Genomic DNA, 69,960 nt, shown 5'->3' on the forward strand with positions numbered 1-69,960 from the left:
CTCAAGGGCGGAGTAACCATTGATTAACGAGGAGATCTTATTAGAGTGTGCAAATGAGTAAATAAGTTATGGCTCTTTTATCTGACTTTCACACCTCTTTGTGGTCGTCAGCAAATATGGATAATGAATTATATGATTTATGCATACGGAGGAATGCATTCATTTCACAAAACTTATCTCACTTGCGCTTAATTGTCTCTCGTCGTGGTCGCACCGATAATGATACAAAGGAAAAGGTGTCAGCTAAAGTCAATATTGTTATTGAAATAATTTTTTTTTAAAAGTTCGCCATTCATCTTGTTTGGAGGAGCAGAAATGACTTGAATTACTACAAGACTAGTAATGGCAAAGTGGCTGTAGTGAGCCCTCACACAACACACACACAGGTATCACAGGGGCATAGAACGTTTGTCTCTTTGAAAAAAGCTGAATATAATTTTAAAGCATGACATTCTTGTCCATCCTAATGGTACCAAAGTTGAGATTATTGAAAAATAGTGAGCCAGGCTTGAATGTTGCAAATAAAAGGTTATTCCTTTTCCCAGTTTGTGCCCTAAGGCTTATGAATAAAAGCATTGTGATTGAAGAAACTCTGTCTGCATCAGGTGGACAAGCATCACACTGATGCTCAAACTTAACTGAGGGAAGAAAACTAACTCAGCTTTTTTTTTTTCTCTTGCTGAACTCATCACATTTCTCCACAGGCTGTTATAATCGTATCATAATGCCTCCGTGCTCACCTGGCTTTGGACCAGATTCAGGGCCATCTCATTGCTAGGCTTCCTGCTGATGGAGATGGAGCGGCAGATACCACATCGCCACTCCGTCTACCGTGAGTGTGCAAGATGTGTGATGGAGGGGATCTGATGGAGAAGCCGTATCAGACGATACTCAGAGTACTGCTCAGACCATAAGAAAGAAATACAAGCCTCAATGCTTTTAACACACCTCACACATACACACACACGCACACACACACAGGCAGGGAGAAAGGGTCTTGATTAACAGGTGCTCAGACAGAAAAATAAAAAGATTGATAGATTATATCGTATAATGTATAAATAGTAACTTTACTTTTTGGGACCCATCACCCAAAACAAGCTTGTTGATGCTTTTACATCAATCAATACAATTAATGCTTTGGAACAGCTTGGCGACTAGCAGGGCCTTCCCATATCGTTCACTTTAAATGGGCTAATTACGGGTCAAACTGTAAACATGTCCAGCTTTGTGTGCCTGCAGATCAATGCACCTAACTCATTCCCCTCACAGTTCACAAACTACCGGTGCTAAAATAGTCAACGAGACACACATAAAGTAAAACAAAACAACAGACTCACAGATTCAAATTCTTAAATTGTTGAATTTACTCATTTATGTTGTGGATGGAAAGTGGCCACAAGGCCAGAGAGATTAGAAATGTTAAAGGTGAGTTATCAAATGACCACCCACGTGTGGGACTTCTGGTGAGCTTTGGCTGGCTGCTACGTGCTGTGGATGGAGAGGTTCTCTGCCATGGCACCGTGTAGCCTCAGGGCAGGGCTGGGCATCACCAGTGGGTTGTGCAGGGTCACGTTGAATGTGCCTTTGAGCACCGTGTCCGCTATCGCAGGGCTTAACTGTGGAGGAGAGAGAGAGAGAGAGAGAGAGAGAGAGAGAGAGAGATGGGAGTGTGTGAGAGAGAGAGAGAGAGAGATGGGAGTGAGAGAGAGAGAGAGAGAGAGAGATGGGGAGTGAGAGCCACAGAGAATTCATGCACCATCATCATCGCAGGTCAGGCAGTGGGGTCACACTCAAGAGTGCTGTTAAGTGATAATGCGTGCGCAAATTTCGATGAGTCTCTAAATTTACTGCTGGCAGAAGTTGGTCCAGCGTCATTTCCATAATGGCTGGTTGCGTGTGTTTTTTTTTTTTTTTTTTTAAAAGAAGCAAGCCAGATAAGCGGCAGCTCGAGCGAGCTGAGCCCCTCGAGCCGGTTCCTTAGAGGGGAGTCACCGTGTCCTACAGCCAGGGGCTGGTCATCAATAAAGAAGATGACCACAGTAAAGGAGAACAGGACGAGGAGGGAAAAAAATAACAGAGGGGGGGCACAAACAGCAAAGGGGAGAGGCTGAGCAAAGTGATGACAAGGCACTCCGGGGAGCGGCAAAAGTAAATCCATATGGATCTCCCCGCTGATTTATTCACTCTTTCAAGATCTCCCTTCCTCTTGTCAATGTGCTCTTTCACATGGCATTTGCCATACCCTTGACCTGTGATGTATACTGACAGGCATCAACAGAGTCTCACGTCTTGACACAAAAACAGACCATGCATGCACAATGTCATGCTAAGACCAGTAACTCCCACACACGAGTGTTAAAATTCACAATACTGCCACGCTGCAGAAAAGCAAAAAAGCTTTGCGACGTTTGCATGCAATCTTTTATTTATTTAACCGATTAAATATCTGCTGAAGTGAAAAAGAATGAAATATCGTGTTTGGAATGATGAACACAGTGCTGATGTAGGACAGATAAGATGTAATGAAAAAATGACTCACTCAATCTTCCCCACATCCAGCCGGAAGATGAGAAAGAGGCTGTGTTTACTGGTATCTCACTAGATGACTGTAACTGGGCTATCACGCTTCAAACACAGGAGCAAAGATAATGTTAGCAGCCACAGTCGGGGGTCTGTGGGATTCTTGACAGATGTTATTCTATGGTCAGACATGACCTATGAGGTGTTGGAGAATGAGGGGAGGAAGAGAAGGAAGAGGAGGAGGAGGGGGAAGGATGCCTCACATGCTGGACATAAGTGGACATAAGTCACTCTGGACTCTCAATGCCCTCTCCAAGTGTAGGGATAATGACAGGCAAACAAAGAAACACACTCGGGGACCACTTCTGCACTTCTGGTGAGTGTGCCATGGCAGTAAATAACTGCAGGCCATAAAAATATTCCCACGTCTCTGTCCAGTCGATCTGGCAAAAGCTGCACACTGCTGGCCCATGGAGCCCCAGAGCCTGATGACTCTTACCGATGGCCAATGAATCTAAATACTTCACTTCCTGCTGTCCAGGCTGCTGAAATATGGCCGGTCAGTGGAATGAAATAAAAACACTCCAGCAGGTCTGGAGCGAGAGGAAACGAAACATGCTGGGCTGGCTGCTCTGTCACACACTGTGCGTGCTGATCGCAGAGGCTGTGGAGGCAGCGAACGCTGGATGGGGCAGCTCCATCAAGCGAAGCTGGGAGTGTGAGTGTGTGTATGTGTGTGCGTGTGTGTTCGTGTGTGTGCGTGTGTGTGCGTGTGTGTTGGTGTTGGAGGAGGAGTGGACGTGATCCGAGCGGCACTTCAAAGCCTGACCTCAAAGTCACCTCTATCGGGCCTGGGAAGCCTAAGCTGCCACAGTCACACACACACACACACACACACACACACACACACACACACACACACATATGTGTGTCTGCATCTGCACTGGCATGCCCCCCCTCCATCGGTATTCTGGTGGCGGGCGGCGAGCGGTGGGCTTGGCGCTTTGTATGCCTGGCGCAGGGGCGCGTGGGGAGGAGGCTGGGTGCGGCGCTCAGATAATTATTGATCTGTTTGTGAAGGTTGAGCGTCGGGGTGCCCCCCGCGTGCAGGAGAGGGGGCTCCCGGGCCCGGGGTGAGCAGAGCCACATGGTAATGGGGCCGCCCGGGGAATTGGCCGCGCGGTAGGAGCACGCAGGGCTGATCAAACTGAAGCCGACGTCAGGCGCCTTTTCAGGAGAAAGGCAGAGGAAACGAAAGGGCAAAAGGAGAAGAGGAGAGAAAAAGACAAAAGGGGCTTTTTTTTTCTCCTTTACCTCTCTTCCTCGAACATGTGTGGAATTTGTGATCATGACGTGCCAGAAATGTCAGCAGCTTGCGTAAAAACCAAGACATCTCTCAGCTCAAACACATACAAACCAAACCAAACACAACACCAACCAGTGCACATACTGACATACTGATTAACATAACATAGCGACTATATCCATGGGCGCATACTAACATTTGTTAGTGAGAAGAATATTTTTGTATTTTTGGATGTCAGTGTGAGCTGCTTAAGGACTACTGACAGTACACTGCACAGGTGCGTCTGGATAAGCTGTTTCCCATTACGTACAGTCATTAGAGAAGCAATTCACTGACAACTAGGGAAGTGATATGGATTGAAGCGAGCACATCTGAGCTTCCCCTTAATTGCTCCCCACTGTCTCCCCACCCACACAAAAAAGCTAGAGAAAAACTTATATAGCGATATTATATATAGTGCTATAGTATCACACATCACTGCAATGGATGTCATAAAGTCTCCTGTATGGAACGGCTCATGATCAAACCAAAGGTTGTTGCAGCAGCTGAAGAGACACAAGCCTTTCCCTTGATCACTGCTCTCGCCGTTACACGACACAACACGTCCAAGACCAATTCGGGCCAATTAGATCAACCATGCGGATACCGACACACCCACCCATCAAACCCACAGTCATACACACACCCATACAAACACAGACACAGACACACACACACACACACACACCCACATACTGACACACCCACATGCAGTTATGGAGGACTGGCTGAGCTGATTCAGTGAGTGGATGCATCCCTTTGTCTTTCCATTCTCCTCCCTGCAGTCCCAGCAGGCTGACCAAGGCCAGGTCCATCACCCTCAGCTGTCCAACCCCAGCGCGCAACGGTGACTTTCTCTCTGGTCATGGCTGTTTGCTTCTGACAGGCAAAGCCCTGTGCGGCTCTGTGCAATCTCATCTCAGCATAATCAAGTGGAGTGCCAGGCTTATGTAACACATACAATCACAGTCCCTGGATATATGCATGATTTTCACATGGAAGAACATTTTATATGCACATACAAGGAATGACTGATTCCTCAACAGATTGAGTTATATTAGTCTGGGGAAACAAAGCTCAACTGAAGAGAATACATCATTGACACTTGGAATATGTCATTTCTTGCAGATTTTAGGTAGCATATTTAAATGTCTCTGACATCGTGTGGAAATGATCTTAAGGCCAATAACTGTCAACATTTGTATCACAGCCTGATTCATTTTCAGACTGTTTCAGTTTCAGACAGCAATGAGAAATGTGCCTCTGAGACTTTTACACTCTTCCATTTTTATAACCTTGCCATCGGTCTCGAAAGCTTTAGTCCCTTTTTCGTCTCTGTTCTGCCTAACTGCAGGACTTCACTCTTCCCAGGGATCTTATGAAACATCAGTATGCACCGACGTGCAGGAGTGACCCTCCATCACAAACTCACCTGGTATGTGCCTGGGCCAGGGGTCATGTCCTTGTGGCTCTTGAAGCGGTCCTCGTGGGAGCCGATCAACGCCAGCTTGGCACTGGACTTGATCTCTGGACTGTAATGGCCCGGTCCTGGAAGAGAGAGGGAGAGAGAGGGAGAGAGAGAGAGAGAGAGAGAGAGAGAGAGAGAGAGAGAGAAAGAGAGAGGGAAAATATTACGAGTTTTAGTCCTAATGTTTTTCCCCTCCCTCCCTCCCTTCTCTGAAAGAATCAATAGAACATGTGTATTGAATGGATGGAACACACATTTCCATTTTGGACTGGTGAGAGCTGAACTGTGTGTGTGCCTGTGTTTGTGTGTGTGTGTGTGTATGTGTGAGAGAGAGAGAGAGAGAGAGAGAGAGAGAGAGAGCCCCAGCCAGGGACTGATAAGGTTTATGGGAATGATGGAGTGATAGAGACCTCCAGTAATTACGCCCAGCCTCATACGGTGTGACATTTCCACCGAGAGAGACCGAGAGACAGAAAAGGTCTCTCTCAATTACGTTTTTTCTTCTTCTCTCTCTGCAGAAATATACCATAATTAATCAAACAGACCCAAAGGTTTTTAAGGTGAGGTTCTCCCAGAGCAAAAAAAAATGAATGAATGAAATAAAATAAATAAATAAATAAATAAAGAATAAACTCAGGTGCAAATGTGGTGCCCAGTGACAGCAAACTGCTTACTGCGATTAAAAGCAAAAAGCTTGCTTGTATGATGAGCTCTGTTGCATTGCCGGCGTTTTAACCTGGAGCACATTTGGAAGTCATGCACCCCATTACAACTGGCAGCAGTTTTTAGAGGGTGTGTCAAGAGGCACCTGTCAAAAAAAAGAACTGCTGATTGAAAATGTGTTTTTAATCAACTTCCCATCAAAGGAGGGATGCGGCGAGGCAGCAGATGAGAGGTGAAAGAACACCCACACACACACACACACACACCCACACACACACACACACACACACACACACACACACACACACACGCACGCACGCACACACGTTTAGAAAATGCAAATTACGTAATAGGTGAAATGAACTACCCATGTGTTTGAGTGCAAACTTTGCAAACAGACGGATCTATTTATATGCAAATCACTCTTTTGTTAACCGCCGGGTGATGGCCTGGGCGCGAGGGGAGAGGTATGGTTTCTCCAAAGAAGTGATGAATCTCTCCATTTTGAAACAACGTGCAGAGAGGGGAGAACGTCTAATTGATGTAAATATTTGCCCAACTGCACAAGAAAATGGATATGGCTCTTGGCTTGCGTTGACATTAGATTACGGCAGTCAAATCTGATGAAACGAAAGGTCAAAAGCTCTGGGTATAATAGGCACACACGCGTTTCACACATCTACTTTGGGTTGAAAATTCAATGACAACAGAAATATCTCACTGCACACTTGTGCTCTAGTCAGCACCACAGGGAGCATTGACGTGGTCTCGGAGGTACCTGGAGTGTCGGCGTGGGGGCGTATGAAGGTGGACGTTCGGGGCGTAGCACTCAGGAAGGAGCCCTGTCTCCTCTTGGCGTCCTCATTCCGGGGCATAGAATAGCGCCTGTGGCCGTAGGTCTTCTCATAGGCCTCACGGACGTTGTACAGGCTGGCCGGAGGGGTTTCCTGTCAAAGAGAAAGACACACATACATGTGATCCATACTGTACTCAGGACAGGATGCTGGACAGTGTGGCTTCCCATGCGGATTTGAACAATTAATTTTATTTACCACCACTGTCCCACTTTCTTTTTTTTTAAAGAAAACTAACTATGTTCCCCAACTATCTAAGAAAAACCTCAAAGTCATTGAACTTTGCCCTCTGCCATTTGATGCTTACCCATTTGTGCCTTAATATATACATATTTTCTTTCTATCTTTCTGTCAAAGGGAATTTTTATCTACATCTGAGATACACTGATTGTGTCTCATGTGGTGACCATTTAAGGCTGACTGCTGATGCTGCTGACATTCATAATGACTTCACACATGTGCTCGGCCCCTGGTGAAACATCTGTGCCTTATTCCTCTCGACTTCCTTAATGAACTTCCAGGTGTCTAGAATATAGTCACACACTTCCTCCACATGACTAGCTACATTCATAAATCTCCAATTCAGGAAGCATTTTTCAACTCCCCTCTCTCTTAAGTAGCTGTTTGAGGACAGGATGTGCTTTGCGTCTTACAATGACACACACACACAGAATGATATACAGCAGTCTGCTGTAGGATTCCATTCAACTCAGCACATGGCTACTCCCGGTCAGTTTGTCAGGCCCTGAGATGGGGTTTCAGAAGGATCATAAAAACCAGAGGAACGCGAGTACATAGTGTGTACAGGTGTGTGTGTGTGTGTGTGTTTGTATGTGTGTGTGTGTGTGTGTGTGTGTGTGAGCGTGTGCATGTGTGTGTGTGTGTGTGAGAGCACTCATTCACAGTCTGGGCTACATATAAACTGTCAGAAAATCAGTAGCCCCATGCAAAGGGGCATAGGGGTGGATGCCATTAGGGTGCTAAGATTAACCACATCGATATGGTCAATCATTTTGCCTCCCCTTTTCAAGCCTCCCTCCCAGCCCCCGCCTGCCTGCCGGGCTAGCGCAATACCTAGCATAGCTACGTTTAGATGAGTAGAGAGACAGACTGGGGGCAGACAGACAGGGGGGAGTCATAGAGGAGGACGGGGAAGAAAGTGCGTAAAATGAAAAGGAAGACGACTGACAGAAGATGGACAGTGATGGAAGTAGCAGCAGGCTACAAGATGGAGCCAGACAAGCAGGACTCAAGAGAAAAAGAAAGACAGGCAGACAGATAGAAGAGAGAGAGATAGATAGATAGATAGATAGATAGATAGATAGATAGATAGATACAGTAGATAGAGAGAAAATTAAGGAGAGAGAGAGAGGGAGGGAGAGAAAGAGGGAGATAGATAGAAAGAGAGAGAAAAAGATAGAGAGAGGGAGGGAGGGAGGGAGGGAAAGAGAGAGAGAGAGAGAGAGAGAGAGAGAGAGAGAGAGAGAGAGAGAGAGAGATGGATGGCTGAATGTGGCGGACTGCTCCAGGCTCCTTGGCTCTGTAAACACTTTGTGAGCTCCTCACATGGCGCCCTGCCCCGCCTCCTGTGGCTGAGCGCCTTCTCTCTCTCCCCAAACTTCACCTGTTCCGGCACAGCTGTCTCCACACAGCTGTCTGCCACATGTGGCGGAGCCTTCCAGATGGAGTCAGGGCTACTGGCCCACAAAACAGACACAGGCGCAATGTGATGGCGGCAGAGACGCCTGTTTACAGAGAAATTAAGTAAACAAATCACCGGGGCTGTGCTGGTACATTCACTCACACATTCAACATAATGCAAATTTGTTTGCAGATTGAGTAATTCTTCATAGAATAAAATAAATGTTTTGGAATAAATGGTAAAATAAAATAATTATGATTTATTGAATTGGTTTATCTCTGTGTGGGAGTAGCAGAGAGGATAGAGTCTCAATTGCTTTATTGCTGAGGAAAGTCAAGGCTGCTTGTAGGCTGTAGACCAAACAATAGACCCACAGCAGTAGCAGGGTCTTCATTATCTTTGCAGTTTCTGTTAGTGTGTGCCGTCTCAACCTTCACACTCTTGTCCTATGCACGCGAGGTGCAACAAACAGTTGTAGCAGATGGAAGATGCTATTTTATTTGCAAGTCTGATCTCTCCCCCTGCCTTGCCACTAGTTTTCTCGCTTAGAAGAGCCCACTGGCAATGTTTTCTGCAAATCGTATCTTTTTAGCCTCTCGTGCCTGTGTGTGTCCGGAGGGGGGGGCAAATTGCAAATTCACAGCATGGGCGCATGAGTCTTTCACAGAGCTTGTGATCTTCACCCCGACAAAGACACATTCCCCCCAACATAGGACATAATGTATTCCACACAGGCCAATTCCATGCAAATAAATGTACAGTTTTGCCAATGCAAGGTCACATTTAAAAGATTGGAAACTCCTAATTTCAGTTCCAGAAAAACATCCTCTCCCTTAGTCACACACACAAAAACACACAAACACACACACAAAGTCCATGCTCACACACACCACCTAATGAGTGATGAGAGCTCATTATGTAACACAGACTATGCACTACAATGGGCTAATAATGCACTGCCTGCATAGTAACATAGGGGCCACAACTGCCTGATTAACCGCCCAACCCGACCACCCAACATGTTGTGACGAATAGATGCACATAGTGCGTCAATTAAAAGTATTTGGGCTTGTTATGTTTTTTCCTCCTCTCTTCGGGCCAGCAAAGCTTTACTCCATGCGCGGGAGGTCTACAAAGTCCCTCAGCCGAAAGCTAATTGACTCCTGCATGGATGACAGGCCTGGTGTCCTAATAAGGTCTCTCTCTCCTACTCATTAGGATGTGGCATTAGGGGGGACACAAGCTTGCTGGGCAAAGTTTATTTTTTCCATTTGATTTACTGCAGGCTTTACTTTATCTGGTTAGTTGGAAAATAACAAGGCAAGGGAAACAAGATGGTCGACAAAGGCTGCCCTTAGAACCTTTGACACTCCCCTTACAGTAATGGGCAGTGGAGGCTGCAATGTAACAACGACATCAAAAACGACAAATTAGTCGACCCGAACGGGTTAAAGAAAAACGAATGTGTTGATAACGTTGAAATCCAACACCTTGGCGATATACCATTCATTGGTGACATTCTGAAATACAGCACCTTCAGAACTTCGTATTTCCAGAGACGAATAGCGGATCAAATTGCTCAGTTGTTCCTCAAGAGTCCCACGGAAACTAGTGCAGACGCAGCACGGCATCTGTACCTTCTGGCGGTGCACCACACCAAGATCTCAGCTCGATAAAAAACATTAATGGGAAAGAGCTGTCAGTAAAGCGGGTCAATACGACCGCCGCAGGACATTCCTGCCGTCTCCACCACCACTGTCCACCCAAGACCGCCGCATTTCTAATTCCATTTCTCTCACAAAATAAAGGGGGAAAAAAGGGGACAGAACTGTGTAGGAGGCGAAAATGGCACCTGCAGCCGCGGGGTGGGCATGCTTCTGTGCAGTCCTGATGGGAACGGACAGCCTTGACCTGGACATTATAACGGACAATCATATCTGTATCCTTGAGCGTCCTGTGCCAGGGACTGTACCTCCGTGCCATATATCCCATCACACCCCGGCCCTCCCACAAGCCCTTCACACCCACGTCCAAAAAATTTTTTTTAATAGCTGGTAGGCATAATTTCGCTTATGGATCTCAGCAGCTCCACTGCTCGTCCAACTCCTCTGGGGACGCAGTGAATCGATGTGATGCTTGTTCGATAAATGTATGTTTAGCAAGGCTTCTAATTATCTCCTCGGCCGTCTAATTGAATAGATAATAAGACACCCTCAAGTCTTATTAAAGAAGAAGAATGAAAAAGAAAATCATGAAACAAATGACTTTTTCCTCCTCCTTACCCTTGTCATCGCTGATACTGATGCTTCACCTTGAGCTTGTCATTTCCTGTTAGTGGCTGTGCCCTTACTGTTTGCACTGACAGGAAAGGGGCGTTATTTATCTGAAGGGCGTCTCTGGGTCCAATCCCATGGTATTCTGACTTTGCGGCGCACACAAAAAGCCTTCTGAAAACATCAGGCATAATGAAAATAGCCTCTTTTTCCAGCAGCAGTGACTGTAAGGCCTTACTGTTATCATGAATGAGTCTCAGCAAGGAAGTCTTGACAGGCAGGAATAACACTCAGTGCCAATGCCTCATCTAATGGGCCAGAGAGTGGAGTGGAGAGTCGCCATGAGACTTATTAGTTATTAACTTATTAAAAGGGGAACATGTTTCCAGGCTGTGTTAGGGAAGATGAGCCATGTGCTTGGACACAATGCACTCACATTACTCACATTGTGTGGAATAATAGGACTCCCAACCTAGCAATTTAGCATTTGTGGTTGTTTTCTTGTGTGCTCAAATCACTTTCAAATGATTCTGACACTAATAGCATGTGATTTTTGTTTTATTGCTTTCTTTGTGACAACAATGCTAAGATCAACAAAATATTTCTATTCCACAGCATGATAAATTGGGCAAAACCTAATATCTCCTCACACTCCTTCAGTGACAGCCACATCAGTGGAAGATGGACAGTGACAGATGAAGGCCCTCCTCCGCACCATTTCCCTGACTCGACGTGACGGAGAAGCCTGATTAGGCAATGATTAGACACTTTTAATATAGGACGCGGTGGGACGCGGAGGCATGTGGACCATGCTGTGGTGTTAACTGCTTCGGCGTCTCGCGGTTTTTCATTAACTGTGCTGGGGGTGGAGGGGGGACCAGCGCTGCATTATTAGAGCCTTTAGATCGTCCACTACACGGGGTGCACCACCACTCACACAGAGAGGGAAGAGAACTGGGACAGTGCTCAAGAAAAACTGCAAAACACAACTCTGAATCTCCAAACTGATGTGCACAAGAATCTGGGTGAGCCATAAAGATAGACTTCTTGACACAAGCTGTAATGTATAGTATGGTATAAGCATAGTGCATAATGTGTAGGGATCATTTCCCCAGGCCTTGACTGTACAATAGCATGGTTTCTTTGCTTTGTATGCTAGTCAATTTCTATCTGCACTTTAAAATTGATGTTCCATATGTTTCTAAAACTTGCTGAATGAGTCTCATTTATATGATGTATAATGTAACTGAAGAAGAAAATGTGCTCTCATAAGTGCAACCATCGTATCTGTTTCTGGTAGACAAAAACGGCTAAACTTAAAAACGTACAGCTCTTTCAGAAGGAGAATGTGCAATTACCTGCTGCAGCCAATTTCACAGCTCCATCAAAAGAGCCATTTCTACAATAACCTCTACTAATGAAAGGTCTACAATCATAATTTGACCAACCCCAAGTGCTCGTCGGATCATTTTTAAATGACTGTTAAAGGCAATTAACAAGAGGAGGCACTTGCTGGAAGGGATATTAATTATATGTCTGCTGGTATGACGGTCTACAACTGATCAACGTGGGAGGATACACTGCAAGGAATGGCTTGTGGAAAGTTAACAGCACGTAGTGGTGCCATTCGAGCTAAAAACGCGCTCCAGGGTAGACGCCCCAAGCAGAGCCTACCTATTTATAAAGGACATATATTATTCCCACAGTGCAACTCCTCCAACATAAGCAGCTATGATGTTGATACACCTTTCTGTATTTCCAAGCATCTGTTGGACTGACGTTTTGTGTCGACACCGGTACTGAAGACAACACATCGGCAACAGAGTGGGTGCGGAGGGCGCGCTGAACTGAAAATCTCTAAGCTCGGCGGGTTCAAATGGAGGGTGCGCCTTTCACATCAAACAGAGAAGCTTTAGTGATGAGACGCGTACATTGCATGGGTAAATAACTCACTGTGCTCCCGCCTCACCTTAAACACAGATCCCCCGAGCGATGCGATTCCCAGAGCTGACAGCTGAAAAAGGGGAGAGCTAACTATGTTGTCAGAGTGTGATAGCAACGGCTTCAGCTCACACCTGGAGAAGAGTACTTCTTTACACCACCGCAACACATGGGCATATGGCCTAAACCGATTTTATTTTATTTTTTTAAAACCAACATCACTTAATCACTCGGGACTACATATTTTATGCTCTGCTTCACGCGCAGAGTGCAATAAAAGGAAGCAATTTATAGAGCTGCTGAAAAGTCATGCAACAGTTTTGAGAGACAAATAGACAAATGTGGCACTTTTCCACCCACCCACTGTGAAGAAGCCCCCTGGCTCTGTCCTGACACAAACACGTGTCTCACCCCACTGTCACAACACGTCACCTGGCCTGGAGAGAAGGGAGCCCTCACCATGGTAACCAGTTCTTCATCATAAAGTGCAAGACCGGTAAACAAGACCACGCCGCAGCCGAATTCCGACAGCGGGGAAAACGCACAGTGGCAGTTGCCTCTGATTTGAGCAGTGGGGTAACGTGCTGTTGTTGACAGGGAGGCAGAAGCAGGAAATGGGATGACACACACACAAATATTTTGTTGAGTCCGAAAAACAGACAGCATTTTTATGTTTGATTTGTTTACCAACGAGAGGAGCACTCCGCTATGCTTTTACATGTTCTAAGGCTGTGTTTTTCTCAGCAGGCGGCAGAATCCTTTGAGCAAGACTTCCCTCATATTAAAAGTCACTTTCTTGTGCTCCAGTGTTAGAGTCAACACTAATGCAGGGAAATGTTTATCCCAAGCCCAAGAGGTACAATTCAAGCATCTGATTTTGTGTAAGGTCATGTGGAAATGGTCATTTCATTGGAAGTGGTTAATCCAGCATAATATTAGTGGCAGGTGGCTTAGTAACCATCAGAGCGTGGCTTCTTTTAGTATGTGGAAAATCGACTTTTAAAAGGCTTTGATGTATCTTACTTTGGTCATCGTCGGGGTTGCCAGGCGTTCTGTTTCGGACTTAAACGCCGCAGTTTGTTGACGTTTGTACAACTCTTCCGACTTCTTCTCCACCTAAAGCACAGAGTATCGCGTTACAATAAATAAAAGCATAGCAGTAATTTGGTGAGCCCAAGCCAACTCTAATAAGACACTCACTCCAGGCCCTACCTGGTATTGTCCTGGCCCAGGAACATGAATGTCTGATTTGTTGATGAACAGGGGACTGCGGCATACCGACGAGCCAAACGCTCCTCTCCTCGTGCATTCCAAGACCGCCTTTTTACCGCTTTCCTGAGCAAGCCCGTAGTCAAATATGTTATAAGCACCTGGGCCTGCAGAAGAAGAAAGCCATGTAGAGAAAAACAATTCAAAATTGTGGAGAGGACTACAGCTACATATTGTTCCTTGTTTACTCAAAGTTTGCCTTAACAGAATTCACAGTGCATAAAGTAACCAGCAGCAAAACAAGACTTTTGTTTGAGGTACTATTGCAGAGTGCCTGCACAATGTGGAATTTGCATCCCCCATCATAACTTTAAGATGACAGGCTTTTTCCTGTTTTCTTTTTTTCTTTTTAACTGCATTCATTTAATTAAAATGCATTTTACAGGCAAACACACACTGAGTCATGGACATCTTTGCAGTGAGTGGGTGGCAACGCTTACTATTGTTTGCATGGAAATCAAACAGACAGAAAGAAGTTCTCTCGCTAGGGTGAAAAACAAAGTCAACCTTGATGCATCAGACAAGAATAAGAACCTGTTAAAATGCTAAAACACTCACACACACACACACACACACACACACACACACACACACACACACACACACACACACACACACACACACACACACCCACACACACACACACACACACACACACACATACACACATACCTGGAGTGGATTGTTTCTTTTTCTCCGAGACGAATCGCACTGCCGTCAATCCAAACGGGCTTTTCTTTAGGCCAGTGGTCTTCTTCAGCAGCTCCAATGCACAGCGTGGGTCATTATAGGCACCAACAGGGGGCGCCACCTCCTTCACCGATGTAAAGCGCTAGGGGTAAAAAACAACAACATGATGTACCATCCATTAGAGACGCTGTGAACTCTCAAAAACGTTTAACGTAAGGTTTAATCCATCTGCACCAATTAAAACGTGAGACAAAGTTATATAACCAAATAAATCCTCTGTTTTTTGTTGTTGTTGAAAGAAGAGTGCTGACTGAGTGGAAGGCTTTTGCTCTCCAGCAGTCTAATGGTTCACTTTGGAGACGGTCTACCCTCTGCCTCACCTTGACAGTCACCATGATATACAATCCATTCCCCCAGTTTCAATGTCGCAGGCCCAAGCCGAAGCTTTCACTTGGTGAGAATTGTCTACATCTTACAGAGCAACACCCAAGGGCACCTGACTCACAGGGGCAACTACCTGAAGGTATTGAAGGTAAGAAATTCTTGGCTGTGTTTTTTTAAAACCTTAAAGGACCAGGCGATCAATGTGTTTCCTTAAATTCTACAAGGCTGAGGCGAGGAGGAGGAACAGGAGAAAAAAACAAGTAGCAGTGTGTGTGTGTGTGTGTGTGTGTGTGTGTGTGTGTGTGTGTGTGTATTAGTAATGAGTTGTTGAATTATAGAGCTCTTACGAGTTGTTCCACACAGGACACAGCCAAGGCTGAATGTGCCAGATTGCATTAAAGTGCTGCATTAACTCATGTGGACTGTGGGAATTGCGCCTCAGATCTAGCCTCAACACGGGCAGCAGAAAGCGTCTGATTAATAATCATAAGTGGATAAATTCTCAAGGAAATAGGCTGAGCTCCAGCTGCTCCACTCCTCCTCTCCCTCTCTATCCCCTTCCTTCCTCTCTCTCTCCCCCCCCCCTCTCTCTCTCTCTCCATGCTTCCACAGGGCCCCATCAAATGCTGAAGCCGCAAGCCGACCGTCTGATCTCCGACACACCACAGCACCTCACAGGTTGGTGGCAGTGACTTCACACGGAAGATCAGAGGCGACCGAACTCCTGTGCCAACGTTAAAAATAAATAAAACAAATAGATTAATTAAAAATAAAATAAAAAAAAGAGGTCAAAGAGTTTTCCCAAGCACTCTCACTCTCGTAGTCTTCCTTCTAAGCATGTCTGTGTGGTGTGTATGTGTGTGTGGTGTGTATGAGATGGAAGGGTTTCTATCATCATGGTAGGGTACCCCCACATTGACTTGTGTGAGGGTGTATGAGTGCATATGTGTGAGGGTATATCAGTGATGTCTTTTAGCTAGCACCATTAAGAAAATGGCAAACGCGAGCAGTTCCTAACATTAAGCATGCAGGCATATCATATCATATCACATCAGGAAGCATCTCATGACTTCCATTTCAAAAACCTCTGCACTTCCTGTATGAATTGAAAGTGAAATGGAAAAGAAAGAAAAACAAATCATACAGCATATCTATCTCAACCCACATCCCAAAACTCAAAAGGTCATTATGTTTTGATTTCTCTCCCAGTGGCCATCATCAGTCCTGTGGGGAGCGAGCACATCTGGAGAGACCTCCCCTGCTCCCCGGCACAGGGCACCACGTGACAGAGATGGCAATCTCGGGCCCGTGGCCACGGGGCATATTACATGTCAGAGCCGCCCGGTGCCACCAGAGTAAAGACAAAACGGCCATTTTAGCTGTCTATCACCCGCCAATCGAATCCGTATCAATCCACCGCACCGCACTTGCTCTAGCCAACAGATGCTGTATCGGCAGTATCGCAACATGACAGGGAGAGAGAGAGATAGGGAGAGAGAGAGAGAGAGAGAGAGAGAGTGGGACTCCTTAAGTGCACTGAAGCGAGAGAAGATCAAAAGAGGATAGGGGAAGGAGGGAAGAAGGGATGCTTACCTGGGCCTGCGAGAGAAAGGGAGGGATGTAGCCTACAGGGGCTCTGTGGAGGCTGCTGGATTTCTCAAACTGACTCTTGATGTGGTACTGACCAGGTCCTGGCACACCCTGAGAGACAACAAGGAGCAGATAACAAGGAAAACATATAGCTGATCAATGGGGTGTGATTGATACAGAATATATGGTCTGTGGGATTATCTATCACAGGTCTAAGCAATACCCTAGAACTTTCTCTTTTTTTCTTCTTGAAGTTGTCAAACACTCAATTACAAAGATGAAGAGCTTCAACCTCACAGACAGAGACCGAGACAGGGTCGGGAAAATCAAAGGCAGACAGATAGAGAGCAAGAGAGAGAGAGGGAGAGAGAGAGAGAGAGAGAGTTTGTCAGAGGGAGAATAACCTTTCTCTGATCAGACATTGGAGTGTTGTGAGGAGGTGGCCATTATGGCGCACCTCTTCACTGCCCCCCGCTCACCCGCCCTGGGAAGACAGTCCCACGTGGCACTCCACACCATGATTTATAGGCAATTACAGTTCACAAGACTGATGCCAACTTACAGAGTAGGGGAAAGGAGAGGCAAGTGAGGGCACACACGTTCTAAACCAAGCAAAAACAACCAAGCAAACATACACACATACAAACACCTTACACCCACAAACCCCCCCACCACAATGAAACCTGCGCCCACAGTTTTGCAAGAGAAGCTAATCAAGGTAAATGAGACGGAAGAGCGTCTAGGAGGGAAGCACTAGAACAGGCTTCTCGCCACACCTTTGACTTTAATGACTGCTAACAACAACAAGCAGCAGCTGTTAGCAGCTCCTGCCGCCACAACATCCTACTTAACGGGCACAGCAGCACCGGACACCCCCCCTCACACACACACACACACCTTTGTGTGTGTCAAGCCTGCACCCTCTCTCCACATGGGAGAGAAGAAAGTACACATCTTTATGGATGCGTCTCTGTGGTCAGGTGGGGTCAGCATAGAAACCCATCTGCTCCTGGGTAAAATAGCGAGAGCTGCCTAATGATTGCAGTCGGAGTTGGCCGCCGCTGAAGCGAAAGCAGAGAGGGGTCACCCACACCGCAGGTGCTGCTCGCTTCGTGGCCCCGTTTGCGCTCGGGCAGCTAGCGGAGACCGGCTCCCAACTATCCCTTAAAAAACACCTTCATAAAGCAGGTAAGGTAAGGTAAGGACCCCAGATGCCAATTATCTGTGACTATACCACTACATTCTTCACCATTTCCCTACTGACATGGCAAAAAAAAAACAGTGAAAACCAAACAGCCTTTCAGCTTTACACTGCACCAATGAGAGGGAAGAAATAACAGATAACAGTTATCAAATATGTTGATGTTTACTGTGGGTTTGGGTGGCCCAGTTTAATGTCCCTCATTTTGGGAATGATACTATTTCCAAACTCGTTTTCGTTGAATCATGAAGACATGTAAAGAGGATTTCACAGCCAGTGTGTAATTATCAGTGGTAGTGCTATTGCTGGCCTCTGCTGACACCCTTGAGGGAAGATTACCATGCAGACATGCAAATGCATCCGTGTCAAATGAGATGTGTTGCCAGCCAATATATGTGGTTAAGGATATGAGATCAGACCAAAAATGAATGTGGAATTCCCTTATTGTAACTATCTGTGTCTGCTGTCTCTTTTTAGTTTGAAGATGAAACAGTAGATCATTTGAGACAACTGTGATTCTTAAGGAGCTCACCTGAGCTCACACAGCTCACTCGGTGGACAAACTTCAGGAAAAGAAAAGTGCATATTATCATTCTATTCCAATTATTAGAATTGAATCTTAAATAATGTTAATATGTTAGATGCAACAAAAACAATGTCCACTTACAGGAAACAGGACCAGCTGTGATTTAGCATAAAACATCAATTGTTCTTTGCATAGTCTTTTGCTTTGTAGATTTGCATTGAAAATCGACTAGTGTTTGTTTACAGTTAAACTATACATGCAGGGCTTTGAATGTGCCCAGATATTTAATCTCTGTTAGAAGATCAGTGAAGTGAAGCTCCACCGCTATATTAGTGATACCATTTACTATTTTGCATGCCATTGAGATAAACAATGTGCCATCAACTGAACAAAGTATGGATATAATTGGACCAAATAATCATTCTGAATAATGCCTCAGCACTTGGCACAAATGAAACAGACATGAGCAGAACATTTAGGCCTATACATTGAGCTTTGGCGCCCTCTAGTGTAGTGTCACATACTGCTAATTTCAATTACGACCATCCACAGAGAAACTGGGTCAGGTTGAACGATGATAATGCAGCTACGTTTGTTTACAGGAACACTACAGTTTCTTTATACCAGACTAAGAGTATGACATGGCTATTCTGCACACGTGCTAAACCAAGACGGCAAACTGTACAGCCAAAAAAAAAAAACTTTTTTGTGCTTGGCCAGCAGCACTGTGAACTGTTTGATGCAAGCATTTTTTCCAACCTGTGGAGAGGTTACTATGCCTCCCCGCTGCTTAAATTTAAGCTCACAAGGTTCAGCAAGGACAGAGAGGAAGGAGAGGAGAGTCAATCTTCTTCCTGTAAGAGGAAGGAGGGAGTGCCCTTTGGCCTGTTGCCTTGGGATTGCCGATGTAAAAAAGACAAGACCCTCCAGGCCCATCAGAGAGGAGAGAGAAGATTGGGTGGGTCAGCGTTCTTTGTGTTTCACATAGAGATGGATGGATGGAACTGCTCATCTGTTAACACACCTTAAAGGAAGAGGAAGAGGTGGAAAAAGGAGGAAAAATACAAGCACGTAGCAAAATGTCTCAGCCATTGTGGAATTTCACTGTTTACAGCAGTTTGGAGTTTTTCAAGCTACCTAAAGCATGCAAAAAATTGCAAATACCACCAACAGGCCAAATGACAAAAGCTTGCAAACATGCTAACTGGTGTCTTTTGGCAGTATTGTTGACAATATCCTGCTGTAAAGGCTTTACTTACATTTCTGTGTGGTGTTCTGACCTAAATAGCAACGTTTCATAGTGCACGGCCTAGATGACATGGGAGAACAACAGTTGTATTTACCTGTCCTTCATGTGACCGTATACCATCAAAATTTATCTAGTGCTACAACAGAAAAAGTAGCTGCTCATAAAAATATACCTTGAAAAGTGGCAATGGTGCTTTAACATGTGTGAAAGAGGTGCGTTCTGGTAAGTCATGCGAATGAGGCAGTGTGGTGCTCCTAATCTCCATGCTAATGAGACACTGATCCTACTTTTAGGCCTTCTTCTCACCTTTCATGCCTTATATCTCGGTGTGAAAAGCAGCCTGTTTCTTCAAGACTTGAAGTGCAGATATTCATTATCAGTGACTGAAATTAATGTGAGGATTCCAGGAGAAGGGCGGGAGTAGGTAAAGAAAATAGAGAGAGAGAGAGAGCGAGAGAGAGAGAGAGATCATCACCTTCTTCTCTTCCTGAAGGGTGACAATTTCGTGATAACGAGGGATGGCCAGCTCCACCCTACTCTTCTTCTCCTTCCTCAAGTTGATGTTCTCATAGGAAGGGGCATCATGCCTATTCAGACAAAAAAGAAAAGCAACCAGCAGACCATCAGTCACCAGAACAGGAAACCAACCCTGCGATCGATCTCTTCGCTATCCATCCACCCGCCATGATAAATCTGCTCCCGTCCCATACAGTATATCTGTGTATGAGCAGAGGGCCCGTAGAAGGGAGCCGGGGAGATGTGATTTATGCATTCTGTCTCCTGTCTCAATTACAGAGAGTGGGGGCGTGATGAGTGCGGTTGCCAGTGTCCTTCCTGCAACTGAGCTGTCAATGCATTTTTTCCTCTCCTCCCTCAATATCTATCGATGGGCTGGGCCGTGGCATGGGAAAATGCTTAGTGAGAGCACATCTCCCTCATCTTAAGGAAACGAGTTGCGGTAGGCAGGGGGGCTGACCTGAGGAGCATTAGAGCTCTAGTCAGAGTGCTGATTCTTATTGACACGTACACACGTTACTGTTAAAAGGTTTTGAAACCAAATTCAGCTATTCTTAACATAAATTCTTAGCATGACACAGGTAGGGAAGAATTTGCTGTGTCAAACCAAAAAAGACGTGCTAAATGGGTAAGCCTTCTCTTACACTAGCTTTCTGGCTAACAGGCCACAAACCTATTTTGCTTTTGAGATGTAATTAATCTCAAGTTACAAGCTTATAGGCCCATTAGCTTCTAGCAAAGCCATAACTTTACTGAGCCACCTTGAATATTTGCCCTGCCACTCATTCCTCCACTACTTCCATGACTGAACATTATCAGAGTCAAATGTCAAAGTCATGCAGAAAACTCAAGGAAAGTGTCTGCTCTCTCATATTTTCAAAGGAGCCATTAAGTGCAAAGTTTTTAATAAAGAAGTCAAACCAGTTGTGAAAGAAGTGCCTCAAAGGTCCATGTACAGTAGAGGTGGTGTTGTTCCAAATATTTAGCTCTTATCATGGCCTTGAAGGCTTCATACTATATTTTATGGCAGGCCTCTTTGTGTCCACATTCATATCTATCAGATAAACGGGAACTGCAGCTGTTTCTGGCGTACAGATTACTTACACATCAGGGTCATATTGACCAGGACCAGGGCCTTCGATAACCTTATTTTCTTTGCGTTTCCCAGTCATCTTTCCAAAATGGATCCCTTTGTACTTCAGCGAGGATGTGTTTTCTGCCTGCAGGAAAGAAGAGGCAACAAGATAGACAAAAGGATAAGTATCTGTTCCCAAAAGACAAAACACCACTTATGAGTCCCTAATTTCCACTCCAAAGTGTTTTTGTCACTTGTTCCAAGACACTGAAAAAAAATAAAACAACATGGAGGGAAGAAAGGCAAACTGGGCAGGAGTCAAAATGTTGTTTTTGCTGGCTCTTAGTGGGCTAATCAACTGCACGGCACCAAAAGCTTTTTGTCAAATCATCTGAGTCTAACCGAGGATTGAACGCCCAGCCAAAGTGGGAGGGAGGGAGAATGAGTGAAAGCAAGAAATTGATGCTCCTTTAATAAATGTAAATCACTGAGCTCTTCCTGTCTGGCACAGAGTGGACATAACCTATCTCAAGGACATTGTTGACTTAGTTAGTCAATATTGAATGAAATATGAGTTAATTGAATCCAAGACCAGCAGGCATTGCATTATTTTAAGTGAATATAGTAATATAGCTTAAAGAATAATTACTAATGGCCCTTTTTGTTGACATCAGGATGGATTAACACATTGTACTCTGTGAATTTTAAAATGGCATGGCCATCATTAGCAATGGAAATAAATTCTGGGAAATTAAGAGGCCCAGTGGTGAATTAGATATGCCACTGCTAATGGAGTGGACCAGTCTCATACAGTTGGCACGCACTTCCTATTTTATGTTGTAAATAGAGGGAGAACAAGGAAGAGTGTGTGTGTGTGGGGGGGCACAGTACCGGTAAGTGGTTTTCGGGGGTCAGTGCATATGTTACAAACAGAAAATCAGTTGCCCAGAATCGACTAAATTTGGTCAAATGACATTTTGGCTGCATTTCATTAAATGTACGCTTCCCTTTGTTTTGTGCTTGGATGAGACTTAATTTCTCACCTTCAGCGGATTGTAGAAAGCAGGTCCCAATGTGTCATCTCTGTCTGGAGGCGCCTGTTTGCAGAGCAGTCCCTGGTCGTTCTCCTCATAGCCATAAGACTGTCCAGGAAATGGGATGGAGGGGATGTCAGATTGTTGAATGAACTTGATGCAATTAGGTACAGCCTGCTGAAAGTGTGGAAAAAACAAGGTGTTACACATTGGGTTTAGGATTTCACACAAAAAAAACCCAGCAAGTATGCCATTTTGTGCAGTATAACTGTGTTATTTAAGTGTTAACATACCAATTTCTTATACTCCCTCTGTTTGGTAACCTTATGTTTAGATCCAATTGTTAGGGAAAGATCATATGCTCCTGGGCCGGGCACAGCTGGGACCGACTCCTCAAAGCGCCTTGAGCGATTTTGGAGACTCTGTCCTCCAACAACATGACTCTACAAAATGACAGTAATGGTAATCATTTCTATCAATACGAAACAGTGGATAACTAAAAAAAGTGGATGAGATCAACTTTTTATAACACCTTGGCCAAGGAGTTGTACTGGCCTGGGCCTGGGGTAGACAACTCATCATCAGAGTGGTGGAACAATGTCTGTCTCTTAGTTAGTGATAGAAATGGTGCATAGCCATCTGGGTGGGGGATACATAGTGGAGAGATATTGAGAACACTGCTTGATAATAGGCCTACATTACTGCTTAAAAGGTACTATTAGGTTAATTATAACACTAAATACATTTAAAATGGACTTATTTAAGTTGTGACCTAGATTGTTAAAATGTTGGATGCAGCCAACCCACCAGTGCTAATCAAAAACAGTGCACACATTATGGTGACTGCTCAGCACAGTAGCTTACTCATTTTTCAAGTTCAAGCAACTTACTAAACAGCATGAACTGATGTAACTGACATGACATAACATCTATATTACCTTACCTCCACTTAGAACCTACCCGATGCACTGGTTTGTAAATGGTTGACTTCGTATGATCCTGGACCCAGTTTAGATGGGGTACATCCCACTGTAAAAGACGTAACTCGAGGGGAGCGACCATACATTTTGGCTAATGTTTTCTGGAGCACACGTAGTTAACTCTTATCAACATCAGATGTGAACTTTTTAGAGCATGATTGATGTAAATCTGTTAGTGTGTTTATCTCGAAGTGCTAGCCTATCTATCGTTCATCTCTTGTTGGTGCAACATTAGCCGGACGAAATTCGATTGTATGTAGCGTTGCTTGGACACCTGAGAAACGCACTCCATGTGTGTGGTCACTCACTGGGAAATGGAAATTCATTATTTATTTCTCGGAAATGTATCAGCCCTCGTTTTCAAAGATGCCGAAATTACAATAAAATTACAATAAAAAAAATAAGATAATACACATTAGTTGTAGTGTACGTAGACTAATAGACCAAATTACCATCAAGCCTTATCCAACCGCCCACTGCCGTCTTCTGATGAGCGTATTATGTCGACCAGTCATAAAAACTAGGTCTAATTCAAGACTCCATGTTGGTGAATGAGTTGCCTAGTGCTCTCCGTTCCTGTGGTAGCCTATTGGTCGTTTAAGAGGGGTCTAAAGACATTCCTATTCAACATGTACTTAGTTGTTTAAGCGCTTATGTGTTATGGTTTGTATAATTATGACCGCCGCGCAGCGAAGCGGCGGTCATATAGGTTTAGTCAGAATTTGTTTTTTGTTTTTTTCGCATGTCCAAATTTCCGTCAAGGATTCCCGGGACACTGAAAGACCGGGGTAGACGAAACTTGGTGGGCATGTAACCCCATATGAATAGCATGGAACCATCGTTTTTCGTTTTGATCTGTAGCCCCCCGCTGGACTGCACCCCCCCCCCCCGAAAGGAGGGTAGGGCAGACACAGTTTTCTGTGAATATCTCGAGAACAGTAAGGTTTAGGAGGACCATTTTTTTTTGTATGTTGATCTCAAGGGGCCATATCAACCCATTCCATAACCACTCATTTCATGTATAGCGCCACCTAGTTAAACACAAAAAAGTAAAAATTAGGTGTTGTAATCGCAGGTATCTGTGACCTAACATAGTCAAAACTGCACGAAATTGGAAGTGTAGGATCATTATGACACCCTCTGAATGCACGCCAAGTTTCGTGGAATTCCGTTAATGGTGGGCCACACAATAAATTAATTTATGTTACTATACACCAACTGGCCTGTAGGTGGCCGGAGACAGTTTTCTGTGACTATCTCGAGAACCGTAGGGCCTAGGAGGTCCACCTTTTTTTTGTATGTTGGTCTTAAGGGGGCATGTCAACCCATCCCATTACCACTTATTTCATGTATAGCGCCACCTAGTTAAAAATTAAAAAAGCAAAAATTAGGTGTTTTCATCACAATATCTCTGGCTGACATGGTCAAAACTGCACGAAATTGAAAGTGTAGGATCATTATGACACCCTCCGAATGCATGCCAAGTTTTGTGAACTTTCGTTCATGGGGAGCCTTACAATAAAATAATTTATGTGTACATTTAGTGACCGTTACACCAACAAAAGTTCCCTGACACTGAAAGACCGGGGTACACGAAACTTGGTGGGCATGTAACCCCACATGGATAGCATGGAACCCCACATGTCATTGTTTTTATATTATTGATTGAATGGACATTATTGTTTTATTATTGCCTTTCCCCTCATTTTCATTGCTTATTTTTATTAGTCTATTGATTGAATTGATATTGTTGTTTATTATTACTATTCTCCTTATTATATTTGACCAACATTCTAATCTGTTCCCTGTTTTTGTTGTTTGTTGTTTTGTATTTATGTGTCGCTTTGGACAAAGGCGTCTGCCAAATCCATAACCATAACCATAACCATAATATAGCCAAGGCTGATATTCTGCGGCCATATCCATTGGTAATGCTCCTCTCTTACATGACTGAGATCAAGAAACTAGTTTGCATTTTCATGTAATTCATCTCAACCATGCATGAATTAACAGGTTCCTACCTACATGTGTAGAGTTGTCATAGTATGCAATTGTGTCAATAGATGGTCATAGTATGCAATTGTGTGACATTAGATGTGATATCGAAGCGTCGTACGCAACTGGTAGGCCCTATTTTTGGTCATTGTTACTCTCTCATCAAGCTGCGTGAACTTACTATTAGCCAGGCACATCATATAAGAAATTCACTTTAATTTGAAATGTTGGTAAATAGCTCTATCTAGTGGTTTGTGGGGGTATTTGATCACAAAGATAGCCACACACACCACCACTTTTATGATTATTAGGCCTACATTTTAATCCAGGGGTGTCAAACATATAAGGCCTGGGGATCAGATCATGATTTGTAGTACTTGTTTGCTCATGGGTATAGTAACGGAGTATATAATCAAACAACACTCTGATACCCATGCAGAAAAATGATAATGACCATGACAATGACACCGGCCCCTAAGGTCTCATTCCAAATAAGTTTGAACAAAGTTAGCCAAAGCCTGCTTGCAATGAAATTATAATCAACATGCACAGAAGACACTGCACTTGGTCCTCATCGTGACTTAAACATCATAAGACTCTGAGTAAACACAGTGATGAATCAAGTGATATATTTATTCATTTGGCAGATGCTTTTATCCAAAGTGAAGCAAAATGAGGAATAAGCTACATTGCAAAGAGACCTTAGATAAGTACTGCTACATCAATACTACTATCAGGATGAGAGTGCAAACGTTGTACTAGTCAAGTGTAGTTGAAGATGATTTGGTGATTGAGTGGTTCAAGAAGAAAGGTAAAAGGAAGGAAAAAAGGGAAGGACATGGTAAGTGCTTGTTAGGTGTGTTGGATTGCTAGATGTGTTTTAGGAGAGGAGGTATACTCTTGAAAGAGTTGGGTCTTCAAGAGCTTCTTGAAGATAGAGAGGGGGATGTCCCTGCTCTGGGAGCACTTAGGTCTTTCCACCAGCAGGAGGGGAACTACAATTGAAAATACTGTTTGTAGACCTACTATAGGCTACTGCCCCTTTTTTGACAAAATAAGAAAGCTACACAGTGTGCAGTATGTCATTTCGGAAACTTAAGCCTAAGACCAATTTAAAAATAGATTAAAACTTAAATAAGATTTAGTAAAAAATGTTTTTGCAATAACTGAAATAAATGTATTTATAATCTGGTTTGTTTTATTGTTATTGTCAAACAAAACATTGGACATATAAACCAATCAATACAATATTATATTTTTACCAATGCAAGATTATTGTGGATTCGTATCTATCTTTTACTGTCTATGATTCGTAGGCTATGGGCAAACTAAGTCTTACCATGGTAGCCTTAGCCTAGCCTACTCTTGAATTCATGATGTAGCCTACTGGTTCTTGTGAAGTCAGTGGGTCAGTGGGTCCACTAATCACGTGAACAAAAGCTGCCAGCGTAGTGACATTTTACCATGACACTGATTATGATTGTCTTTTAAAAAAAATAGTCGACCATATGATGGCCTGTGGTGTGCATTGGGAAAGATTTCGTTACCTGTTTATCATTAGTTTGTTTATGTATTTTGGGTCATAAAACGAACACAATGCGTTTCCTTTTCCACTAAACCGCCAATCACATAGAATGGGTGGATGTTATATATCTCCCTCAACCAATAGTTATGGTCTACACGACACCAACTACAGGGATGTAATGCTTGGACGACCAATAGTAAATTAGTTCATATAATCAAGGGCGTGGTTACTTGCAGTGAAGATGAGACAAAGAAGCCAAGGGAAGGCTGGAGGACTGTAGCCACTTTAATAGAAAAAAGGTCCAAAAACATTGGCCGTTACAGCCAAAACGGGTGTAACGTATTAAGCCAACGATATTTTAATTCCGTTATTATATGATTTACTTTGTTCCGCACGTGTTACACCGTAATTGTCTAGGAAAAAACGTCAAGCATTGACCATGCCCAGTAGCACATCTTTGTTGGAGAACGAGGAAACGGAGCCTGAGCTCCCGCCACTAGTCCAAACATTTGCCGGCATGGGCATCGATGACCACCTCGCTCAAAGCCAAACTGAACAGCCAACCCTTCCTCATCCATGTCGGACCTCGCCTTTCAGCTTGCTAGGAGCTGTTTTGGATCTTCAGCCTTTACCGCTCAACCAAGCTGGAACGGAGGAGGACGACGAAGAGAAATCAGACGAAGAGGCACTAAATGAGAATGAATCTGTGAACCATTCACTGCTCGCACAGGCCCATGTCTCAGGGCTAGGGTCTGTCATGCTCCCAGGACATGAGGCCCAAGAGCCAGTCGTCCTCTACAGTGATGGGCTTGACGATTCATCTGCTCAGCCGGTTCCTGGGATGATAATACCGTATGGGGAACCTGGATATGAACCACCTCTGATTAATATGAGAAGAAAGAGCGTCAATACCAAGGAATGTGTCGAGGTGCCTAGTTCTGAGCACGTAGCTGAAATTGTCGGCCGACAGGGTGAGTTTGCAACGCCTTGGATTATTAGCTAACAAGCTAACTTGCTTGGAAGCGACATATTTAGCCGGAAGCTAATGTTAGCTTTGTACCAAATAAATCGCCCAAGGTGACGTACAGGGTTCTGTCCAACTGATCCGTGATCATGCGATCGATTTAACACACTCCATTTTGAAACTACTAAATATGTATGTCATAAGGCAACTTAGGGAAAGGGGATGGGCAATGTAACTTGGCTAACTCAACTTGTTAGCTAGCGAACTAGCATTGTGCTTAGCAAAAATAGGGCTAGCTAGCTACATGTTTGAACGTGGCCACGCCATACCTTCTAATTTGGTACGAACACCAGTCCTCTAATAAACCAGGCTATCTCTCAACCATAGTTATGCCCTCACCACAATCCTACTCATTGTTGTAGTCGATTATGTGTAGTGTTGATGTAGATGAACAGTCAGCGGTATGCTGTCTTTCTTTCTGAAGTTGGGCTGTGGTACGGCTGGCTTGCTTCTTTAACGGAAAAGTAACTGAACCTACACTGATATACATGTCCAAGTTGGCACGTTGTCTTAGTGGAAAACCTGGAAATATGTGGTGTTGTATGGATGTGCTTGCTGTGAGAAGTGAAAGGTCTGTTGCTAATCATGGTTTCTCACTTGTAGGTTGCAAAATCAAGGCTTTGAGGGCAAAGACCAACACCTACATCAAAACACCAGTGAGAGGGGAGGAGCCAGTATTTGTAGTTACAGGCCGGAAAGAAGATGTGGCCATGGCTAAGAGAGAGATCCTCTCAGCTGCTGAGCATTTTTCCCACATCCGAGCCTCCCGGAACAAGGCAGGACCGTTAACTACCGCCGCACCTGGTCTGTCAGGTGCCCCCACCTTACCTGGCCAAACCACCATCCAGGTTCGTGTGCCATACCGTGTAGTGGGTCTGGTTGTGGGGCCTAAAGGTGCTACCATAAAGCGAATTCAACAGCAGACTCACACCTACATTGTCACACCCAGTCGCGACAAAGAGCCTGTGTTTGAGGTCACAGGAATGCCTGAGAATGTTGACCGAGCTCGCGAAGAGATAGAAGCACACATTGCCCTGCGCACAGGCAGCTGCGTTGATATGAGCACAGATGACAACGATTTTCACTGCAACGGTACCGACGTCGGCTTTGAAACGGCCGCCCACGGGGCATGGCTCCACTCAAACACAGCCCTGCCAAGCGGAGTCCACCGGGGAACCGGCAATGGCTCAGCCCGCATCACCGCCAGCTATCGCAATGACAGCTCGAGCTCCCTCGGCAGTGGCTCCTCCGACTCGTTCTACAGTGGTGGAGGAAACCGCATGGCTGACTTCAGTCCCACAAGTCCATTCAACAGCAACAGCAGCAGCAGCAGCAGCGGAGGTGGGGGTGGAGGTGGTGGTGGTAGCTTCTGGTTTGGGGAGTCCTCCATGCTCCCTGCAGGGTCTGAGGACCTGGCTGGGCTGGATCCCCCAGGCTTCGACAGTCTTCCCCTAGCGACAGCGGCGCCCTTGGTCAATCCCGTGCCGATGGTGTGGAACCCCTTCGAGCAGGGCATCCATCTCTTCGATGCCCGCGCCCCCTCGTTCCGCGACAGCCAGCCAGGGACCCCGCGCCTCTCACCCACCTTTCAGGAAGCCCTGGAGCACCCCATGGCCCAGTTTGTGCAGAGCGGCTACCTCAGCTCGGATGCACACAAGTTCCCCAACTACGGCCCTGCCTTCTCATCCTCCAGCGACAGCACCACCTCCAACTCCCCTCCCGACCACCAGTTCTGTGGTCCAACCTCTCGAGGAGGTGGCCACTACTCGCTTCCAAGAGAGTGACGCCCATCGTCACTGCCCCATGTTCGACCGGCCCTGGGCACCCCGGTCTTTCCAGAGTAGTATGCACTCACAGTATTCTACACAGTGCATATCCCATTTGCATTTGTGTACCAGACCCAGGCTGTCAAGCTAGGTAGCATTTGAGCTGATCTGAGGTGTGAGAAGGGAGGTCCATGGGGTGAGGGGGGAGCATGTGTACTACTTGATGTAATGTTTGGGACTGGTCCTTAGGATGTAGCTGGTAGTTAGAAGGGGGTGTTAAAGTAAGAATAAGGAAATATCAAAGAATATGGAGTTTTATTTTTGCATTACATTAATCCTGTTATTTTTTTATCATTTGTATTTTTATTTCCAGAAATGTTAAAACGTACGGTTAAAGCAAAGTTTAAATCAAGGCTAATGTCTAACTTTTTTCCTGTCATTTTAAAACACCCCATGGGTTTAGCTGCTATGTTGATTTCATGTATCTTTTATTTTTTCCCTCTTATTTTTGAGTATTTTTTTACATTTTCATCCTCAAATTGCTGAAATTGGGGTGGAGTATGTTTTTCCTTGGGAACTAAGAAGTGTTACGCACTGCCGTGCTTTCCATTTCTTCAAAGAACATGCTTAGATTTTATATTTTCTAGTTACGTTTACATTAACTCGTGCCTAATCCAATTCCACTTGATTAAAATCCAACCTTAGTTTTGTGGGCGTTGTGTTACCATAGAACTCTAACTTACAAAAAGCATGTCTGCGGCCTTTGAACCATTGTCTCGGCTAGTTTAGCTAAAACACTAGACGCCAACTATGAGCTTTTTGTTTGTTTTTTCATCTTTGCTTTAACAGTGGATGTACAGGATAGTGGTCTTCGATGTAGTGGAAATGGGTGTGGTTCTTGCACTGACATTCCAGCTTAACCTGTACAGTTTTCTCTTGTAGCAGGGAGAGTCAAGTGAAAAAGTGAACTCTTGAACTCTAGAATTCTAGGCAGGGAACTCAAACAGTGTTGAGAATGCGGCTGTCTGAGATGGTTCTCATTACATCGCCTGATTCAAATAACTGACAACTTTATTGCCTTAAAGGAACCAGCCAGATCATTCACTCTGTGGTCTGAGACAGTCAGCACGTCCGCAGATAGAAAAATCTTTTGCGCCAGGTACGTCCTAAGTACATGGCGTGGAGAGTTCCACAAATGTGAAGGCTAAGGCCACACCTGTTCTCATGCGTCGGTGTGTGTGTGTGTGTAGTGGGGGCGGGAGCGGGAGCAAGCTGTATTAGGGGTGAGTTGCTTTTCTCTGTGATGTGCTCATCAATGTAGAAAGGTACACGTTGTCCACTGACAACACGGCACAACAGCCCACACAATTCTTCCTCCGACCACTACTGCAAACCCAGTGTTTAAGAGCCGCAGACAAAGGCTACGTACTTGACGAGTCCTGGTCAAACGGATGGAGAACACATTGGTCCATAACCTCTCAAGATTACTCTTGACATTTTTTGCATTGTTTTTTTAAATGTAGATTGGTTAAAATTGTACAGAACTTTATTTTTTATTTCTTCTAGAAGTTACATTTCATATGCCTATAAATAAATATATATATATATATATTACAATTTTAAAGATAAGGTTATATATTTTTTTCTATAGTATGAGCAAAATCTCTCGGTGAGCTGCAGTGCACTGTTGATTGTCAGTGCCCTCCGCTTGTAGTGCAGTTTAACAGTATTGAAAATAAGATTAACTAGACTTTTTGGCAAGGAGGAATGTGCACATAAGCATGTTTTCATAACATACCACATTGTACACTGCAACTAAAAGGCCAAGGATCTAACATGTAAGATGCATATGTCTGTACGTCACCAAACTATAAATGAATTTTTATATATATATATATATATATATATATATATATATATATATATATATATATATATATATATATATGCAGATATATATATATATATATGCAGATATTGTTTATCGGTACAGTGTACATATTGGCTCACTGCACCAACAGTTAAGTATTTGCTAATTTTACTACCTTCATTATGTGTATGTAGGGACACATTAGGGCATATATGTTCTACAAAATAAGGTTAAATGCAAATTATATTTTATGATTAATGGCCTTCATGTGTCATGTGGCCAAAGCACTGATACTATATATTTGCTGTAAAGAGAATTAAGAGTTTTATTTTCTGATATTAAAAGTTACTTAATAAAGGCAGTTTCATTCTAAAAAAAAGCCTGTTTTTCTTGTTTGTTTTGTGTGTAAGTGATACTTAATTTATCCTTGACCTCCCCTCCCCCACTGGAAATGGGTTAAATGTGACTCTGCTACCCAGCAGAAGAAAGCCTACTACAAAGTGCTGTGCTTCTTATCGAGTTGTGCTTGCATCCTTTTGGGATCCAGATTATGTTGACAGATATGAATAGGTTCATTTGTGGTATATTTTAGTAAATATGGAGATTTACGATTAATTAATCTGCGGTTTCAAAAGTCAATATTACCGACACAAGGTTAACATCAACCTATTTCAACCAAGTATGAATAGAACTGTATGGTGAATATTTAACAAAAGAAATGATCATTGTTGGAAGTGCATAGACCTTGTGGTCTCTAGTGTATGGTAGTAGGTGGGAATGCCTGCACCTATTTAACTTAGTGTCTGCATCACAGTTTATCACCATTTGTATGTATGTTCACTTCACAAAGACTTGACCAAATATGTAAGAAATAACTTTTTATTGCCCTCTAACTGTTCAGTGTTTATGGCAGAACTAAAAAAAAGAATTCTGTCAGAGCAATTTGCATAATGCAATAATACCATACTATCACTTGACATGATCAGTAATATGCCTCATACAGGTTAATTTAAACAGATTTAATATTGCTATTTGCTAATTATATTATACAATATAGAATCCAACTAGATCTGCTGAAATGGAAAAAAGTGTAAGTGTAACTCTTTTAAAGCTGCTTTTAAAGTAAGAAATGAAAACGGCAAGAATTCACACAAAGTAATATCCACTTTAACATGCCTTTTAGAAAAAGAAACCTACATGGTAAAACAACAGCTTTGTAGTATGGCTCTAAGACACTTCATGAAAGATGTTTATTTATTTTGGAGGGCAATCCAAGACATCAGTAAACTGAATGGTCGGGCAGAGAACCAAAACAGAAAACAAAATGAAATGGAGAGATGATGTACAGCGTTAGTATTTGGGCAAAGTCAAGGTGGCAGTTCACCTGCTGGGATCATCCTTCTGTGGATCTTTTGAATAAGCTGTAAGTCTTTAGCTTAGCAATTAGGTGTTCTTAACTGGAGTCAAGATTCACACCAATGATTTGAAGAGCATTCCAAACAGTTAATTATCTGTTCATGGCAAGCCACTGTAGTCAGTAGGACATTCTAGGACAAGAACCAATAATAATCGTTTTTGCCACTCGCATGCAAAATTTTACATGCATTAAAAACATAAAATAACTACAGTAAGTGTGGTTAGCTACTTGAAAAAAACAAACAAAAAAAAAACCATATACATATATTTATATAGCTTAGTGCAAAATGTCAAACTCAGTTTATCTTGATGTACTATGCCACTTAAACAAAAAAAAGGATAAACATTAAAAAATTTAAAAAAAAGGATAAAATCTTTCTAGTGTGGGTACTGGATCTTAATCTATGCGACACAATCATCATTCAATCCATAGCGCTTTCCTCTGGGATATGGAATTAACATTATTATATATCAAAAGGTGCTAAAATACATTATCACAATTACTTTGTAAAATATGCACAAGATGGTAAAAGTCAAACACCCACACACATTTGTATAAATATACTTTGCCCCATCTTCTCGTTCAACCAAATCACCTGCATTATCAGTGGAGGAGATGAATTGGGATGAGCGGAAATTAAACCATCTCCTCTCACCAAATGTTCTGCCACACATGCAACTCTAATCCCAGGGTAACAGCCTAGAATCCTGACCTATCGAGGAGGACCGGGGTGAAGGAAAATAAACAAAACCTCCCCTTAATTCTCTCCTACCCTCACTACCCCTATGTTCTCTTTGTTGCTGTGGCAGTCTCATAGACTCCTTTTAGGGAGAAGCTGTGAGGTAACGGATACATAGAAGAAGAAAAAAAAAACTACCAGTGAAGTTTAAAAAAAAGCAACAAAAAAAAAAAAAAAAAAAGTGATCTTTGCATTCCTGGTGACCGAACAGAACTCATACAGAAGCCGTCGTCTCCTGTCAGGGGCATTGGGATGAGTGGGGATTCTCCCTGGGCTTCCCAATTTGCCAGGAGGCATCACAGTGAAGACGAGGAGGGCGGGAGAGTCTCAGGTCTCTCTCGTTCGTTTGTTTGTTTGTTTGTTTGAGTGTTTTGTTTGTAGCTGTTTGGAGAAACAGGTCAGTCGAGGGGCTGTGGGTCAGCGATGGGCATGGTGTGGAGCACCTCGTCCAGCAGTTGCAGGGCGCGGTGCAGGTGGATCTCGATCCAGCAGGGCGTCTCTTTGATGCTCTGGCGCGGGTAGTCAGGGCCCCAGCCCTTCACAAAGCTCATGCGCAGGATGCACAGGCGCCGCAGGTCGTCCACACCAATGCCTGCCGCTGCAGACAGACCTGTGCAGGGGTCGGAGAGAGCAGGGCTTATGTTGCAGTCAACAGTTTTAGCTGTAATGTAACCCTATTCTATAGCTGCATCCTCATGTAAAAGACAAACTTGAATATTACAAACCACATAACAATAAGACACAACATTTAGAGGTCCTTTCCCATTTCCAGTTGACCAGTGCCCCACTGGTATTGACTATAATCCCCTAGTGAAACCTCCCAGTGTTCGTTCACTACACTGAGCCTAAGTGAAGCCTGAAGCCTGAACTGGAAGAAAGAGAGGGACTTACTGATGGCCGGCGCGATTCCTCCCACTGACCCTGGCCCTGGGATGTTTCCCGCCACCGCTGCCGCCTGGGCTGCGGCCGCCGCTTGTGCCGTAGCCGCCTGCTGCTGCATCTGCCGGTGGCACTGGCGCAGGTCAAACACCTGGAAACACACACACACACACACACACACACACACACAAAAATAGAAATTCCATTTGTTGTAGTGTTCCTTGATCTCTACAAGGCAAGGAGCAAACAACAGCCAGGTCATGGGTGCAGCACACATACACATATGGATGGACGTCCACCACTGTGGATGATTTTATGAATCCCTGACCCAGGTACGCCATGCACTAGACCCGTTACAGTTTGCATACCAGGAGAAAGTGGGCGTGGACGATGCCATCACTTATCTTCTACACAGGACACATTCCCACCTAGACAAGGGGAAAAGTGCTGTGAGAATCATGTTCTTTGATTTCTCAAGTGCTTTTAACACCATCCAGCCCCTCAGATTGGGAGACAAGCTCTTGCAGATGGGTGTGGACGCTCACCTGGTAACCTGGATTACAGATTACCTGACCAAGCGACCACAGTTCGTCAGACTGAAGAACTGTCTCTGACACTGATCTGCAGCACCGGAGCGCCACAGGGAACTGTGCTCTCTCCAGTCCTGTTCACCCTGTACACATCTGACTTCTGATACAACACCGAGTCATGCCACATGCAGAAGTTTTCTGATGATACTGCAATTGTGGGGTGTATCAGGAACGGGCAGGAGGAGGAGTACAGGAGCCTGGTGGAGGACTTTGTGCAATGGTGCAAAATCATCTTCAATCTAACACTTCAAAGACCAAGGAGATGGTGGTGGATTTCCGCAGGTCTAAGCCCACTCTGCTACCAGTCCACATTGATGGGGTCGATGTGGAGGTGGTTAGCACCTACAAGTATCTGGGTCTCCACCTGGACAATAAACTGGACTGGTCAGCCAACACTGATGCACTCTACAAGAAGGGCAGAGCAGGCTGTACTTCCTGAGGAGGCTGCGGTGTGCAGTAAGCTCCTCAGGATGTTCTACCAGTCTGTTGTTGCCAGCGTCCTCTTCTATGCAGTAGTATGTTGGGGAGGAAGAAGGATGCGGGGCGAATTGACAGGCTGGTAAGGAAAGCTGGCTCTGTAGTGGGAGCTGAACTGGAGTGCATCACTTCACTATCTGACAAAAGGACCCTGAACAAACTGATCAACATCTTGGACAATAAGTGTCACCCACTCCACAGCACTATTGTTAAGCAGAAGAGCCTGATTAGCTGGAGACTTAAGCCACTGCCTTGCACAACTGACAGACTGAGAAAGTCATTTGTCCCCAGGGCCATTGAACTGTTCAATGCCTCACTTAAGGGAAGAGGAAATATAGACTTCTCTGCATAGTCTGTCTGCCTTTTCATGTTCCATGTTTGGATACGGTCTGTCCACTAGCCACTTTTACCACTGTCTTTATGCCTCACTGTTTGCGTGCTATATTAGCACTTTAGCACATATGCATAACCCCTCCATGCCACAGCCAAACTGTGGCCACAATTATACATTTTCTTAAATAGTTAAATATATACATATATAGACTTTACTTTATTTCTGCATTGTTGCACTGTTGACTTACTCATTTGCACTATCACCATGACCACTATCACCATTGCACTACCACCATGACACTCATTCACACAGCACCTTAGAGCACCTTACCATACCTTACTATGCAGAGAATCACAGGCTCAGTCCCTGCCTCAGTCATTGCAAGCGCCTCTGATTGATTAATCACCACTATGTGGATACTGTTTTTAGAATTGATTTAGATTGTGTTAGTTAGTATAATTTGTATTTTTGTAATTTGTATTTTAGTATATTTTTATATATTGTATTTAAGTGTTAGTTAGTATAATTTGTATTTTAGTATATTTAGCATATTCTTTATCTTCTACTGTCCTTATTGCTGTTGTTGTTGTTGTATTGTTGTGTTTTTATATTATATATTTTAATTACTCTGTCTGCTGTTAAAGAATGTGTTTGTGTTGTCTGTATGCTACTGAGACCTTGAATTTCCCCTGGGGATCAATAAAGTATCTATCTATCTATCTATCTATCTATCTATCTATCTATCTATCTATCTATCTATCTATCTATCTATGAAGAAATGTAAATACACAATCTGACCGTCTGAGAAAAGGCCGTTTTAGAATGAGCTGAGAAGCACGATGTCCCAGTTGCTCAATTCGTAGAACATGCCAGTGGCAATTTCAGCATTCCGCTGCCAGAGAGTGACAAGTTCTGACAATAAAAGCCTGCCAGCGCACTGTAGGGACCAAGCGTCAGAATGTTTCCAGGGGTTTCGTTTCAACCAGCTAGACCAGAATACAGGAGCCGACTGGTGCTGCTAATGGGAAATGAGGAGTCAGATGGTACATGGGTGGTACTAAAATCATGGAACCATATCAGTGCTGTGGGCTTAGACTCTCCCACATTTGCTACACTTGGGCTTTGTTGCTTTGGATCAAATTAATTTCAATCAGAATGCATTGGCTGTGTGGATGTGCAGAGAGCCAGCGGTACCTTTATGTAGGCACTGGGATAGATCTTGTGCACGGCGTCCCCCGGGGCCCGGCCGGCCTCGCGGTCCAGGTAGTAGCTCTGGACAAACACGGCGTGGTCACTCAGACAGCGCACCCACAGGTCGCCCTCCCCTTTGCACTCCAGCTGGACACCTTTCCCAATGTGTAGTCTGGAAAAAGCATGGACACATTCAGTCAACGGGCATCAGGTTTCATACTATTTCTGAGCATCTAGAACTGGAGAGGGGGTTCAATGTTTCTCCTCCAGGCGCTTAAATTCAATGGTTTCCCTAAGGAGCAGTGTGACTGACCGTTGCAACACTCCTCGTTTTTTTGAAGCGAGGTGCAAGCAGGTAAAAAAGTGAGGCTTCTAAAAAGTTAAAAATAGTTCCACTTTTTTGGGGCTGCATTTTTTTTTCCCCAACAATGGGTTGTTGCTTAGCTACCTGCCTTAGCCAAGTCAATGAGCTAGCAATTTAGCTAAACAAAACATAGCAACATCATGTACACAATCAATTTCTCCTTTGCATGTTTTTAACACGTGTCACTGTGAATGTCAAGTAATGTAATAGTAAAGGTATGCGATCTTGAGCTTAGTTTGGACATGCGTTACTGTTAGTCAATAGTATTATTATTAGAGTTTGAAAGCCTTTTATGTGGTGCATTCTTATTCATGAGGCTTACAAACATTTTACACACATTTACTAAGAGGAAGCATCACTTTCCAGTATTAAAAGATGACGCAGAGGACATCAGAACACTACATGGGGCTTTACCTGGCTCTCTCAATGGCCTCTGTGCGGTGGACGTTGCTCAGCTGGCCCAGGCAGAAGCGATCTCCCCCGGACGGGTCCACATACCCATCCACCGTCACAATGGGGCAGCTAGAAGGCACCTTGAACGTCTCGCCCACCTGCACGTCCATCTCGAAGTAGGCAATAGAGCACCAGTAATCTGGCGCTGAGGGGTGAAGAGCAAAATTATTTTATTCATTTGAAATTTGTGAATTAGTGAATGTCAAACAGGTCAATATTGTGATCGCTGTCCTACCAGGGTGGTTTGAAATCGGAGGCTGGAACGCAAGTTCACTGTGTTCTGGCCCTGAAAAACAAAAAAAAAAACATTGGACACCTGCTAAGTGCCATTACGCTCACTCATAAAACAGTGCAAACCTGTTGTGCTGTGGATGCTTACAGTAGTGTCCAGGATGGGGCATCGGGGGGTGATGCTGTAGGTGTCCGTTCTGATGGTGAGGCATGTTGGGGGTAAAGCTGCTGGTTCTTGCCCAGTTGGAGGTAGCATCTACACAGGGGTGAAGTGTGGATAGACGTTTACAACGATTTACATTCAAAACCCACAGGAGGGAAAAAGACAAATAGTCCCCAACTTCACACCACTAAACATGTTTTAAAAAGGGGGAAAAAAAAAGACCATGAGGAGGAGACCATGCAGGAGGCATGAGGAACATGGAGGCATGGAGGATGAGAGACTAGTCAGCACCAACCAATGGAAAAGAGCAGGTGTATCTTTTTGACAGGATGCTCTAGTGCAGTGGTCCTCAAACAACAACCACCCCCAAAGGGATTATATAATGGTTCACAAACGGAATTAAACATGTTCTGACCCTGTGGTGCCACTAATTGACAGGGAACAGAAAAGCGTCAAAGACCACTGCCCTAGGATGATGTTGAAAAGCTTTCCATCCCCCCTCAAGAGAAACGTGGTGGAGGGGGTGGTTACGGGCCCTCGTGTGTGGACAGAGAGACAGGTTAGGGGTTTTCGGGAGGGAAGGGCAGGGGTGGGGTTGGGTGGGGCCTACTGTGGTGGAAAGTGGCCGGCGTGGCGGGGGAGAAGCCGTTCTGCTGGGCTCCTCGTGCCGTCCGGGCAGCGGCCGTCGGCAGCAGCCCCTCCCCGCGGCAGCCTGGCAACAGGCTACTGGACTGGGCTGGGGAAGAGAAGCGGCAGGAGGATTGGTGCGGGGCGCACACACACACACACACACACACACACACACACACAACATTCACACAACACAACACAACACACACACACACACAGGAACACCAAAACAACACAACCAGGCCCACCACGCCAGGCCACCCACGCCGACCAGGCAGTCGAGAGCTTTCAACCCGGCCAAAATGGACTGCTTCCAGAAAGCTTTTCAAAATCACTCCTAAAATGGACACTAGCTGTGATGGATGATGGGAATGAGCTGAAAATCTCCATCAGTAGAGAAAGACAATGGCAAAACTACATGGATTACTGTATTCCTAAAAGACAGGGTACCAACATACTATAATCTAGTACACACAAGTACACAGACACTAACAAAATGATGACTAAGGCATACTGCAAAGTGACAAGCAATGGTGTCATAACACTGGCGAGACCACCAGTCTTGTTGGTGAATGGGGAGATATGAGGACAAGTAGGGAAGAAGAGGGGATTAATGGAGGAAAAAAGGAGGCAGCAGTTATGAACGGGAACCCTGGTTGCGTCTCACTTGATCCGACGGCGATGCCCGGGAAGGCAGAGGTGGAGGCCGAGCTTCCTGCGTCCGAGGGGGGCAGGAGGGCAGGGCTGCTGAAGGACTCGGAGGGGCCCGCACGGGTGGAGGGGGGGTGCTGGATGGTCTGTATTGAGTGACCCCCCTCGATGCTGGGCAGGGAAGACGGGCCGTCGTACTCGTACTCATCTTTCACCATTAAACCGGAGCTGGGCCCTGAGGGAGAGAAAGAACGTCAGGAGCAGCAGTCATGTAGAAGTCATACAGCAGCCGATGTAATATTACCACATGAGTTTACTAATACAGCATCTGTGTTAAGGTGACAGACACAAAATCACTCACAAATAAAGTTTCAGAAAGTACATAACTAAACAACCATTACTAGACTACAATTTGAAATTGACTGTTGATTAAATAATATGATTGGCTAACCACTTACCAGAGCTGGTTAGCGTTAATCCGGACAGATCTGCAAATGATATGAAGACATATTGTGAGTAGTAGATCAGCTGTAGACTTCACAGAGTTTGTACTTGATGCACTGGAAAAACAGAAACAAGCGTTTCTCTCACCAATGCCTGGGGACACCACCCTTTCATAGTGATAGGGGTTGACGCAGACGCTGTCACACTTGAGATCAAATGCGTACTGGCAGTACTTCACATGCTTGAGCTCGTTTTTGTGCAAGTCGGGCCATCTCCATAACCGTGCGTAGATCACATGGGGGAAACCTTTGCGCCCAGCCACCTGCGATAAGACAATTGAAATCAGGGTCTGACAAAGAAATGACTATGGTATACATGAACCCAGAAGCACAGACTGCAAAGTGCATCCAACAATCTGCACAGAAACAGATAGTTGAATGTCTTGCTCTAAAAGCCTTTTTGAGCTATGTGTTCATCCCTACCTGTAGTCGACCATCCAGAGTGCGCTGAATTGTCACACACTTGCTAGGGTGAGCTCCATTTGTGGTTATAGCAGTGATTAAAGAGTCCAGTTCATCCTTCTTTTCTTTCAGTTTCTTTACCAGGCTTTCAATAGCTCGTTTGGAGAAGCTTTCGCTTTCGCCACCCTGTCGATGGCACATCAAGCTGTGCACAATGCTAAGGCAGGCATCGTTACTGGTCGGTGTGTTTGTGATTGACATCCTGGATGTTTGTTGTTTACTCGGATCACACAACAGAATCGCAAAAAAAGTTTCCAATGTATCAATTCATCACACTTGTTGCTCTTTCCATTGGAGTATCACAGCACGCCAAAAGACTTTAGTCCCTGTTGAGTAGGTGTAGGTATTAAGAGTGTACTGGACTTCAACATCTGACCGCCAGCTGTGAGGGTAAGAACATGTAGGCAATTTCATTAGGTAAAGTGGGAGTAGGTGATGAAGCAATGAACATGTTACAACTTAAAGGTAAGAGTTGTCACGGAGGTCCATGGTGACACTGGAAAGCAGGCCTTGTTGGGAAACCCTTGTTTCCATTCGGAACACATTGAACGCAACACCTCTCGTGACTGTAAATAGCTAGCTACCTAGCATAGCTTCCGCGAAGTAGCTTGATAATGGGCATTTAACCATAATGAATTGCTTTAGCATGCTATCTAGCCAGTTGTGTACATTTTAAAGAGCAGCGCGTATATTGTAGTTAAGATGAAAATAACCCATGTTAAATCATATCCTCTCCATCGTAAATATTGTATTGGCTTCTAAAGGCAATATTCAACGTTTAATTTGCTGCGCAACAGCAATCACATAATTGCCTAAATACTAGCGTTGAGTGACGTTAGCTCAGGTCAGCTAACATCAGCTGGCTAGGTTGCAGTCAGACAAGAACTGCTACTGGCAAAAATAAATCGATCATAAATATCTGTCTAACTTGACAGCGCAAAGCGCAACTCAGTTCAATATTAAGTTAAATTCTTGCGTATTTATATGTATCTGTGTGTATGCCTGTTTGTATACTTCAATCCATGGCCTATAACAGCAAACCTGAGCATCAAGCTAATGTTAGCTTGCTAACTACGACGTCCCTTTCCAGAATAAATAGCTAACGTTAGCCGTGAGCTAGTCAACAATAAATCTTACCGTTCCGAGGGTTAATGCATTTCTCTCCGTATGCAAGTTTGCAGAGTATTTTATTTGCTTATCATACAACAAACGAATCAGCACATGCCACTCGGAAAGGGTTAATTCCGAAATTAAAATTAAAACTTGATTGCAAGCCTGGTAGCCCGCTAAACATCAGCTGAGATTCATGTAGCGACGCCCACGCACGCTCCTCACAGCGACTGGACTGGTCCGAGTTCAATAAACATGGCGATATGCGCATGAGTAGGCTAGTAACCCCCTGACGACATTGACAGTCGGGAACACACATCAAAGCAGTGTGTGTTTTATACGGCGATAGAATCGCCTGAATGTTTTCCCCATTTAATTAAAATAACATGGTAAAACTGTTTCCTTTAGCTACATAGGCCTACCTTGCAGCACTACCTTTGATTTCATATAGAAATGTGAAACCTAAAACAGATGAGTTTTTTTTTTTAGAGAAACACGAAAATACAAAAATTATTCATCTTTATTGTGAGACACAGCATACAATTGCAGAAGTTAATATACAGGGGACCCAACTGTGTACAACAAGTGCCCACAGGTTTCAGTTTGGTCAGAGCACCTGTGCACCAGTTATATTATTGATGGACATCTCATGTCCACTACTGATGTGTAGTCATTTTATTTAAAATAAAATCTGCAGTCAAACTTTTCTGTGGCAAAGTAATTAATGATCCATGACTGTCAGATAATTTATAAGATAAAAACACATCAGTGGCAAGGTTTTTGTGACCTATTCTCAGGTCAGTTTGATCTTTTGATCGGTATGGGCAAAGTGAGGAAGTCCTCAGCCAGCGAAACCTCTGTGGCAGTGCCTTTCAATGCATCTTCAGCCTGCCTTTGGAGCTCTAGGACATCATCCTCTTCACTGTCCTTTTGCAGACTAACAGGCTTGTATCTCTGGCTAAAGTGATAGAGCACCAGACGGCGCACTTCACAGGAACGAGCAACGGCTGCTGCCATGCTTGGCGTGCTGTGCCCGTGCTCAACAGCTCGTTCCTGGAAGCCATCGGCCAGGGTCGCCTCATGGACGAGAATGTCTGCTCCACGACATGCTTTCAGCCCGCCTTCCCCGAGCAGTGAGCTACAGTCACCAAAAATGCACACTTTTCGGCCAGGAATGGCTGGCTCCAGGACTTCGCTTGGTTTCACTACCTGTCCGTTTTCCAGAGTAATGGTCTCCCCATTTTTGAGCTGCCCATACAGTGGTCCTGGTGTCAGTCCTGTTTTGAGAGAGAGCATGAGAGAGTGAATGAGTGAGAGTGTGTGTGTGCGTGTCTATGTGTATGTGCATGTGCATGTGTGTGTGTGTGTGTGTGTGTGTGTGCGTGTCTATGTGTATGTGCATGTGTATGTATGTGTGTGTGCGTGTGTGTGCGTGTGTGTGAGTGTGTGAGTGAGTGAGTGAGTGAGTGGGCGCAAGCAGAAGTGTTGTCGACATGTTGCTGATAAGTGATAATGTGCATTAGCTGAAATGATACAACCGTTTTGACAGTGACAGATAGTGGTCAAAACTTGATGGAGATCCAGATATGTTTTAAATGCAGGGTAAATATTAAATTGAAGAAATGATTTGGCCCCCAATGTAATGGCATCCAAGTTTAGGCGTTCTGACCTTGTGTTCCCCTGCACTTTTCATAGCCACACCAAGTTTTGTAAATCTTTACATTTTCAAACACTGTATTGCATCCCATTTAACACCATAGTTGCCTACTTCCCTATGGCATGCAGGACATGCAAGACAAAAATGGAAAAGACATACCTAATTCTTTTAATAAGTGGGTGTTAAGACGTCCAGGACGATCATATTCCTGTACACAGAACCCAAAGGATGGTATCCGGTGAAAGAGCCTAAAAGCCTTTACTGTGAAATGTTTTTCTTCGAAAAGCAAGTAGCAGTCACTCTCTCCTTCCAAACAGATGGTGCGCCCAGGCCGCTCTTGAGGATGAAGACTTTCACTGCTCTGTGTCACTGTGGGACTTAGCAGGCCCTCTGGGGGGCACTGGTCCCCGGTGGGCTCAAGCTCGTGGACAGCATAAGGGAAAACGAGCTGAGAGCCTGATAGCTCCAAGGCAACACGTAGGAAATGCCTGAGACCAACTGGGCCATATATGTCCACACAGTTTGGGGGTTGCGTGGGACTGTAGTTGAGGCTCACAGTGCACAGCAACCCTGGTAAGCCAAAGAGGTGATCTCCATGTAAATGAGAAATGAATATTTTGTTGATTTTACCTGTGTAAAGAGAACACAACTGTGGAATTACAAACACACATGGAAAGAACAAACGCATCACAAAATACCTAAATGCATTTTATTCAAGGAACTTTCATGTCCAATGTTTCATCTGCTGAGAACAATTTGCGATCTGGTAGGAATTAAGAACCTGCTGACTTATTCTGTTTACCAGCCTTAAGTTGACTCTTCATCAGCTGTGTCTGTGTACCCTCTCCACAGTCGAAGAGCCAACATTCTCCCTCGGTACGAAGAACCACTGCTGAGGCACCGCGATGTGGAGACGGGTATGCTGATCCCGTCCCGAGGAACGTCAGGTCCATAGACATAATAAAAAGTTTAAAAATACGAAGGGCAATTTTAGATTCTGAGCGTCACTGAAAACATGTTTGCTTCAGCTTCCTGCCAAGCACAACACGTTGTTGCGTTGAAGGAGCGACGTCATCGCTGATTGGATGATAGTCAAGAAGTCTTTGTATCAATCAGAAGGTTTTATTGGTCGTTTCTTGTCACATGATGTAAGGGTGCGTTCAGGAGTACAAAGGCGGGGCGACGTTTCAAGATGTTTTGGAAGGACTGTTACATAAAACCATATAATTTACAGTGAAAATACATGTTAATAGTAAAATCCAGGGTAAAACGTCAACTCACAAAGTATATATATATATATATATATATATATATATATATATATATATATATATATATATATATATGTATGTATATATATATATATTTTTTAATTATTGTGCAAGAGGACGGAGAAAAATGAGAGATTTTTGTTTTAATTAGTAGGTATTGTCCTAAACATTTATCAAACAGTAGGCAAAATTACACAATAAACACAAGAGGCATGGCGAAAGAGTTGAAAACTAAAATCTCATTTATTCTGTTCGCGCACACACAAGGAGCTGGTCCAGTGTATGTGCTGTTTTGTGCGTTCATACGCTAAGGCAACATTGCATAGCGAAAATAAACCATTAAACCCCAAATTAACAATGCACATATGCAAACCACTATATATCAGAAATTATACCAAAAACACAGAGGTCCACAAGCAAACAAATACCTGGGCACTTACAGCGTTCTGGTGAGGCAAAGAGCTTTTACTAGATGAACCAGCATGACAAACACTACACATTCACGTTAACAACATAAAGACACAACTGGGTAAAACCACTAACACTTCACATCTCACGTTGTTACACTGGGTGAAAGTGGTATTGATAAGTAAAGGAATTCCCAGTGGAATCCTGGTTTGTCATCTAGACAGGGAACAGGAAAGAGGTGGTTCAATTACAAGAGTGAAATAAACCCATTGTTCAGTCTAGTGACTCACTTATGGACCCTTTCAAGAGAGTTTCATTATCAGCATCATAGTTGGCCCCACAAGACTTCCTTTCTAACATTCCATATGTTATCTTAATGCAGAGGTGGTAGATTGGGGCCCAAATAGAACGTTCAAGCATTGCTTTTGTTTTTATTGTTGAAAGGGTCTATAGCCCACCTCAATGTCAAATGTGAAATGCATCAATCATGAACAAGTGATGAACCAAAAATGACATCACAGGCATTAATATGTAGGTTATGATATGACATCAATAATAATAGTGTTAAGTGCCTCTTCAATTGAAGTGATCTTAAAATCAGTTTCAGACCTTGCAGCAGTGTAATAATTTAAAAAAGAATGACAAGAATTGCGCTGAAATCTTTGGCTCGGTAACGGAATGGTTGATGAGCAAGATGTCTCTCGAAATCTACACAGGCACTTCAGAGAGGGTCAGCCAGGGAAAAATGCATTCCATGCTGTACCATCATCTGTTCCCTGACCTTTTTAAGAATGTGAAGTGTCTACGCTAGTGATCTAGGCATTACATAAGATATCATTTAGCCAATGGTGTATTGCAAATTATGCAAGAAATGTGCCAATGCCCATGCTGACATCTATTTGATATGTGTAACTGTGGCATATATGCAACATTGTATAAGGGCATATTTATCTGTCCTGCCCAGAAAAACAGTGAGTACAGGTACTTGAAGGAAACAGGTCCAGACATCTCATTCTACCTTTGACTGCAATTCTGTCTTCAAAGCTGATGAGGGTTATTTGTATGTATTGTCATCAGGACACAACAGGGGACATTACAACATTGCATTGGACACTAGAGTTCTTAAAAATATATTTGTAATGACAATCCACAGCTCTCTCAAAAGTTTAATGAGACTAAAGATCATTCTTAAAGTCCACTGCACAATACTGGTCTTTTTAATGTTCAGTGTCTCCTGAAGAATCAAATCTGAATTCATACTCTTTCCTGCTTTGTTACAACATGTAATGCAATACATTGAAATGCGGACTGAATGAAGACAAATTAAATAAGTAATAGAAAAATAATTAAACCCCGTTTCAAATACATTTTAGAACTGATCTCATATGTGGGGAGTGTGTATGCTTGGCTTAAAGTGTAACCGATATAAAAACTGAAAATAAGAAGCCTCATGTGCCCAAGGTAAAGGGAATACATTAGGATATGACAAATCAGAGCATAGAAAAGTGAGACGAGTAGTTAGGGCTAAAACCACTGACCATGGAGTGTGTGCCATTTTCACTGGCTTTTCCATTTCATGTTTGATGGCCTGAGTCTACTGAGGTGATGGTGACCCTACAAATCCACTGCTGTCTTAGTCACGCTTCCTTTCTCTAGCACCTTCCCTAACCCGTCTGTCTGTCCGCCACACCATAACCTGTCCCAAGTGCTCCGTCCCCATCGGCCCTCTACTTTAAGGGCTTGTGGGACACCCCAGGCCAGTTGTAGATATCCGGGAGGAAAGAGTCGTAGTCGGTGTTCCAAAGAGTTGACCGCACAAACTTCTCCTTATCAAGAGGCTCTGGGTAGCGGAAGGCCATTCCCTTTGCATACACATACTCCACCACCTAAAGGGGGAGAGATTGAGATTGAGTATGACTTGGTATTAAATATCAATATGTTATATGCATATTTCCTGAGTGTCTAGTGAAAGTCCAGGCTGACTAATGTTCTAATGTGCAACACTCACTCACCTTGATTGCCATGTGGACAGACACCTCTCTGATGTTGGACAGAGGTGGGTACAGCCTTCCCTGGTTCATCTCGTTTTCGGTCACCTGGTCGGCCAGGGTCTATTCATATGAGCAGTGCAATAAGAGTGGTGCATTTCCCCAGGGCAGTGGCCATAATGAGGATAGGGTGGTATGCTAGAAGTCTGTGATTCTAAGGTACTGCTTACCTTAGCTGCCTCCAGGAACACTGTGTCACTGATGTGCCTCACTCCACTGAGGATCACAGCCAAAGCCACTCCTTCAAAATAAACACGGAGAGCACACGGACATGAGACCTGGACATTAATAAATATCTAAGAGACGTAGTCATTAATTCGAAAGCCATTATAAGTGTTTCTCCAAAATCCATGACCCCAGTCAGGGAAAGTTTTGGAAGGAAGTTCCACACAGAGACTCCTGTGTCTCTGGGTTTGACCTGCCCTATAAATGTGTTGTGTATAAATGAAGCTGCAACTGTAGAGGGCCTACCGTAGCTTGTTTATTGTCAATGGTAAATTTCCACAACACTAAACAAGAGAGTAGTGTACTAGCAGCCCGAAGGAATTTGAAGAAAAAAATATGTGCTTACAGGTTACAGCCCAGTGCCTAAAATGTAGCGAGTTGCTATTTAATAGAAATGGCGCCTTCTTCCTGTGGCCGTTTTGATGACAGCGCTTAGTTTCATAGGGTCTTCTGACAAATTCCTCTTCCCTTGTTTCATTTCCATCTTTTAAGTCCTCAATTATGACTAACTTTGCTGAGGAGTCTGAAGCAATGAATAACTGACGGAAAAGATCCATGAGATTAAACAGCTCAATGCAAGTTTCTTCATTAACAGCTTGGATCTCTAAGCTCTTACATGTATCCATGAGAATCAACAATCCCCACAGGTATTGAGTCGATTATTTGCACAAGTCTGTGTGTTCTTCAAGTGTACGGATGAGGAGCTGGGTCAAGAATGAAGCTTGCACTGACTGGACAATAGCTAGGATTTCATCCACTCATTTGCATATTTCAGGCGCATTCATGAAATTCAGCTAAAGAAAAGGCGAATTGCATTGTGCATTTCCATTTCCGTTGTGCAGACTGACACCCTCCTTATCAAATGTAGAGTTCTGACCAGCTGTGGGGTCAAAATATAATGTTGTCAGGGCAACTCTAAGGGACATACAGTACCTCATAAAATGGCACCAAATACAATTGCAAATGTATTCAAATAAACCCGTTGTTATCAACTTCAGTGGCATTATACCCTAGTTGGTGCCTGTGGCTGCATGTGGCTGCACGGGGCCTCACCTGGGAATATGTAAGCATTGTTCCCCTGACCAGGAGTCAGTACACGGCCATCTGGCAATGTGACCGGGTCAAAGGGGCTACCGCTAGCGAATAGGCATCTTCCCTGAGAACACACAGGAGAGACAAAACCAAAGCGTCAGGGAAAAGCACATGTGAAACCGCAAAGAGAAACTGCATAAAGAAAAGTACTGCCTGTCAAGCGAGAGAAAAGAAGAATGCACAAACAAAAGGAAATCAATTTTCCTTCAATGTCAGCTTGAATTAGTGTCACATTTCCTACAGCATAATAAGTATGTTATATAATATAGATGTAATGATTTTATAATTATCTTCAAAACAATCATTTTCTATATTAATGTGTCAAGTGTCACAGTAATACAGAGTCAGTTCTGACATGTGTGGCATCTCTAGACAAGCCGAATGTCTGCGTGCGCGTGTGTGTACCTCTGTTAGTGTATAGGCATCCTCTGCTGTACACTCTGCTTTGTTAGTGGGGTTGCTCAGAGCGAAGATGATTGGCCGTTCATTCAGGGAGCCCATCGCTTTGATGACATCATGTGTAAAGAGTCGCCCTGCCCCCGACACACCTGTGAAAAGAACAGCGTATTACAACAGACCTGTTTTTCACAATGCAAAGACAGGGAGACATATTTCATGTATACATTGCCTTTATGATCCGAATCCTCTGTTGTAATAAAGCGTATGCTATTTGTATTTTAGGATAGTAGATTTGGGATGTGCAGTCATAAATACAGGCACATCTCAGAAAATTAGTGGATCGTGGAAAAATTCATTTTTTCCCATAATTTATTTCAAAAAGCTCAATTGCATATTCAATTAAACTTTCATATAATATATATTCATTACATATAGTAAAATATGTCAAGCCTCTTTTTGTTTTAATCTTGATTATTCTAATCTTGATGATTACTGTATTATCAGTTTTTTTATTGTAATTATTTTGAGATGCTGGAATTTTGATTACCAGGAGGTGTAAACTGTAATGTTGACATGAGAAGAGCTCTAATCAGCTAATTAAGTCAAAACTCTGGCAATGGTTTCCTGAGCCTTTAATCTCCCAATCTGGGCAGGGCAATGACATTTCGATGATATTCTAATTTTCTGAAATGCACCTGTATGTTATATGAAATAATATATAATGACACTTTTTTATGACATTAGGCTACATGACACATGGGTGCCTTCATTCCAGCCAGAGTAAACCCACTCTATGTGATGGCACTGATCCTTGAGGCAAGATAGACATGCTGCTGTTATCAAAACTGTTGTCTCAACTCTCTTATGCAAAAGTATTCCCAGAGAAGATTACACTTAAAGCTGCTATGTGTGACGTTAGCAGTCTTAGATGACTTTGGCCAAACCCTTCCTTTAATTTGAGTTATTTTGTGTGTGCACAGCATAAAACCACCAGTCACTTCCACATTAACCAAAACCAGTAGGAGTCCAGTAAGCAGGGATCCCGATTAATGGGACAAACACCAAGCTGACGTTGGTGGTTACTAATTATAGAGCCTGGGACAGTTCCAGACATAAGTTTTTTTTCAGTTTCATGTTTCAGGATTCCAACAGTACCACACAGGGCAGCTTTAAGAAGGTGAGAAACACACAGATGTTTGAGGGAAATAAGCAGGAGTATTCATAGTTTAGGACCTTATCTGAGAGCGAAAACACTTAATGCTATAATAAGGTCAGGTTTATCAGTTGTATCTGATCAGATACTGAAAGCTATGGCCATGGCTTTCATATATTTCCTCTACCAAGGAAAAAACATAGCAGAACACTCCACTGCTGAAACAGCTCTTCAGTAGTTGTATTCTGAGCCTCCGGCCTGGCAGAAGTACGTAACCAATAGACCCTTTCAACTGCATACACAAACATGTGTGTTCTTAAGGCATTTCCGGTGACACAGAAAACAGCATTGAGCTATGGGTAACTTTGGGACAAACAAAAATGTAAAAAACAAGTTTTACAGTTGACATTTTGTAGAGCATTACGCTGAGGTCCAAGTGGATTTTAATTTCAAAGTATCTGGTTTTGCACGTTTCAACCAGAAGCCCTCTAGGAATAGATTGAAAGGTTGAAAGGGTCTATTGGAAATTGAGCTAATGACAATGCAAACAGAACAGAACTGCTTCTTACCAATGATAGCTGTGGGCTTAATAACATTGACTGCATCCAAGAAGCTCTTGACCTCTCCTGGACTGGAGTGTACAAACGCCTCTTGGTTACTGTCTGTGCCCTCTGGTCTGCCCTGTGAACACATACACACATATTAAGGCCAAGGCCCTACGCTTTCTAAGGCAACCTAGTTTCTATGTACATGACTCATTTACCCTTCCCATGTGAGACAAAAAAGGGGGCGGGGAGAATTTCCTCTAAAATACAGCAGTATTCCAGTTATCGAGTAGAAAATATGTAGAAAATGTTATTTTAATTTCCTTCACATTGTTTTTCTATTTAAATAAGTGCATGTAACCATCCTGCTCCTCAGAAGTTCAAGTGTACTTTATGCGGGGATGAAATGGCATCAGATCCCGCAACAGTATTTATTAGGCCTCCTTGATTGACCAAATTGAAATCCAGTGCAAACTGACCTGCACCAGTAGGCCGTGTTTGTCAAACAACCAGATCCTCTTCCTAGCCTCCGCCTGAGGCATGCCAGCCTCCGTCATCGCCATGGTGATAAGGTTGGCAATGCCCACAGCTGCCTAAGTGGAAGAAATAACATAAAATCACGTCCTGGTTTATTCATTTTTGTTTGGCTTTTTTAATGCTTTAGATTGCTGTACATGCATTTCAACTTGGCTGTTCTACATTCATTAAGCCATTGAGAACGAAAAAAACAAACAAATCTTGATCTTGTTCTTTATGTATTTTTTTTTTTAATCTGAATCTGAATCTTTATCTTTACCTCTCCAGCTCCCAGAAATAACACATTGTGCTCAGTGATGGGCTTCCCAATAGCCTTTTGAGCAGCCAACAGCCCAGCAAGAGCAACTGATGCAGTGCCTGAAACAAAGAACCATTACTTACTGCATACAGTGGAAAGTAAGGTCACATTCTCAAAATACTACACATTGCTACTCAGAAGATTAACAAGTATTCTTTAAAAACACACAATGCACAATGTAGATATATGCTGTGACTAACCTTGGATATCATCATTAAAGGTGCAGTACTTCTCCCTGTATTTCTTTAGGAAGCGGAATGCATTGTGGTTGCCGAAGTCCTCAAACTGAATCAGGGTGTCCTGGCCATATTTCTCCACGATCGCCTCCATAAACTCATCAATGAGGTCATCGTAGAGCTGAGAGCGATCTCGCTTCTGGTACAGGCCCATGTAGAAGGGGTCTTTCAGCAGAGTCTGCAAGGGGAGAGAGAGAGGAGTCTTGAAGAAAGCCTGAAGGTGCAAGACTTGTATCCTCTTTTCAGTCCTTAACCAGTGATCTTCACCTCACGACAAAGACTTGCTGGGTTACTTTTTTTGCCATTTTACGATAATAAAGGGTAAAAAGGAGTAGAAAGGGTCCTTCAGCAGAGTCTGTGAGTGTGAGAGGAGTAATCACACCATCACTCATGAGTCTGTGACTGTGATCGGAGTAATCACACCATCACTCATGAGTCTGTGACTGTGAGAGGAGTAATCTCACCATCACTCATGAGTCTGTGAGTGTGAGAGGAGTAATCTCACCAGCACTCAAGAGTCTGTGAGTGTGAGAGGAACAATCACACCAGCACTCATAGCTTTACCCCCTCTTTGGCCTTTCTGCTTCACCAGAAAGCAATAGGTTCACAACAGGGTGTGAGTTTTAGAGTTTGCATGCTCATCTGCGGCAGGCTCATTTCAGCTTTGTATGCTGTGCCAGTGGCTGCAGTGCTGAGAAACTTGTCGGAGGTGAACAAAAAAAAATAAAAACACAGCAGTCCACCGACTAAAATAGCTCTTTTTAAAGGGTGAGAGGGTATCTGCTAAAACAGCTATGCTAAAGCCTCCCCCAGGGCTATAGCGGTTAGCGCAACAACAAAAGACATTCATTAGCAGCAGCGGCGGTGTGCTAACGCTCCAGCCATGCCCACTGACCTCATTGTCTGTTCCCACATCGATGCACACGGGAAGGCATTTCTCTGGCCTGATTCCACCGCACGCCGTGTAGAGGCACAGCTTCCCGACCGGGATGCCCATCCCGTACACACCCAAGTCGCCCAAGCCCAGGATGCGCTCGCCGTCCGTCACCACTACAGCCTGGTAACGCAACACGTGCAGGTGAGGAACAGAGCAGCAGTGTGGCGAATTGGAGCCATTTGTGAAAAGCGGAGTCAAATGCAACAAGCTGAGAGCCACATGCACATACCGCTACGTCAGTCTCAGGCCAGTTATCCAGGATGGAGCGCACGTGACCTCGGTCCATGATGGATATGAAGAGACCTCTACAGAAAACAATGGCGAGGCTTGAACTATTCACTTCAAAATCCTAGCTCCATCTCTATAGACCCTTTCAACAAGGTAAACAAAAACAATGCTTGAACGTTCTATTTGGGCCCCAATCTACTTCCTCTGCATTAAGATAACATATGGAATGTTAAAACGGAAGTCTTGTGGGGCCAACTATGATGCTGATAATGGAACTCTCTTGAAAGGGTCCATATCTTCCAGCTCAAGAGACCTCAAGAGGCACAGTTGTAGGCTGAATCACATTGCTTTCACTTGCACCCTTGCAGCCATCTTAGGGTACTTTTATGAGGTAGTAGAAAGACAGGCAAGACGCCCATATCTCCTTGGATTCAATTCCTTGAGCATGTACTTTAGGAGCGCAAGTGTGAGCAATGCAATTCGGCTCCTAGTGTTGTGGAACTAGTATATCTGCAGGTGGTCAGTGGTGAACTTACTTTGGCCTCCTGAAAATGTGTCCATACTGTGTGCAGGCCAGTCCGACTGTGGGCGTGTAGACGATGGGCATGAGGTCCTCGATGTCTTCCATCAGCAACCGGTAGAAGAGGCGCTCGTTACGCTCCTGGACTCCCATCAGGTAGATGTACCTGAACACAGACGAGTTGCATGAACACGACCTACCAAACGCTACACAGAGAAAAAGGTATATATGCAAAAACATAGCCTAAAGTCATGTGGAACAGCAAGTTCACCGAGTTAATAAATCACGTCTAGACATTGCAATCATTTCACATCACAATGAGCCAACTTGCGACTACAGGAAACTGCAAGTTCATGACGTGGCAAGTCTCACTTCTGCAATGGGTCAGACATTTTCGACAGATTCTTTTGGAAGCGTGTGGCCTGGATGTCCTGGGTCTCGATTTTGGGCGGAAGAAGGCCCTGGATCCCGAGAATCTGACGCTCCTGCAGCGAAAAGGCCATTCCCTGGAAGGAGGACAATGAAAAAGGATGATGATGACAGAGAGAGAGAGAGAGGGAGAGAAAGAAAGAGTGATGACTTGATGAGTGTTGTGCTATTTATGCTACAATAACAGAATCAGACAGGTGCTAGAAGCTGGCACTAAAACACTGGCTTGGTATGACAGCTCTATCACGAGCTGTCTAGCATTACATGGTTTTGTGACAACACAGCAAGCCTCCACTGTGACACGGGCCTTATTATGTGATAAGAATGCAGAAGAAATGGCTTTGTGAGGTTAGCTCTTCATGCACTAATGCAGCACTGGTGCAATACGCTAATAACTGGCAGAAAGGGACACCATAACCAAAACAAAACCATGCAACTGAGTAAACAGCACAGAGGAACTATTTCAGCAGTTGCTTTCATAAATATTTAATGTTGTGTATGAAGGTTAGCTAGCTCAGTAGTAGCCTGTAACAACAACTGGCACTCTGTGAATGCGGTCTGGCATGCATCCTAACAGGCATGCACTGGTTAATTTAGCACAGGTTAATTTGGAAACCACTGGATCAGCCTTTACACAAGCTTTACACAATTTCCAATATGGGATTGACATGCTTCCAACTTCCCCACTAATGGGACATTATATACACTTTCCCAAACCCTGTTGCCAGTAGGGACATAATGTGTTGGCCATTGTTGAATAAATGTATACATTCTTCTTGATCCGACTTTAATTCTTCAAGGTTTGCCAATACTGTTTGTATCACTTTGCCTAGCTCTAGCAGTGCTGCCGATGTTGTTATTATGCCTACATTTTCTAAATGCATCACTTCAATGTCATCACACTTAGCCACAATGGCATCACTACTGGTCACTAATTGTTCTGCCCTTCAGAGTGGCTGATTCATTTTGCATTATGGTTTCCAGTCTGAGATGATAGCAATAGGCTACTCTAAGTCATTACCACTGCACGTCTTAAACTGAAACTGGTGGAAACCTTTGAGGAATTGTAGACCGAGTAGAGGAAGAGGAAGGTGTCGGGAAGATGATATGTGTGTGTGTGTGTGTAAGGGGCAGCTGGCCATGAAACCAATAAGGGGAGTCCTCAGAGAGACACCCCTCAGCTGTCCACATGCACTCTCAGATGCTCTGGGGCCGCAGTGGCGACCTGAGCGAGTGGTTAGGGAGCACGTCTGCCTGAAAGTCAAGCAAGCCGGAGCAGGCAACATATGGAAACCATAGCGCCTGGTGTTTATCAGGGACTGCACAATACTGAGCGGGGGAGTTGGGCTCTCCACCAATCAGAGTTGGGGTTACCTCATTGCAATGCATGCACCCATTTTGTGTCGAGTCACGCTTGTAATGCACTCCAGGCTCAAACATTTAGGATGTATCTAGTGGTACGGACTGTACTTCAGGAATCATTAACCATTTCTTATCCATTCTGATTTAATTTCACCTATGTTTGACCTAAGATAGGAGCTAGTTACAGTACTGTAGAGCAGCTAAGTTATTGCATTTACGGTTTGTAATTACACTGCAACACTTGAAATAGATATTCATAAATCGTATGGTTAAGTATCACCAGTTGTGCAACAGCCTAATCCACTATTTTGGCGCATTAAAACAACAAGCAAAAATCAACTCTGTTTCTTTGTTGCCATCCTCATAAAGTGTGAAGAAGACCTACCTTATTGGTGCGGGGGTTCAGCATGAGGGGTTTGCCCTTCTCCTTGGTGTGGACCCATCGGCTGGCGGCCACGCATGGGCGCACAGTGAACCTCAACCTGGACAGCATGACTGCTGGATGGATGACTGTGGTAGTGGTTCTCTGAGGGAAGAGAGGTTACTGAGGTCTAGGCAGAACGACTCTGTACTCACTCATGCATACAGTAGAGACTAGTGACTGGTCTCAGTGACGTTGCATGAGTGAGCACTTTTAGACATCATTGCTTTCTTCCTTTCCTGAGTTTAACAAAGGCAGGGAAACCACCACCATCGCCTCCATACACATGTGACATGTGAGCATTCTCTCACGCACACACGCACGCACACACACACACAGAATAGTCATGACTTTGGTTCAGCTATAGCCTACAGGGCCAGTGGCAAGCTCACAGTCATCAGTATTCACACCACTGCCACACACACACTTTGCTTATTGCATTTGCTGAATTATGAGGCTGCCCTTCCCCCCTCCCCTCTTCAGAGAGGAACACACTGCAGAGGAACATATGCAGGAGGCCAGTGATGACGACAGCGGACCCCTCCCCCGTGTCTTGACCTTATACAATGTTCTCACTGCACATGGAGAGAGAAGCCCATCTAGGACAGACACACTGGTCACTGACAGCAGGTCTCCACAAGAGATTACGCCCACTGATAAGAACAGACAGATTGTAATCTGGGTTGAGAAGTAATTTACAGCTGAATCTGATGCAAGGGGGGCGGGGGGGTTTCTAGTGACTGTCTTTAATCTTCCAACTTAAAGGTTGTTTAGTATTGGAGTTTTACCATGAGACCTCAAATGCCACACAAATGCTCGGATTCCCCTTATGTGAAAGTGGGCCTAGTTAGTATAATGACTGTGACAAAGTCAAACGCAAACATACACGGCCCCACATTTAAGGCCCTTGTATTGTTCCAACAAATAAGCAGTGCGCTAAAATTAAACTTAAGTCTTTGGGTGCAAGTAAAGAACAACTGTGAGAAAAAAAAAATACACTCTCAAGCAACTTACTTTAACTTAATTTACTGGAAGCAAATCAGTACTTTTTTGGTACAAGTTCTTGTACATGTTTCTTGTGTTGTTCCATCATGTGTAATTTAATACCGCATTGAAGCAGTCTTTAGTTACTGTTGTGATCACATGATAGTCCGATTATTTATTCAGTTGATAAGAGACGTTATTTTCAGCTGCTGCCAAATGCCAACTATCCAGAGTAGCACATTGGATAACAACAGGGAGGAACAGGAAGCCCATTGAGGTTACTCTGGAGAATAATTGTCTAAAACATTGCTTCAGCAAAGCACAACTGAAACCAGAAACCTTCAGGACTGCTCCAAGTCCAAGTCTAATCCACTAACCACTGTGAATGCCGACCACACACATCACAGTGAGCTGCCCTGACTGTTTTGAAACATTGTATATTTCATCACAAAGGATTAAGCAAAGGTCTGAAACCTGGAAGGAGGTGGTGACATTTCACATTCACTCTAATAAGGTCATCTGGGGTCAGCCTTAGTTGCCTTGTTCCCTTGAAAGCAGGTACATGATACAACGTTGACACTCCAGATAGACTAAGTCTGGACTAGCTGTAACATTATAGATAGTGTCTACGCAAGGTGCTGGCATACAGGCGGTGTAGACTCACAACCACGGTGTCATCCAATCTCCAATCAAATGGGTGCCACACTTAGATGTAAAGGTAAAGTGAGGATAGTTTCCAGACAAAAATACTAAGCAGGAAGTTAACTTAATTGCCCATAAAAGCAGCTCAAATGATCAAATCACACAGTAGGCCAGCACATTGGTAACCAATTTGATAGTTTGATATTAACTTGATAGTAATTCACTTTCAGCAGTTTCCCCTGTGCTGTGTGTGCTGGAATGTAACATCCACATGAGTAACAAGGGGTATATCACAAAAATAAGCAGTTTGAAATTCCACATCAACTGCTGAAAACTGCTCTCAAATGTGGAGAGTTTGGAATTTAAAGTATGGTAAATTGATGCTTAAAGAATGGTCTAGACTCTTGAGCGTTGCGGGATGACTAACAATGCCTCTACAAACACAGACCACTCCTGTTCTCATACCACACTGTACCTGAAGCGATCCACTCCCTTTTACTTCATACAGAGATTAAGGTATGTTTTTTATTACTGCCAACCTGTCTAGGAGACAAAGTGCACATTCAGTGGCATCTGTCTGCACACTGACAATGGTTTTACGATGTATAAAGTGATAGAGGAAGTGATGCATCCCCTTAGTATATCTTACATTAGTTCTTCAATGTTCAGTAAGAACAGCAGCAATTATTTCAGTTGTATTCAATATTTGTTGAATGTTGACACTCTCTAAGGCCAAGGTAATGTGTGTTAGCCAAAGAATAAACCTTTACAACAGTGATTTCCTCACTCAGGCCGAAGTAACCGTTTGAAACACCCTAAAATGCCCCACAAACAGTCTGTTCCTGAGCCACAGTAACCCTCACCCTAGCCTGACATTTAGCTCGCCATTTAACAGCTGGCAGATGCCTATTTTAGGAAAGTGCCCAAAACAATCAGACACCGTGAGATTTTGAAGTCACAAAGGAAAGATTTCCAGGAAAACTTCAGTTGGAGTAACCTCCAGTAAACATCCAATTACAATTCATTAACAGCTGCACGTTCTTCTTAGACTAACTAAAGCCTTGCAAATGAATGAGAATGTGGCGATTAACCATTAACGTTAACTTTAACTTCATGAAGGAGGATGACAGGAAGCGATTTCAAATCGCTGTCAAAATGTCATGCGCTTTTGGTGGGAGGAAAAAGACTGAATAGTGAATAGCCATGATAGCGCTCAAACCTGTGGCGCTGTGATGAAAAGGACACACGGATGGAAAACAAAGGAAGACGCGAGAGGACAAACGAGCTGTCGATTCACTAGACTACGTTTATCTCACTAAAACCCCTGCGAAACAGTTAGCCAGTCTGCTAACTTGACGTCTGCTTTTGTATCGCTAGCGAGCTTTGCTTTGCCACCATCTAACATAACGTTGGTTAGCAAGCGCTACGCAGCTGGCTACAGACCTTATCAGCAAACTGAATATTTAATCTAAAATTCTCTTTCTGTGATTCATTAATTTGTACTCACCTTTAAATGAGGATATATCTATTTATTTTCCCTTCACTCGCGGCTTGAGGACATGGTATTCAAGCTGCCGACAACCTACAGCCCTTCCAGCCAGTAGGAGAAGAGGCTGTCAGAGACTGGTGATCACGAATGAATACTACACCAGGCGGCACAGCAAAGGCTTCTGTTAGAGAGAGCCCGAAGGTTTGGCCAATCGGAAGAGCGCATTCTGAATCTGAAACTGTACAGAGCCCCCTAGTAATAAATGATCTGCCGTGGTGAAGCCAGTCTCCGAATGGGATTATACAGTGGCAAAGTCACGTACGTAGTCCTTGATACAATTATTATCCTTTTTACACATCGTTTAACCGCATCTTTTCATTAGTTTCAAAATCGAATTAGCCCTAACCTAACAAGCCCATGCTTTATCACCAAACGCATAGTACAGTCGCATAAAACATTATACAGGTAGGCCCTCTCTGTTACAGCTGTATCACAAGGACTTGTGATTGATTGCCAGTTTCTTTAAATTATCTTAATAAAAAAAATAAAAAAACTGAAGAAAATCATGGGCTGCTGTTGAGTTGTATTTACTAGGTTGACTCCATAGATGGTGCTGTTTAGCTACATTGAGCATTGTGTGTAGCCTACTGTAATCTGTCAACAGAGGTGAAACTATGTGAAACCAGTAGGCTACAGCATTGTATCATACATGTACAACACCACCATTCAAAAGTTAGAATAACCATTCGTTTCAGCATTCAAAATGTGTAGGACTCCATCTTAACTGCTTTCCCCCCAAGTAGGTTGGGATCTGTTCGAGCTATTGACAATGAAACTCGCTCCAGTTGAGTGTCTATAGGGCAGTGGTTCTTAAACTGGGGGTCGCCAAAAATATTGGAGGGGTCGCAAAATTATTTGCACTCTGGATTAAATACATTTTTCTAAAGGTTTTTAGTCAAAGGCTGCCATTGCCATAATGCCTTTGGTGTTGATATAGTGTGATATGGTGTTGATATGTTCTGCCTCTGCTTCCAAAGCCCATCTCACAACATTTCGAAACCAAATTCCGCCGGTTAGAGAGAAGGGGTCTCGCGAGACTTGGCCCATGTTTTTGGGGGGCTGCCAGACAAAACGTTTAAGAACCACTGATATAAGGCATGCTTTGTGAAGTAAAACTGAATTACTTGAAAAACTAAAAACTAAACTGAAAAACTGAATTCTGCACATCCTTACCTGCAGCGCTGTCAGAAAAGCAAGCCCTGCCCCTTACTTTTATCCTCAGATGGTGCATGCAAGGACTCCTCCAGTAGGCTATATTTTCATGATATATTGCAAAGTTTGTTCTCTGTGATCTTAACACTTACAACTCAGATCATTTTTTAAATAATTTCCCCGCCCATTTGTCTTGGCATTTCATTGGCCAGTCGAGGATATGCCTAGAAAGTCAGCATTCCAGAGTCTCTTTACTATTTAAGTGAAGACTGCTGTTTTCTAGGTCCTATAGCCTAATAAAGCTGCCAGCTGCCATTATGTGTCTGTTCCTCAAACTAGATTCTGATGTTCTTAGCCACCTGCAGTTAGGAGCTACTGCTTTTTTCTGAATCCTCAATAGGACATGTTTGCACTATTCTGCGAGAAACACCTTTGTAAAATATGCTCAGGAAGACCATAGTGAAGTCAAATGCTGAGTAGGCCAAAAGAAGGCTTTCTGTTTTTATCGCTTCTTTAAACAGTGTGTGTGTGTGTGTCTCTGTGTGTATGTTTGTTCATCCTCTTACACAAGAAACACAATAATTCTTACACAAATGATTTCAATAAGAATTTAGTATCAATGTTGTGAACACCAATTCAATCTTTATAATGCTGTTATTATGATCCAATATAAGAGGGGGATTAATGACCATACACAAAAGTACTGATGTCAGCGTTTATTGAACAAACACTTTCCAACAAAATATATCAGCAAATTTTAATTTTCACTTGTCAGCAAAAGTAGAAACTGCACAGAGTAAAACGTCATGTGACGTCCACAAAAGATGTTACATCCAAAGGACAAAATATGGTAGAACTCGTAAGATTACATATCAGTACCAACAGCAAATATGTCACACATGTCATGAAGAGTTGATCAGATCTAAAGCAATATTCCACGTACCATGCAAAAAATGAGAAAAAAATTGTGCTGGAAGCACAGGAAAACACAAAGGCACGTCAGTTTATTTCTGGAAAAAAAAAAAATCAATCAAAGCAATCATGTTAGAATTATTATGATAATTATGATAATATTACTATAATTCATATTATTATATTATTGCTGAGTGGCATAAATGAGCAATGACATGACTCAATTACTCTATTACAGAGTATTCTACCTTGGAGATCCATTGTACTGATCTGGCAGTGCTTGTAGACTGTGCTCTTCAGAAACCTGATGTAGTCCTATATGTCATTTTCTCATTACCTTGCATGGATTCAAAAATCTTCAGCTGTTTATCTAGAAAGTTTAAAACTTATTTTCAGACTTAAAGAACCTTTAGTGTGATTAAACCAATTCATCTTCTGGATCATGTGACATGAGTTATGGTATGAGAGTGCATTATCAATGCATGTCTATGCAGATTGTTCTTGTACTGTTCATCTTTTGAGATGGCTGCAGCATTTCGGCGTTTGGGTTTTTATTTGCAATAAAATACGCTGTGGCCTTCTAAGAAAGATTGTAAATATTGCTTCAGGGCTAGAGGTGAAAGCTCCAACAAAACACTCTTAAAATGGTATAACGGTAAAACCATATTATAGACCACTGCCAAACACTAACAAACATCAGATAAGGAATGTTTCAATATAGCTGGAACACAACTTCTAAAGTAAATGTACAAATTTACACAGTATCAGTGTGGGAAGCTCAGCAATAATGTTAACAGTGTAACATTACAGTGATATTAACAGCATCAGATAGCCAAGCAGTTCTCTTGGGTTGAGATGAGTTCAAATGCTACAATCCTACTGTCCAGTAAATAAAGTTAAATGCATTCAGAATTTAGTGTTACCAATACCAGTTTGCATCCTCTTTTTGAGTAGTCAGAATACATTTGTCTACTCTCCATAAGATGTCATACTGCTTTGTTACTGTTTCTTAGAAATGATGTTTGGAGAAAAATCAGCTTTGTACTGTATCTTGTGCATAACACAGAAGCACCTAAAGGCAACATGATCTTCCCTCTGTTAAAACTTGAAGTGGAACTTTGCAAATCATCATTCCTATCATGCACATTATCAGTCACATGCTGCTTACGCGCCACATACGTGCCTGGAAGGAACAGCGTGTGATCTGAAAACACCTATCCTAGTTTTCTTGGACTGATTCAAGCAGTGTTGTTGCTTCATCGCAGTGGCATTTCTCAGCAATGAAGCCATTACTTACTGCAGACAGGAGACCAGACACATCACCAGCCTCAGAGTCATTTCACTGGGCCATGCTTGACCAGTGCTCTTTGCGCCCAGGCGAGGCCGGACGGTGGTCCGCCAGCCCTGGAACAACATTCATGTTGGGCCGTTTGGCTGCGGCCGGACCGGAGCCTCCCAGACCGTCGCTCTGGCCACACAGTTTGAGCGCGCGCGAGATGAACATATCCAGATCGAACGGCGACTGGAGCTTCTCGGCGGGAGGGGGCGTCTGAGGAGGGGGCGTAGCACCTGTCCTCTGGGTCCTGTGGGGGTAGGCAAACGAGGGGCCTGGCGTGGGGGACGACGGAGAGGATGGCAGCAGTGAGGGGGGAGCGGAGGTGAAGCGACAGGGCCTGATCCTCCTGCTGCCGTCGTCATCGTCGTACTCCTCCTCCTCCTCCTCCTCCTCCTCCTGCATGAACTCAGGGGTGGCGCGCAGCAGCATGGTGGCGGCACTGTGGCGTCCGAGGGCGCTCTGCGGCAGCAGCGTGGGGGAGAGGGGCAGCGGGGGTGAGTTGGGTGTGACGGGGGTCTCCTGAGGCGGGCTGGGCGAGTGCAGCCGAGACTGCGTGCTCTCCACCCAGCGCGAAATTTCCTGAAACAGGTCCCCCGGCTGCTCTTCCTCGGGGGCCAACGCTGACACCTCCTCCTCCTCCTCCTCTGCACTACTCCTCCTCCGGGGGCTGGGCCGCCCGTTGCGCCTCCAGTGCGACAGGTCCAGGATGAGCTTGGGCTCGGAGTAGTTCTGGGGCTTGCCCTCGCGCCACGCGATCTTGTCCAGGTACGACGGCGAGCCCACTTTGTAGTCGCACGAGCGGCCGCAGTCCAGCTCGCCGTAGACGCCCGTGCCGCCTCCGCAGGCACGCTCCAGGGAGGAGTGTGAGCCTTCCAGGAAGCGCTCGGCCGAGCTGCTGTGCGAGTACTTGCGCGGGTCCACCTGCGCCTCCCCAAGGAGCGTGCCTGAGCTGGCCCTGGGGTCCCGCTGCACCTCCTCCTCATCCGGGTCGCCCATCTCCGAGACGCTCTGCATGCAGTCACACCTCTCCTGCTGCGGCCAGCATGTGTCAGACGACAGGCTGGTGTCCGACCTGCAACAACAAGACTTCAGTATCAGAACTTTTAGCATCCGACATTCCTATTTGCCTGTTCCTTTCTTTCTGTTTCTTAACTTCGTTTCTTTCTATCCCTCTTTTGTGATTACATTCCTTCTTTCTCTCATCCACTCTTTCTTCCTTCTAGTCCATGAGCCAGAGGCCTATTTTGGGCCGATCGGTGCCAACTGAGGGCACCAAACTTTATTGTTATTTTCTGATAGCAATATTTGTCTACTCTAGAACACAACAATGCATGATGGACATCTGGGACTGACAGCTGAAGCTTAATAGAGTACTCAATATAGAGGTAGTGTATGACAAAAAAAAAAACAACTGCTAAAATGTATGCCCAATGTATTATGCATGAGGAAGGTGGGGAATGTAAAAACCCATATTAGTTCACATCTTGAGAGTATATGCTTTCAGACAATATATTGTTTAGGTGGTTTAATTAGTTTTCCCTTCATGGTGCAGCCCAAAATATATCAGCCATATACTCTATTTACCAATACCCAATGTACTGTATTTTGCATGGGCAGCATACTAATGAGGAGAGTGGGACATGTCTCATTTCATCACATCCTGAGGGTATAATCTTTCAGAAAATGTATGTTTTATACGTTTTAATCAGTTTTCCCTTCATGGTACAGAAAAAAATGTATTAGGTGTACTTTTTTCACCTAAAACCATAAAATCCCATTCATTTCAATGGGAAATTGACTTAAGAGGCTCTAGAAATCTTCAGCTGTAAGTTTGGAAAGCCCATCACACATTTTTGTCATGTGGGGACATAGACAAACAAAATAAAACAGGTTTGGTTTAGTGCCCTCTCGTGGCACCGACCTCTCAGCTGGCTCATGGACTATTCCTTTCTTTCTTTGAATTTTAAAAGTCAGCTCCTGAAGCTGTCTTTAATTCACGCAAAATAAATCTCTTAAAAGTTTCTGCCCTGTTTACCTCAGGCTCAGCAGTCTAATAAATAGCCATATGGCAAGAGGGACGACAACAAGGACACGACAATGATGTTGTCAGGGCATTAACCAAGAGATGTTATTAAGGGGAGAATTAATGTGGTGCTATATTTAACTGCCATGAAGTCTCAACAAGTCTACTGAGAATGGTCTCCATTTCCAACCAACATCTCCCAATCTTACACTATATCACAGGAATAGATCTATGACATTGCCATTATGAGTCGAGACTCATTTCTACATCTACAAGGATATATATATATATATATATATATATATATAGGAGTGTTGAGAGATCAGAGCACTCTGTCTAAAATGTTCTGCCTGTTATAGTTCCACGAAGAGTAAGGTTTCCCACCTCTCTCCCTCACACTGCTGAGCCTGGGTACTGAGCCTGCTACAAGTGTCTCACTGTGAGCTAAAAATAAAAGACCATTTTAGTCGTGAAGCAGCCGTTATTTCAAACTATCTGAGAGTGTGCACACAGAGAGACGTGTTCACAACCTGTCACCAGTTTATCTGTTGTTTTCCACAGATTCTTTTCTCAGAGTATTTATGCGTGCAGTTATCCAATGCAGAGCAACACTTTCGGAGATGGAACCGCCAAAGTGAACGCTCTCCTCCTTATTCTGTGTATAGATGTGCTCATCAGTTAGCCTAGAAATCTAGACACACCCTAGGGCAGCAAATGTAATTTGCAGTCAGGGTAGTCTAGCAACTCTCCGTTGGCTTATTCCAAAAATAATTCTGTGGAAATGCATGGATTCCAGTTGCTGCTACTGGAAGCAACTGGAATCCATTCATTTCCACAGAATTATTTTTGGAATCTGATCCCTTATCATACCTGTTCATTCGTAGTCGTCGCTCAACTTATCGTGACTAAATTCAAGATGGCGGCGGTGAACGGTAAACTTCCTGAAGGTACTGTCTGTATAAATCATCTACGGAAGTCTACCAATGAAATGTGGAGCTACTTTGAGCCTCATAAATGGTGTAAAACAGTGATTTATTTGCATGGCTAGGCCGATGCCCGAGGCACCCCCATCGAAAACCTGTTGGTAGCATCGGCTAACTAGCGCCAGATTTTGGAGTGCAGGGGACAAGCCGAGATGAGCTATGAGACAAAAGTTCACACTCGGTATCATGTTTCAACAAACTTTAGGTCAATATCACACCGAACTTCTCCTTTAATTGGCAAAAGTTCGATCAACTAGCCAACTAGCTCCGCTGGTGGGAAAATGCATGGGACTAAGTTGCACTGCTATCCTATTGCGTGCAGAGGAGATTTGAAAGACAACGGTTTATCCCGCCCCTCGGATTGAGCAGCGCTAATGGTAAGTTCCCAGACCCTACATCTTGATGTGGATCTGGCTCGTCAGGCTACTCATCAGTGATATCTTTGAACCAAAACATTGCACTAATGAGTGAGGTCAAAGCTGAGAGGAAATATCACAGGTTAACCTGAATTGTACCCATGACGGCACTACCTCCAGGATCTCAGAACACATTATGCAACGTGCATATGAAACTCTAGCACTTGACTTGACTCAGCTACCTGTGCCAGTGTAGGGATGTGTCAGGGCTGTGCTCGGTGACCATCTTGTCGTCCAGCTCGTCCTCAATGCGGAAGGGCTGCAGGGATGTGGGCTCGTCCTGCGGACATGAGTACTGCTGTAGGTAGGGCTGAGCCAGGGCCGCCTCGGCCGTGAGCCTGTCCATCGGGTTGAAGGTCAGGATGCGCTCTAGGAAGCAGATGGCTATACAGGGAGGTACGTGCGTAGAAAAGCAAAGACAATCCTTTATCATGGACAGGACATTTGAAGATGGCATGGTAGTTTTTCAAAAAAGCACAGATCAGAGTAAAATCAGAAACAGAATAAAATCAAAAGCAGTAAATCAAATCAAATCAGAGCTAAGGAAAGCAGGAGAAAGGAGAGGCATTCTTTGCTTGCTCTTGGATGCTTTCTCTAATACAACTAAAATTGAGTTGCCTTCACAATTGGATTGATTATCATGGCACTAAAACTAACAAAGCGCTTAGCTCATCTTGTTGCGTAAGCTGCATACTGATTCTTCAAAAGCAGCGGGCAGTGTAGCAAAAAAAGCGCAGAGGCAGAGAGAGAGAGAGCGAGAAAGAGCGAGAGAGAGAGAGAGAGGGAGAGAGAGTGTGATATTTTTAGCCACTGGCAGTAGCATCCACCCTCACCCTCTGTGTCCACCTCCGGCAGAAGCTCCCGCAGCGACCTCCTGACCTTCCAGCCACGGCTGACGCAAGAGGGCATGACCTTCAGCAGCTCCTGCCGGTCCTCATCGTGCACCACCGGCACCGTATCCAGGATCAGCTGCATCTGCTCCAGCTCGTGGGCCCCTGGGGACCCCAATGTAGACCAAGATATACATACAAACACACACACATGCGCACACACACACACGCACACACACACACACATGCACACACACACAAAAAAACATGCGCACACACACACACATATATGCACACACACACACAAAACATGCGCACACACACATACATACACACACACACAAAAAAAACATGCGCACGCACACACACACACACAAAACACCCCGTAAGACATAAGTGCATGGTAGAAACATGAACATGATATGAGCAAGATGGGGTAAATTGTTCTGTTCTACCATTTATGTGGACGTGTTGTCTATTTATACAGCCATAAGTACAGAGGGCCTGGCTGTGTATGGCTGGTGTACCAGTAGTATATAGTCAAGGGGATAAAGTGTTCTCTGTTTTTTATCAGCTCATTGTTATGTGGCATACTCCACATGAACACAAGCTTTCATTTTTAAAAATACACGTGTCAGACAATAACCCTATATGGTCTGCCACAGCCCACTCATCGACTGTATCACCCTCACAAATCTACAGAGAGTCATGGAGCTGTGACCTGGAGCACAGTCTGAATCACATTATCCAAACCACCACATATATCGCATCCTGCATCTCTCCACAGGCAACGAAGGCTTTGTACCTGCAAAGAGCATACGGCCGCTGAGCATCTCAGCCAGGATGCAGCCAGCCGCCCACATGTCTATGGCCTTGGTGTAGTTGTTCGGGGAGAGCAGCAAGCGAGGAGAGCGATACCACTTTGTCACCATGCCCTCTGACAGGTACCCCTGAGGTGAAATGAGGGGGCGAGAGAGAGAGAGAGAGAGAGAGAGAGAGAGAGAGAGAGAGAGAGACAGAGACAGAGAGGGAGAGAGTTAAAAGGAAGAATAAAGAAACAGGAGATGAAGGCATGAGTGATGATCAAATGATTATCTCGACAGGAAATATTCTAATGCTGCTTGTCATACTGCGGAGAAAAAGGGGGTGATATTTTTGGACAACAGCGCCCTACTACAAAGGGAGAAGTGCCACCTAATGAGTGACAGAAACAAGCTTCAAAAAAAGTCAAAGAAACACTTGCTCTCTTTCTCTCCCTCCCTTCCTCCTCTCCTCCCTAGTCACCATTTCCGAGACACTTCCAAAAAGCACCGATGCCGACTGGTGGCGTCTGCACTTATCAGATGTGAGACAAGCAAGAGAAAAGGACACATCCTTGTGCCTTGACAGCCGCTAGCCTCTCAGGTTGAGCCTGTCTGTGCGCCGCCGCGCGGGGTGTGCATTAGCCTGCCCTCCTAATCCTCCGCGGCTTTGCTTGACAATAACCTGACGGAGTGCCACTCAATGTTTCATGAGGGAGACAGCGGAGTGACCCCATCACCCACACACCTCCTGCCCCCCAAAGCCAACCTCTGTCTGTATCCCTTCATCTCTGTCCTTCACTATACCCTCTTTCCCTCTACCTCTCGCTTTCCCTCCCTCCTCCTCTTCCCCCCCTTTCTCACCTCCCACGCACGGCGAGTCCAGGTGATGAATTATTTGTGGGCTCTGGCTGGGTAGACTCAGCAGGGAGGAACGGGGAGTTGAGCTGGCACAAATATGCGCCACACGCTGCGATGCCGCTTCCTGTGGCAGGCGGCAGCTTATTGTCTCTCCACACTTCGTTTCCAAGTGATATATCAAAGTTGTATCATGCCAATGTACACACAACATACACAACAGTGCAAAAAAAGTATCAAAATGCAACTAAATTAGAAGGGCATTAAAATGGTCTTATAACGTTCAACAGTTGTATGTATTATCTCCATAAACATAAACGGTATAGACCCACCTTTGAATGGCATTAGAGCGTTTATCACAGCTTGTTAATACAACAACGCTACAACAAAAGCTATGTTTTCATCAGTGTTCGCTGGGATGTGTGGCACAAAAAACACTTTGTTTACCCGAGACACTCTCGCTCACTGCAGCGCTGCACCCACCCGCTGTTTGTTTGAAGAGGCAACACTACCGTAGGGGCGACAGGAGGCTTGTCAGGGAGGCCATTGATCTCTGACACATGCTCAGCTTCCTGTTCCAGCCTGGAGGCTGGATCCAGGTTACTGCCGAGCGACTATCCCATTAACCATCTCTCTCTCTTTCTCTCTCTCTCACTTCCTCTTTCTCTGTCCATCACAGGCTGCCAAGTGACTATCACACAGGCCCTTTCTCTCTGTCTCTCTCTCTCTCTCTTCACACTGGGTCTCAACTGGTGCAGGGCCTCCGTGTCCACTCCTGTAAAACTGTGAGCACTATGGACTCTTAATGACTAGCAGAAGTGCTGGTGCCTCTGCTGCCTGCTCCAGTGCTGGGGAGGAATGCATAAAGAGCACTGACTTTTTGGAGCTGTTCCAGCTCTGCACTATGAAACACAGCTGCTAAAGCCCAATCCACGAAATTTGGCCACTTTTTTTGCTGCAGGGCAGCATCGAGGGCTTCTTTTTTGGAGAAATGTCGGTGGTGTGTGTGTGTGGCAGCGTGGATATCAGCGTGGTTGTACCAACGCGGGCCATTCGGACACTGGCGGCTTTGTCACAATGTGTCAAAGCTTTTCTTTTGCCTCCATAACACATCCAAATTGTGTATAATGGCTGTTTTGTCTGACCTCGGTATCTGTTGCACAGCGTGGCCCATTGTGGCCCCTGGGGCTGCACGCTGACCGGTCTGTTCTTCCCTTCCTTCTTCTCCTCCTCCTCCTCGTCCTCCTCCTCCTCCTCTGCGGCTGCCAGCTCCCACCATGCCCAACCCTAGTCCATGTCCAAACCTTCCCCTCCGCGTGCAGCTCCGCTCCAGCTCATCCTGTCCCCGTGCACAAAGCCCCCCATTCACACAGGGCCTTCTCTGCTCTGATAGAGTTACACAGAGGGCTCCCCGGCAATAATAAACCTGCACAATGAGCCAGAAAATTGGCACATTAATCTTTCAGGCCGTAATCCTCTTCAGACAGCGGGAGTGATTCAATTTGATTATTGTGTAACATTATATGACAATGTTTGATGAGGTTATTAAAGTATTAATTCACGGAAATTGTGTTCTAAACCGTTGTTGTTTCCACGGCACTGATGTAACACTGATGTTAATTTACTCTAAATTATGCTTACTAATATACTTGTTACCTCCAGGGCCAGCCCAAGTTTTTAACTGCTAGCACTAGAGCTATCAGGGTGAAAACAACATCACAAAGAAAATATTAGGGGCGAACAGTAGAGCTAAGAACATGCTTTATGGCATAGCTCAGAGATTACAAATCTATTTGAGGAAATACAACCAAATGTGGGAATTATGCTCACCAGAGCCCTCTGAAAGTAGGCCTAATACAGAATTCAGAATGCTAAAATGCAGGGCATTGAACTGTTGAGTCCACAGTCTGGTCTTCAAACAGAGACTCAGTCTTACCAACAGCATCTACCCCTTCTTAGACACTTATGTGCAAACCTATAAACTCAGGGGAGAGACATAAAAGGCTTAATCCCATATGGACCCCCCCCCCCCCCCCCCCAGCATCCCATCCATAGCTCACTTCGCTGTAAGCTTGCATAAGACTAATGGCTCTCTGGTTTTATTGCTTATTG

The 69,960-nt window shown here is 44.2% G+C and overlaps 6 protein-coding genes across 18 annotated transcripts in view; 1 reads left to right on the plus strand and 5 right to left on the minus strand.

Moving 5' to 3' along the window:
* Nucleotides 1-1,343: 1,343 nt before the first annotated feature.
* stpg2 (sperm-tail PG-rich repeat containing 2) lies at nucleotides 1,344-23,496 on the minus strand. Its single transcript, XM_048243870.1, has 13 exons — nucleotides 23,204-23,496; nucleotides 22,776-22,882; nucleotides 22,537-22,686; nucleotides 22,253-22,420; nucleotides 21,239-21,354; nucleotides 20,094-20,205; nucleotides 16,646-16,753; nucleotides 14,651-14,810; nucleotides 13,922-14,085; nucleotides 13,733-13,825; nucleotides 6,778-6,946; nucleotides 5,301-5,416; nucleotides 1,344-1,619 (listed from the first exon to the last, which is right to left on the minus strand). The coding sequence occupies exons 1-13, from the start codon at nucleotides 23,307-23,309 to the stop codon at nucleotides 1,485-1,487; spliced, it is 1,704 nt and encodes a 567-aa protein (XP_048099827.1). The 5' UTR covers nucleotides 23,310-23,496; the 3' UTR covers nucleotides 1,344-1,484.
* A 3,477-nt stretch (nucleotides 23,497-26,973) lies between these two features.
* On the plus strand, nucleotides 26,974-29,801 carry LOC125295177 (RNA-binding E3 ubiquitin-protein ligase MEX3C). Its single transcript, XM_048244396.1, has 2 exons — nucleotides 26,974-27,714; nucleotides 28,371-29,801. Exons 1-2 carry the CDS (start codon nucleotides 27,183-27,185, stop codon nucleotides 29,549-29,551), a joined length of 1,713 nt encoding a protein of 570 aa, XP_048100353.1. The 5' UTR covers nucleotides 26,974-27,182; the 3' UTR covers nucleotides 29,552-29,801.
* Nucleotides 29,802-32,268: 2,467 nt separating this feature from the next.
* On the minus strand, nucleotides 32,269-41,827 carry smad4 (SMAD family member 4). Of its 2 annotated transcripts, XM_048243481.1 has the most exons (12): nucleotides 41,625-41,827; nucleotides 40,449-40,869; nucleotides 40,114-40,288; nucleotides 39,981-40,010; nucleotides 39,539-39,757; nucleotides 38,852-38,977; nucleotides 38,227-38,334; nucleotides 38,083-38,133; nucleotides 37,809-37,992; nucleotides 37,034-37,202; nucleotides 34,451-34,589; nucleotides 32,269-34,169 (listed from the first exon to the last, which is right to left on the minus strand). In XM_048243481.1, the coding sequence occupies exons 2-12, from the start codon at nucleotides 40,686-40,688 to the stop codon at nucleotides 33,958-33,960; spliced, it is 1,653 nt and encodes a 550-aa protein (XP_048099438.1). In that variant the 5' UTR covers nucleotides 40,689-40,869; nucleotides 41,625-41,827; the 3' UTR covers nucleotides 32,269-33,957. The 2 variants fall into 2 exon arrangements, with proteins under 2 accessions (XP_048099438.1, XP_048099439.1); XM_048243482.1 differs by lacking the exon at nucleotides 38,852-38,977.
* A 272-nt stretch (nucleotides 41,828-42,099) lies between these two features.
* On the minus strand, nucleotides 42,100-44,326 carry elac1 (elaC ribonuclease Z 1). Of its 2 annotated transcripts, none has more exons than XM_048243761.1 (3): nucleotides 44,057-44,326; nucleotides 43,414-43,884; nucleotides 42,100-42,874 (listed from the first exon to the last, which is right to left on the minus strand). In XM_048243761.1, exons 1-3 carry the CDS (start codon nucleotides 44,211-44,213, stop codon nucleotides 42,396-42,398), a joined length of 1,107 nt encoding a protein of 368 aa, XP_048099718.1. In that variant the 5' UTR covers nucleotides 44,214-44,326; the 3' UTR covers nucleotides 42,100-42,395. The 2 variants fall into 2 exon arrangements, with proteins under 2 accessions (XP_048099718.1, XP_048099717.1); XM_048243760.1 differs by having other exon boundaries at nucleotides 44,036-44,326.
* A 423-nt stretch (nucleotides 44,327-44,749) lies between these two features.
* On the minus strand, nucleotides 44,750-58,637 carry me2 (malic enzyme 2, NAD(+)-dependent, mitochondrial). Its single transcript, XM_048243787.1, has 15 exons — nucleotides 58,497-58,637; nucleotides 55,328-55,468; nucleotides 53,524-53,657; nucleotides 53,168-53,317; nucleotides 52,633-52,708; nucleotides 52,362-52,523; nucleotides 51,431-51,644; nucleotides 51,192-51,289; nucleotides 50,875-50,988; nucleotides 50,420-50,531; nucleotides 48,704-48,846; nucleotides 48,260-48,362; nucleotides 47,152-47,222; nucleotides 46,946-47,044; nucleotides 44,750-46,819 (listed from the first exon to the last, which is right to left on the minus strand). Exons 2-15 carry the CDS (start codon nucleotides 55,433-55,435, stop codon nucleotides 46,661-46,663), a joined length of 1,743 nt encoding a protein of 580 aa, XP_048099744.1. The 5' UTR covers nucleotides 55,436-55,468; nucleotides 58,497-58,637; the 3' UTR covers nucleotides 44,750-46,660.
* Nucleotides 58,638-60,391: 1,754 nt separating this feature from the next.
* The window catches only part of mapk4 (mitogen-activated protein kinase 4), a 16,624-nt gene continuing 7,055 nt past the window's right edge, over nucleotides 60,392-69,960 (minus strand). For all 11 annotated transcript variants that reach the window (XM_048243611.1, XM_048243603.1, XM_048243605.1 and 8 more), the window contains 4 exons: nucleotides 66,996-67,140; nucleotides 66,194-66,355; nucleotides 65,543-65,744; nucleotides 60,392-63,010 (listed from right to left, as the gene is read on the minus strand). In XM_048243611.1, the coding sequence (XP_048099568.1) occupies nucleotides 61,942-63,010; nucleotides 65,543-65,744; nucleotides 66,194-66,355; nucleotides 66,996-67,140 (1,578 nt within the window). In that variant the 3' untranslated portion in view covers nucleotides 60,392-61,941. The remainder of the gene's footprint in view (nucleotides 63,011-65,542; nucleotides 65,745-66,193; nucleotides 66,356-66,995; nucleotides 67,141-69,960) is intronic.

This window comes from Alosa alosa, chromosome 5, assembly GCF_017589495.1.
Source record: "Alosa alosa isolate M-15738 ecotype Scorff River chromosome 5, AALO_Geno_1.1, whole genome shotgun sequence".
Taxonomy (NCBI): Eukaryota; Metazoa; Chordata; class Actinopteri; order Clupeiformes; family Clupeidae; genus Alosa; species Alosa alosa.

Excerpts from the sequence above, each read along its gene's own strand:
- LOC125295177 (XM_048244396.1), top strand. The coding sequence starts at position 27,183 with ATGCCCAGTAGCACATCTTTGTTGGAGAACGAGGAAACGGAGCCTGAG. Across the intron at positions 27,715-28,370 it reads TGAAATTGTCGGCCGACAGG|GTTGCAAAATCAAGGCTTTG; the intron begins GTGAGTTTGCAA and ends TCTCACTTGTAG.
- me2 (XM_048243787.1), bottom strand. The coding sequence starts at position 55,435 with ATGCTGTCCAGGTTGAGGTTCACTGTGCGCCCATGCGTGGCCGCCAGC. Across the intron at positions 51,290-51,430 it reads CTTTAATGATGATATCCAAG|GCACTGCATCAGTTGCTCTT; the intron begins GTTAGTCACAGC and ends TCTTTGTTTCAG. Across the intron at positions 48,363-48,703 it reads ATGCCTATACACTAACAGAG|GGAAGATGCCTATTCGCTAG; the intron begins GTACACACACGC and ends GTGTGTTCTCAG.
- elac1 (XM_048243760.1), bottom strand. The coding sequence starts at position 44,213 with ATGTCTATGGACCTGACGTTCCTCGGGACGGGATCAGCATACCCGTCT. Across the intron at positions 43,885-44,035 it reads TAAACAGAATAAGTCAGCAG|GTAAAATCAACAAAATATTC; the intron begins GTTCTTAATTCC and ends CTCTTTACACAG. Across the intron at positions 42,875-43,413 it reads CCACTTATTAAAAGAATTAG|GACTGACACCAGGACCACTG; the intron begins GTATGTCTTTTC and ends CTCTCAAAACAG.
- smad4 (XM_048243481.1), bottom strand. The coding sequence starts at position 40,688 with ATGTCAATCACAAACACACCGACCAGTAACGATGCCTGCCTTAGCATT. Across the intron at positions 38,335-38,851 it reads GCCGGCCACTTTCCACCACA|ATGCTACCTCCAACTGGGCA; the intron begins GTAGGCCCCACC and ends ACCCCTGTGTAG. Across the intron at positions 38,134-38,226 it reads GCCCCATCCTGGACACTACT|GGCCAGAACACAGTGAACTT; the intron begins GTAAGCATCCAC and ends TTTGTTTTTCAG.
- stpg2 (XM_048243870.1), bottom strand. The coding sequence starts at position 23,309 with ATGTATGGTCGCTCCCCTCGAGTTACGTCTTTTACAGTGGGATGTACC. Across the intron at positions 20,206-21,238 it reads GGTCAATATGACCCTGATGT|GCATGATGCCCCTTCCTATG; the intron begins GTAAGTAATCTG and ends TTGTCTGAATAG. Across the intron at positions 6,947-13,732 it reads CAACCCCGACGATGACCAAA|GAAACCCCTCCGGCCAGCCT; the intron begins GTAAGATACATC and ends TCTCTTTGACAG.